Here is a 72089-nt window from a genome sequence, read left to right on the forward strand (position 1 = left end):
CTTCAGTGAGAGGAGGTGAGACTGTTCCCTGACATCTCTTTGATAGTGTTTCATCTGAGTATGAAGGATTCATTATCTGAGAAGTCCCTCATGAAAAAGTACTACTGAATCACCACTCATCCCTACTACACAAGATCTACACAAAACCTACTGGTTTTACTACTCGATTGCTATTGAGATGTGTAGGAAACCAGTAGTGATTTATGTAGTAATTGAAGTAGTAATGGGTGATAAATTGGGACGCTCACATTTGCATACAAACACACAAACTTATTAGTTAGCATAGTTAACAGAGGCTACATAGCTACATCTCAATGGGGCTAGCAAACATCTAGGCTAAACACAAGACCGTTTTGGATATCAATATTTTTTATGTGGTACAAAGTTATATAAACAGCTATGCAATGACATGAACATATCCATAAAACATAAAGGAAAGTTAAACTTACAGATGGTTCCAGTAGAAGGGCTATGAAAGACAGGACGACGAAGGAAGGAAGATGACTTCATTCGGGATTGTCCAAAACAGTAGGTAGCTAACAACAACCAACTTACTCCCTGTTTGTCTTCCTCTACGGTCGTGAAAAGCTGGTGTAGTCTGGCTTTAGTGTTGTTACTTGTTATTTACTACCCACATCTAATAGTAAAAACTCTACCTGATTACTATTGTCAAGCATGTGTAGTAAATCTGTAGTGTTTTGAGTACTTACTGTTTTTACTACCAACATCAGGAAGTAAAAATCTCCAACTGATTAATACTGGAAACCCTACCGTTTTCCTACTGAAAACTACAAAATTCTACTTGTGTATCTTGAGTAGTGCATAAACTAGACATTCACCACGCACTCCCTACAACTTTCTTCATAGTCACTACTGCACAAATAGGTTTGTGTAGTAATTCAGTAGCACTTTTTCATGAGGGGTGTGGGGACATGATACAGTATGTCACATCTGATCTAAAGACATATTTGTTGTGTAGCTCCTAAATAGATGCACTTCCTCAATCAAGATAGCAAAAATCTAGCTACTTTCTAAGTTCCATCTCAGTGCATTAACTGTTTTCCTAAATTTGTCTGAGGCGTGGAAATGTCTCCTTCCCTGCCTAAGCAAGTTGTCAAACTCTGGCATCGTTACGAAGAAGAATGAGATTAGTGATGCTTTTTATCAGCAATTTATCTCGGCAGGCTTTTTATTAGAAAGACATTGTGGTTTAATTGACCCAGGTCAACCAGTCGACTGCCTTCCCCTCTCCCAGCCTCTAGTTGGCTCAATGGAAGTTCCAACTTCTAGTGAATATTTTTATTTTATTTTTTACTTTCTACTTGTGATATGCTAGATGCCTTGTGCAAGATTCACGTAAGCTGATTTGCTTGATTCTTTGTTGCTGATGTTTTCTTCTCCTCTGATTGCAGAATCTTTAACACATATTTTTAACCTTATAATTATTTCTGGTATCATCCCCAGGTTCTGGAAGGCGACCCATATACTCCCCCTTCACAAAGGTGGTGACCCGTGTGACGTAAATAGTTATCACCCCATTTCCAATCTCTCTTGTCTAGCAGACATTTCTAGAATCCTTTGTAAATACTCAACTTAGATCCTTTTTAACTACAAAATGTATTCAAAATGTACACCATTCAGGTTTCAGACTAGGTCATAGCACCATCTCTGCTACTTTGGTTTTAAATTATGTTCTTAATTGTTTGGATAACAAGAAACACTGTGCAACCCTTTTTATTGACCTGTCTAAAGCATTTTACACTGTGGACACTCATTACTTATTCAGAGGCTTTCATCAATTGGTCTGGATCAGGCTGCTGTAGCTGGTTTGAAAACTGTTTAAAGGACAGAACACAGTGTGTGTTTACTGATGGTGTTAAATCAGGACATAGCAAAGGGTGTCCCACAGGGACCGATTTTTGGTCAGATTCATTTCACCATATACATTAGCAATGTTGGTTTATCTGTACAAAAATGTACTTTCACCTGTATGCAGATGACACTGTGGTATATACTATTACCTTCACAGCGGACCAGGCTCTGTCAGAGCTTCAATCTGCAATATTCCCCTGCAGAAAGCCTTTGGTGAACTGAAAATTTAAATATATGTTATTTTCCAAATCACGTAAATCATCCAAATTCCCACGAGCCGGGTTGTGACAAAAATTCACACTCATTCTTATGTTTAATTAATGTATCATATAGTGTGTGGCAGGCTTAGTGATGGCAGAAAACAACATTTGAGAGTGCGCTGACCCTGGTGCTAGAGGTGGTACGCAGCTGGAGGTTGAATGTTTGAAGGGGTACGGGACTATAAAACATTTGGGAACCACTGCTCTACACTATACTTGCTTGTTTTGTCACATAAACTGAAATTAGGCAAACTATTAGAATTTTCGCAACCAGGAAATGGCGGATTTCTGCATAGTACATCTTTAAATCCCCCACGTTACATGTACACCAAATCAAATCTATTATGTCACCGAGAGTTTGTGACCTAGAGAAGCACTAGACTGAATGAGTGACCAGGACATCTTCTGTACTGTACTGTTCTCATATTGTCATATGAAGGAGACAAAGAAAGATAAATAAGCATGATTTCAGCTGCGCTAGCTACATTGGTACCCAGCAGGATCTTTCCTCTCGCCCAGCTGTCATAACACCAGGAGATATAAAGAGAGCCAGTACAGTGTTGAAAGAGGCTGAGGCAGAGGACATTTCAAAATGGAGATACTGTGGCATATATATATATTTTTAAACTCACTCTCGCTCTCGCTGTCTCTGTCTCTCTTTCTGTCCCTCTCTCTTTATTTGTGTGTGTCTCTCTCTCTCGCTGTCTCTGTCTCTCTCTCTCCCTCTCTTTCGGACTCTCCCTCTCTTTCTCTGTCTCTCTCTCTCTTTGTCTGTCTGTCTGTCTGTCTGTCTGTCTGTCTGTCTGTCTGTCTGTCTGTCTGTCTGTCTGTCTGTCTGTCTGTCTGTCTGTCTGTCTGTCTGTCTGTCTGTCTGTCTGTCTGTCTGTCTGTCTGTCTGTCTGTCTGTCTGTCTGTCTGTCTGTCTGTCTGTGTCTTTCTCTCTCTCTCTCTCCCTCTCTTTCTGTCTCTCTATCTCTGTCTCTCTCTAAGCCTCTCTTCCCTCTAATCTTCTCTGCTACCATCATTCCAGATCTCCTCCAATAACATGAACAAACCTCGATAAACCTCTATGCAGTCTGTCTAATGTATGTACTATATTTGAAAAAGGAGAACAAAACTGTAAAATGATATGTTATAGTATCTCAAATTTGGAATGACTGAGCAACAAAAGACCTATAGATCGGAGTCCACACTGCTTACTGGAGTCTTGCTGGCAGACTGACTGGTTTACTGGCAGTAACTGGGGAAGCACTGGGGAACGGGCCAGACAAACTCTAAGCTCAGCATGGTTTGGACTGACCCCTGCAAGCTTAGCCTATCCCAGTGGACCAGGAAGAGAACACATTCCTGGCCAGTACCTCAAGCGTGGAGGAGAAACCTCCAAATATCTCTAACTTCAGTGAGAGGAGGTGAGACTGTTCCCTGACATCTCTTTGATAGTGTTTCATCTGAGTATGAAGGATTCATTATCTGAGAAGTCCCTCATGAAAAAGTACTACTGAATCACCACTCATCCCTACTACACAAGATCTACACAAAACCTACTGGTTTTACTACTCGATTGCTATTGAGATGTGTAGGAAACCAGTAGTGATTTATGTAGTAATTGAAGTAGTAATGGGTGATAAATTGGGACGCTCACATTTGCATACAAACACACAAACTTATTAGTTAGCATAGTTAACAGAGGCTACATAGCTACATCTCAATGGGGCTAGCAAACATCTAGGCTAAACACAAGACCGTTTTGGATATCAATATTTTTTATGTGGTACAAAGTTATATAAACAGCTATGCAATGACATGAACATATCCATAAAACATAAAGGAAAGTTAAACTTACAGATGGTTCCAGTAGAAGGGCTATGAAAGACAGGACGACGAAGGAAGGAAGATGACTTCATTCGGGATTGTCCAAAACAGTAGGTAGCTAACAACAACCAACTTACTCCCTGTTTGTCTTCCTCTACGGTCGTGAAAAGCTGGTGTAGTCTGGCTTTAGTGTTGTTACTTGTTATTTACTACCCACATCTAATAGTAAAAACTCTACCTGATTACTATTGTCAAGCATGTGTAGTAAATCTGTAGTGTTTTGAGTACTTACTGTTTTTACTACCAACATCAGGAAGTAAAAATCTCCAACTGATTAATACTGGAAACCCTACCGTTTTCCTACTGAAAACTACAAAATTCTACTTGTGTATCTTGAGTAGTGCATAAACTAGACATTCACCACGCACTCCCTACAACTTTCTTCATAGTCACTACTGCACAAATAGGTTTGTGTAGTAATTCAGTAGCACTTTTTCATGAGGGGTGTGGGGACATGATACAGTATGTCACATCTGATCTAAAGACATATTTGTTGTGTAGCTCCTAAATAGATGCACTTCCTCAATCAAGATAGCAAAAATCTAGCTACTTTCTAAGTTCCATCTCAGTGCATTAACTGTTTTCCTAAATTTGTCTGAGGCGTGGAAATGTCTCCTTCCCTGCCTAAGCAAGTTGTCAAACTCTGGCATCGTTACGAAGAAGAATGAGATTAGTGATGCTTTTTATCAGCAATTTATCTCGGCAGGCTTTTTATTAGAAAGACATTGTGGTTTAATTGACCCAGGTCAACCAGTCGACTGCCTTCCCCTCTCCCAGCCTCTAGTTGGCTCAATGGAAGTTCCAACTTCTAGTGAATATTTTTATTTTATTTTTTACTTTCTACTTGTGATATGCTAGATGCCTTGTGCAAGATTCACGTAAGCTGATTTGCTTGATTCTTTGTTGCTGATGTTTTCTTCTCCTCTGATTGCAGAATCTTTAACACATATTTTTAACCTTATAATTATTTCTGGTATCATCCCCAGGTTCTGGAAGGCGACCCATATACTCCCCCTTCACAAAGGTGGTGACCCGTGTGACGTAAATAGTTATCACCCCATTTCCAATCTTTCTTGTCTAGCAGACATTTCTAGAATCCTTTGTAAATACTCAACTTAGATCCTTTTTAACTACAAAATGTATTCAAAATGTACACCATTCAGGTTTCAGACTAGGTCATAGCACCATCTCTGCTACTTTGGTTTTAAATTATGTTCTTAATTGTTTGGATAACAAGAAACACTGTGCAACCCTTTTTATTGACCTGTCTAAAGCATTTTACACTGTGGACACTCATTACTTATTCAGAGGCTTTCATCAATTGGTCTGGATCAGGCTGCTGTAGCTGGTTTGAAAACTGTTTAAAGGACAGAACACAGTGTGTGTTTACTGATGGTGTTAAATCAGGACATAGCAAAGGGTGTCCCACAGGGACCGATTTTTGGTCAGATTCATTTCACCATATACATTAGCAATGTTGGTTTATCTGTACAAAAATGTACTTTTACCTGTATGCAGATGACACTGTGGTATATACTATTACCTTCACAGTGGACCAGGCTCTGTCAGAGCTTCAATCTGCAATATTCCCCTGCAGAAAGCCTTTGGTGAACTGAAAATTTAAATATATGTTATTTTCCAAATCACGTAAATCATCCAAATCACTGATGATTTATGCATACGTACTTAAGATTTTGCCCTCATTGACAGTTTCCCGCTTATAAATATCTGGGCATCTGGATTGAAGAAAAAATATTTTAAAAGCATGTTTCTTTAAATCCCTTTTTCTCCCCAATTTCGTGGTATCCAATTGGTAGTTACAGTCTTGTCCCATCGTTGCAACTCCCGTACAGACCCGGGAGAGGGGAAGGTCAAGAGCATTGAGTCCTCCGAAACACGACCCAGCCAAGCCGCACTGCTTCTTGACACAATGCCCACCTTACCCGGAAACCAACCGCACTAATGTGTCAGAGGAAACACCATACACCTGGCGACCGTGTCAGCGTGCATGTACCCGACCCGCCACGGGACTCGCTAGAGCGCAAAGGGACAAGGACATCCTGACCAAACCCTCCCCTAACCCGGACGACGCTGGGCCAATTGTGCGCCGCCCCATGGGTCTCCCAGACGCAGCCAGCTGCGACAGAGCCTGGCCTCGAACCAGGATCACTAGTGGCACAGTTAGCACTGCGATGCAGTTATTGACTATGGCGATATTGTCTATATGAATGCAGTTGCCACTGTATTGAAGCCATTGGGCACAGTTTATCATAGCACATTGCGCTTTATTATGGGCAATAGGTTCAGTACACATAGATGCATTTTGTATCAGAAAGTAGGCTGGCCCTCTTTGAAGTCTCATAGATCAATGCATTGCACTCTTTTTGTCTATAAAGTCCTCTTGCATAAACTTCCGCCATACCTTACCTTATTGTTAACTTTCAGACGTATAAGTTGCCAGACCCGGAATCAGGGATGGTTAACCCTGGAGATCCCTTCAATCTCCATCGTGTTAGGTCAATCTGCGTTTAGCTTTTTTGCACATCTCATGTGGAATTACCTCTAAAACTCCTTATAGTTGGTGGAATTGGTGCATCTAAGGCAATTAGAGAACCTTTTACTGAAGAATGTGCTGTTTCATATGATTGTGTTTTGCTTTTCATGGTTTGTGTTTGCTTTTCATGTATTGTGTAATTGATGTGTATACAGTGCATTTGGAAATTATTCAGACCCCGTGACTTTTTCCACATTTTGTTACAGCCTTATTCTAAAATTGATTCAATTGTTTTTTCCCCTCATCAATCTACATACAATACCGATAATGACAAAGCAAAAACTGTTTTTTAGATTTTTTTGCACATTTATTTAAAATAATGTGTATTTAGACCCTTTGCTATGAGATTCGAAATTGAGCTCAGGTGCATCCTGTTTCCATGCTTGAGATGCTTCTATAACTTAATAATTGGAGTACACCTGTGGTAAATTCAATTGATTGGACATGATTTGGAAAGGCACACACACACACCTGCCTATATAAGGTCCCACAGTTGACAGGGCTCCGAGACAGGATTGTGTCGAGGCACAGATCTGGAGAAGGGTACCAAAAAATGCTTGCAGTGTTAAAGGTTGCCAAGAACACAGTGGCCTCCATCATTCTTAAGTGGAAGAAATTTGGAACCACCAAGAATCTTCCTAGAGCTGGTAGCCCGGCCAAACTGAGCAATCAAGGAGAAGGGGCTTGGTCAGGGAGGTGCCCAATAACCCTATAGTCACTCTGACAGAGCTCCTCTGTGTGGATGGGAGAACCTTCCAGAAGGACAACCATCTCTGCGGCACTCCAACAAATCAGGCCTTTATGGTAGAGTGGCCAGACTGAAGCCAATTCTTTAGTAAAAGGCACATGACAGCCCGCTTGGCAGCTAAATGACTCTCAGACCATGAGAAACAAGATTCTCTGGTCTGATGAAACCAAGATTGAACTCTTTGGCTTGAATGCCAAGCATCACGTCTAGAGGAAACCTGGCACCATCCCAACACGGTGGTGGCAGCATCATGCTGTGTGCATGTTTTTCAGCAGCAGGGACTGGGAGACTAGTCAGGATCAAAGGAAAGATGACAGTAGCAAAGTAGAGAGAGATCCTTGATGTGAAGGTGGGGGGAAGGTTCACCTTCCAACAAGACAAAGACCCTAAGCTCAAGAACCAAGACAACGCGGGAGTGGCTTCGGGACAAGTTTCTGAATGTCCTTGAGCAGCCTACCAAAGCCCTTATTGATGTCACTTGTTAAATCCACTTCAATCAGTGTAGATAAAAGGAAGACAGGTTAAAGAAGGATTTTTAAGCCTTGAGACAATTTAGACATGGATTGAGTACATGTCCATTCACGTGAGGGTGAAATGGCAAGACAAAAGATTTTAGTGCCTTTTGAACAGGGTATGGTAGTAGATGCAATGGTTTGTGTCAAGAACTGCAATGCTGCTGGGTTTTTCACAATCAACAGTTTCCCATGTGTATCAATAATGGTCCAACACCCAAAGGACAGCAAGCCGACTTGACAACTGTAGAACGCATTGGAGTCAACATGAGCCAGCATCCCTGTGGAACGCTTTCGATACCCTGTAGAGCATGCCTTGATGAATTGAGGCTGTTCTGAGGGCAAAAAGGGGGGGGGGGGGTCAATATTAGAAAGGTGTTGATATGTATAGTGTAATTATTGTTAATTGATGTGTTCATGCAGGGCTCATCTGCAAAAGAGAACATGGTCTCATCATGACTCCCTGGCTAAATGAAGGTACAGAATTGTAGCTCCAATTCTAATGGTTCTTGATCTATCAAGGCACAAGGCGAGACCCAAATGCAGACACAGGAGGAAGATGGTTGGAGTCTTACAATGTTTATTAATCCAAAAGGGGTAGGCGTGGTTGTGGTTGTGGACAGGCAAAAGGTAAAAACTAGTTCAGAGTCCAGGAGGTATAGAGTGACAGACAGGCTCGTGGTCAAGGCAGGCAGAATGGTCAGGCAGGTGGAAGGAGTCAAAACCGGGAGGACTAAACAAAGGAGAATGCAAAAAGCAGGAGAATGGTAAAAATGCTGGTTGACTTGGAAACATACAAGACGAACTGGCACAGAGAGACAGGAAACACAGGGATAAATACACTGGGCCGAGGGTACGCTGACCTCCTGCTCTTGTTCAGGGAAGAGTAGAGGCTGATACTCCATGGAGCACTTGAAAGGGGAGAGTCCCGTGGCAGAACTGGGAAGAGTGTTCCGGGCATACTCCACCCAGACCAGTTGACGGCTCCAGGTAGTGGGGTTAGTTGAGACCAGGCACCTTAAGGTGGTCTCCAGGTCTTGGTTGGCTTTCTCCGACTGACCGTTAGTTTGGGAATGGAATCCGGATGACAGGCTGGCTGACGACCCAATAAGGGTGCAGAATGCCTTCCAGAACTGAGACGAGAACCCCAATCGGAGAACATGTCTACCAGGAGTCCATGGATCCGGAAGACATGCTGCACCATAAGCTGGGCCGTCTCCTTGGCAGAAGGTAGTTTGGGGAGAGGGATGAAATGGGCGGCCTTGGAGAACCGGTCGACTACCGTCAGAATGACAGTGTTGCCATCAGACGGAGGGAGCCCAGTGACAAAGTCCAGATATATGAGACCAGGGACGATGAGGAACCGGTAGAGGCCAGAAGGAGCTTGCCGTGGAGTCTTGTTTTGAGCACACACAGTGCATGCGGTGACGAAGGCAGAGACGTCAGGGACCATTGTGGGCCACCAGAAACGTTGTCGAAGGCAGGCTAGTGTACGACGGGACCCTGGATGACAGGTCAGCCTGGAGGAATGAGCCCATTCCAGGACCCGAGATCGGACTGGGTTAGGGCCAAACAGCCGGTTAGCCAGGCCCCCTTCAGGTCCAGGTTGGGAGCGTTGCACCCCGTGAACCAGGTTCTCAATACCCCGATCCACAGTGGCAGCAAGGGATGAGGTAGGGAGAATGTTTCGGAGGTCGAGGGTGTGGCAGAGGAACTGTTTAGGCGGAAGAGAGCATCAGGCTTCACATTTTTAGACTCAGGACGGTAGGAAATGGTAAAGTTGAATCTTGTAAACAGGAGGGCCCACCGGGCCTACCTTGAGTTGAGGCGCTTGGCTGAACGGAGATATTCCAAGTCATGGTCGGTCCAGACCAAGAACGGCTGTTCTGCTCCTTCCAGCCAGTTCCTCCACTCCTCCAACGCCATCTTCACCACCAGGAGTTCTCGGTTGCCAACATCGTAGTTCCTCTCAGCAGGATTGTGACGATGGGACAGGAAGGGACAGGGATGAAGCTTCTGGTCAGATCGCTGGGACAGGATGGCCCCCACTCCAACATCCGAAGCATCCACTTCCACCACAAATTGACGCAAGGGGTCCGGATGGATGAGGATGGGTGCTGAGGTGAACCAATGCTTCAGATCCACAAAGGCTTTGTCGACAGCTAGAGAACATTTGAACGGTACCTTGGGGGAGGTGAGTGCCGAGAGGGAGGCCGCCAGGGTGCTGTAATACCGAATGAAACGGCGGTAGAAGTTTGCAAACCCAAGAAACCGTTGCAACTAAACCCTGGACATTGGTTGAGGCCAATCCACCACTGCTTTCATCTTTCCAGGATCCTTCTGAACATTGTCCTCAGCAATGACATATCCCAGAATGGTGATAGAAGAGCGGTGGAACTCACACTTCTCAGCTTTCACGAACAATTGGTTCACCAGGAGGCGCTGAAGGACCTGTCTGACATGGAGTACATGTTCTTGGGCAGATCGGGGGAAAAAAAGGATGTTGTCCAGGTAGACGAACACAAACCGGTTTAGCATGTCCTGAAGCACATCATTGGCCAAAGCCTGGAAGACAGCGTTGGTGGCCAGTTCGTACTATCAAGGCACAAGGCGAGACCCAAATTCAGACACAGGAGGCAGATGGTTGGAGTTTTACAATGTTTATTAATCCAAAAGGGGTAGGCAAGAGAATGGTCGTGGACAGGCAAAAGGTCAAAACCAGATCAGAGTCCAGGAGGTACAGAGTGGCAGACAGGCTCGTGGTCAAGGCAGGCAGAATGGTCAGGCAGGCAGGTACAAAGTCCAGAAACGGGAGGACTAGAATAAGGAAATGCAAAAAGCAGGAGAATGTGAAAACCACTGGTTGACTTGGAAACATACAAGACGAACTGGCACAGAGACAGGAAGCACAGGGATAAATACACTGGGGAAAATAAGCGACACCTGGAGATAGTGGAGACAATCACAAGGACAGGTGAAACAGATCAGGGCGTGACAAGATCAGTTAACATTTAGTAACCTGTTTCACTGATTCAAGGATAGATTTGTTACCGTGCCTTGCAAAAGTATTCATCCCCCTTGCCGCTTTTCCTATTTTGTTGCATTAAAATCTGTAATTTAAATGGATTTCTATTTGGATTTCATGTAATGGACATACACAAAATAGTCCAAATTGGTGAAGTGAAATTTAAAAAAATATTTAAAAAAAACGGAGAAGTGGTGTGTGCATATGTATTCACCCCCTTTGCTATGAAGCCCCTAAATAAGATCTGGTGCAACCAATTACCTTCAGAAGTCACATAATTAGTTAAATAAAGTCCACCTGTGTGCATTCTAAGTGTCACATGATCTGTCACATGATCTCAGTATATATACACCTGTTCTGAAAGGTCCCAGAGTCTGCAACACCACTAAGCAAGGGGCACCACCAAGCAAGCGGCACCATGAAGACCAAGGAGCTCTCCAAACAGGTCAGGGACAAAGTTGTGGAGAAGTACAGATCAGGGTTGGTTTATAAAAAAAGATCTGAAACTTTGAACATCCCACGGAGCACCATTAAATCCATTATTAAAAAATGGAAAGAATATGGCACCACAACAAACCTGCCAAGAGACGGCCGCCCACCAAACCCACGGACCAGGCAAGGAGGGCATTAATCAGAGAGGCAACAAAGAGGCCAAAGATAACCCTGAAAGAGCTGCAACGCTCCACAGCGGAGATTGGAGTATCTGTCCATAGGACCACTTTAAGCTGTACACTCCACAGAGCTGGGCTTTATGGAAGAGTGACCAGAAAAAAGCCATTGCTTAAAGAAAAAAATAAGCAAACACGTTTGGTGTTCGCCAAAAGGCATGTGGGAGAATCCCCAAACGTATGGGAGAAGGTACTCTGGCCAGAGGAAAGTAAAATTCAGCTTTTTGGCCATCAAGGAAAACGCTATGTCTGGCGCAAACCCAACACCTCTCATCACCCCGAGAACCCCATCCACAGTGAAGCATGGTGGTGGTAGCATCATGCTGTGGGGTAGTTTTTCATCGGCAGGGACTGGGAAACTGGTCAGAATTTAAGGAATGATGGATGGCACTAAATACAGGGAAATTCTTGAGGGAAACCTGTTTCTGTCTTCCAGAGATTTGAAACTGGGACGGAGGTTCACCTTCCAGCAGGACAATGACCTTAAGAATACTGCTAAAGCAACACTTGAGTTGTTTAAGGGGAAACATTTAAGTGTCTTGGAATGGCCTAGTCAAAGCCCAGATCTCAATCCAATTGAGAATCTGTGGTATGACTTAAAGATTGCTGTACACCAGCGGAACCCATACAACTTGAAGGAGCTGGAGCAGTTTTGCCTTGAAGAATGGGCAAAAATCCCAGTGGCTAGATGTGCCAAGTTTATAGGGACATACCCAAAGAGACCTGCAGCTGCAATTGCTGAAAAAGGTGGCTCTACAAAGTATTGACTTTGGGGGGGTGAATAGTTATGCACGCTCAAGTTTTCAGTTTTTTTGTCTTATTTCTTGTTTGTTTCACAATATGAAATCATTTGCATCTTCAAAGTGGTAGGCATGTTGTGTAAATCAAATGATACAAACCCCCCCCAAAAATCTATTTTAATTCCAGGTTGTAAGGCAACAAAATAGGGAAAATGCCAAGGCGGGTGAATACTTTCCAACCACTGTATGTAGTTCCAAATAGTTTTTCTAAGGATCCTAGATCAGTTAAGAGGTAGTTAGTAACCCAAGCTCATCCGTGTTTGGATCTCTTCCTGCTTGGTGCTCCCATAGTTGAGTTGGATCATATGACATCGTTGGCCAGTCCCTTTGATCAGGACCTAGCTGTGATCTGTGATGATATAGGTCAAAGGTAATCTGTTGGTCATGTGAAGTTGTGGACAGCTCTCGTGTCAGTAGGTCGTGGAGTGTCCTGTAGATTCTGGAGTCATAATATGTACTCCTATCAACTAGTGAACAGCTGGCATGAGAACATATGATGGAAGTATACAAGAGTCACACTGTTTACTAGTTGACATGAGACCGTCTGAGCGTGAGAGCATCTGAGCCTGCGTCTAACTTACAGTCTTAAGCTTACCATATGCTTCCCAGTCGAAACAGTTCATGCATATATTATTACAACATTTTGTGACGTTCTAGTTCGTTTTGCTGTTCGGAAGCGTTCAGAAGTTTTTTTTAGGCAGTTCGACCACACAACATTTTTCTGAGGTAAGCCAAAGTTTGGTAGCCAAAGTTTTTGCCCTTTCGTCTGTGATTGGTCAATAGTAGGGATTCTTCAATTTGGATTCTTCAACAGACGACTAGTTTTCATGCATGTTTTCACTTGAGAAATTCTGCACCAAACATCTTAGTTAGATATAACATTTTGCAACGAAGACCTGCTCTACAAAAACTTCTAAATTAATGACAGATTTCTTGATTTATCTTAGATTGATATAGACTATTTTAAGGAAGTGTTACTGTGTTATTGCTACGGCATTTCAAGAGGGACAAACAGTAATATTGCTGCTGTTTTCTTGTTTTTCAAGCAAATGTATTTTTAAGGGAGTATGCCGGTTTCCTCTAATTACCACAGCCCTTTTTGGTCTTAATTTAAGGTTAGGGTTAGGCATAAGGTTAGCAGTGCAGTTAAGGCTAGCATTAAGGTTCGGTTTAAAATCACATTTTAAGAAGAGAAATTGTAGAAATAGGCGGGGTTTATGACTTTGTGGCTGTAGTAACTAGTGACACCTGAGTATACGAGGCACAGACGTTCAAATCAAATCCATTCAAAAGTTATTTGTTACATGCGCCGAATACAACTGGTGTAGACTTTACCGTGAAATGTTTGCTTACAAGCCCTTTCCAACGATGCAGAGTTAAAAAATAATAATACAATTAAAAATAAAACAATAACACACGAGGAATAAAATAAAATACATAAGAATGGAGCTATATATAGAGAGTACCAGTACCAGATCAATGTGCAGAGGTTCAAGGTATTTGAAGTAGATATGTACAAGAAGGAAAGGTAAAGTGACTAAGCATCAGGATAGATAATAATAAGAGTAAAATAAAGAACAGAGTATCAGCAGCAAATTATGAGTGTAAAAGTGTGTATGTGTTTGTGTGTTTGTGTGTGTGTGTGTGTAATGTGTATGTATGTGTGTTTGTGTTGTGTTGTGTCGGTATGCTGTGTGTCATGTGTGTGTGTGCATATGTAGTGTATGTGAATGTGTGTGTGTTTTGTGTGGGAGTGTCAATGTAGTGTGTGCGAGTAAGTGTGTATTTGGTGTTTGTATATACTGTACAAAATATGATATCTAAAACCTAAAAGGGTTCTTCAGCTGTACCCATAGGAGAACCCTTTGAAGAACCCATTTTGGTCCCTTTCCACAGAGTGTTCTACATGGCCACCCAAAATGGTTTTACCTGGAACCAAAAAGGGTTCGGCCTGGAGCCAAAAATTGTTCCCTGATGGGGACAGCCGAAGAACTCTATTGGAACCCTTTTTTCTAAGAGTGTAGTCTAGAGACTGCTCTAGGGTTCAGTGCAAGATAGAGAGTGTCGATAATAATGCTAAGAGCAAACCAAACCTAGTATGTGGATGCCTTTAGGGGTTTGAGCAAGCTAACTGAATGGCCCCTAACATTTTAAAAGCTACATTTAGATTTAGATGTTTATTGAGATTAAGAGCTTTTGTCCAGGAAGTAAATAAATTGAAACCGTCTGGTAAACTCAATTTCCAACCTTCCTCATGTAAGTGATGAATAGGAGTTGGAAGGATGGCTTCAAAAGAGACGAAGGGCTAGATTCAATCAGATCAAGCGTTAACCGGCGATAGCCGACACCCGCATAGCTAATGTTTTACTGGTGTCGGAGGTGTAACTGCGTAGGAGCTGTCAAATCAGTGAGTAGCTCCTCTTGATCATTGTCACGAAGACGCACTCTTGATTGTTGTCACTAAGCCAACTTGAGTTGATTGAAAATCATTAAATTAATTTATGAGGATTTCTATCAGCCTAATAGAGGTGTAGATTACATCTCACATTCCAGTGTTCAAAGGCTGCCTGGGCTTTCTTTTAATGCAACTCTGTGCAGCCAATGACAATGTCCGCTTTAGGTATAATGCCAAGAGCCGCTTGTGGATTTGACAGCTCTAACTCAGTTCCACCTCCGACACCACTAAAAAACAACCGCTATGCGGAGGTCGAATAAAGTGGATCTGATTGAATAAAGCCCTAACTGTCTGGTTGTGAAGTAGACAAAGTACAACGGAGACAAAAAATTGTCATAAAATATATTTATTCAACTGATAAAACTTCCACTTCCAAAAACAGCAAGACTTACTACCAGGGCGGCCCTTTAATTGTGCTTGGCATAAGGCTTTTAAACTCAATTTCATTATCAAATACAGTCATCCTTTTTTGACAGACATGATTCATAATTTCACTTGCATTCAACATTTATTTATTTTTTAATTAGCATGATTCTGTGGTCCCAAAGTTAAAGGTGACCCTTCGTCATTAGTAATCTGGCCTAAAAGGACCTGACACCCCACTAACACTACAAAGCTTATCAGTTGGCGGGTTGATTCTTCGTTGGCTGCAGTGCCCTATGGCATCGCACAAGGCGACTGTGCGTTTGAAACATGACAACAACACAATACATAGGGGCTTGCAAAACAATGCTTAGATGGATATTCCATTACACAAGTGATAATGTCTGAAAAGGGTCATGACCTAACCCTCCTGTTGTCATGTCATCAAGACAATACTACAAGTATAGAGGAGTTTTCACTTGCAAAACACAATTCAGGAATCACTTAAATATTGAAAAAATAAATCCATTAATATTACTAATAACACCAAGAGGAACAAACAAATAAAACAAATTATTGAAGACGAGGCTTTGCTATAAAAACACAGGAATGCAAAGTCATTGTCATGACAGAGCACAATAGGTAACAGTTAGTAGCTGTAACCTCCTATTAGGTGTGTGTGCATGTATGTATGTCAATGTGTGTGTCTGTATACTGTGTATGCACTGTGGGCATGCTTAGTATGAAAATCAATGAGCAGGTCAATGACTGTGTGTGTGTGTGTGTGTGTGTGTGTGTGTGTGTGTGTGTGTGTGTGTGTGTGTGTGTGTGTGTGTGTGTGTGTGTGTGTGTGTGTGTGTGTGTGTGTGTTCCAGAGGGGGATGTTCTGGTTCAATCGGGTGTGATGGAAGCGACCACTGTGTTTCATTAAGCTGCCGTGATCCTGAGGCAGGCAGTCAATCAGAGATTAAAGACAGACTGGCAGTATGTGTGTGTGTGTGTGTGTGTGTGTGGCCCTACTCACAGATGGTGAAGCAGTTTCATCCACCCCAGGCCTGTCACTGACTGCTAGTCAGGTCTGCTTGTCTTTCTCCAACTGAATCATCCATTACATGATCCCAGCTACATTTCTATAGTCTTAGCCTCTTCGCAAGCTTTGTTTGTTTGTTGACACATCCTATCTATCTATCTATGAAAAACTACAGAGCCCAGTAGCTGTCTACAACATTGGCACCGCAGGCGAAATCCCGGTAAATCTTTCACATTATAGCCACCACTGTGGAGTGCTTCTCTTGTGAAGTACATCAGGGCTTCTCTGGCTTGTTATCACTCAAGAGAGGAGAGAGGATACAAAAAAGGTCAATGCCTCAACTGTTTCCTCTTCCCACGTCACATCACAGCAGGGCAACCCTGCACTGGTAGGAATGGGGCGACAGGAAAGGAGGGATTTTGTTCTTCTAAAAAAATGTAAGGGCAGACATATAGTACATGTGCTCTGAGTCTTACTGCAGGGGAGGCACGCCTGGGTGTCTCACTAAGCAGAGGGAGGGGGGGGGGGGGGGGGGATTAGGGGCAGGGGGATTTATTTGAAGGATGCACGCACAGCGCGGCCCTTGAGGGGCTGAGGGGGACGGTAGTTGTCCACCATGCAGCAGGCGGCCTCGCCCTCTCCAGAGAAAAGCAGGCTCCGGAATTTGCCCATCTGTCAGAGGAGAAAGGAGAGAGAGGAGATAGAGTTATACGCCTTACCTCCTGTCCCTGTCACTCACCCCAATACATCTCCAGTCATACAGTTGGTAGCCTTCATTAAGTAAAGCAAAGGTTGTGTGGGACTTCTCTATTTAAATGATTTTCCTAAACAGTGATTCATGGAATTAAGCTTCGTGTCTTTCTGTTGATGCTTAAGTCTGACAAAGAGATTGAGGTCACAAATGTGAAGTACAGTCAAATGACCCATCTAAGAGATTTGCCATTCATTTTGGCCAATAAATTAGTAAGAGGTCACAAGTTCATGGCTACAGCCATTGGACATACTGTAAAGTACATAGACTTGTTTCAGGGGTTGCACCATCTTATTTTTCACCCTCAGGGATTGAATAACATTTGATCACGGGAGACAAGGAAGTTCTTATTAAACTAATATCCACCCAAATAATCGAATCTTCAAGTATCTTCTAATAGTGCGTCATTAGCTACTGATAAACACTTAATACAGTGTTCCTTCTTCTGAAGTGTTTCTGTTATCATTCATGATATTTACTGTATGAATAATTTCTTTGATATCATATCTTATGTCTCTGCCTAGTACGGCACCCCCTCTAAAGCCTATGTGTACATTTCCCTGTTCACCCTTGAGACGCCCAGGCAAAGGTATAAAACAAACATTTGACTGGGCAGTGTTCATTTTCACATGGTCACAAGTGAGTCAAGCCACAAGGGCAGGGTTTAGAGAAGACGTGGGCTGCCATTTTACAGGAACTTCCAACACGACTATGCTTGTATGAAAATGTGTGGGTTGAGGTTAAAGTAGGAGCATTTTCAAGTCCACTAGAAATAAACAGACCTCCCACATAGTACTTTATTTTGTTTGGCCAGCAGAACGTCCAGCTGGACAGGCACATAGGAATCTTTTCAGTTTTGGTGGAGAACCGGGAACGACCTCAATGACCTGGAATCTTGGAATGATGTGTCCCATTACTCTAAAATAGGAGAAAAGACTGCAGAAATAGCAGCCATATGCCTCTCAACTATCAAATCCTCTTATCTACAATACATTTTAGTTGTCAAGCAGACTCTTTTATCAAGGAAGAGATTAAGAAAGGAGGCTATTCCAGACTATTGGAACAAAGCCAGTATACTGTAGCTACAGAGTGTAAATTCAATCCCTTACTACTCAATGAGGTCGTGACCTATCATACCTGGGCAGGGCTGACGCTGATTGGCTCCTTGCAGACGATCCAGGTGACACTCTCCAGCAGAGGGGGTGTGGTCAGGGAGCCATCGTAAGTCCAGTAGTCTAGGGACTTGGGGAGCAGGATGGTGGGGTCAAAATTCTCGAAAGAGGTCTGCTTACCCTGTAAACAAAGAGGGAGGCAACGACAAGTTTACATCAGCAGGTCAAGGATTGGCTCAGAGAATGACAGGTTCCATGCTAGCCGTAGCACCACTTACAATGCTTGCTCCAGATAGACTTACCTTGGCTTTAATGGCATCAAAAGCATCAAGGACCTTCTGAAGATTGGCATTTTCATTTCCAACCTAATCAGACAGATTCAACACACATAAATGGCAAATAATAATGATCATTTGACCAAAATATTGCGCTTGAAAATATATTTATATTATCTTTAACTAATAATCTAAGTCAAAACAATTGAAGGTATACAGCAAAATGGCTGAGTCCATTGCTACACACCCGGAGGAAGACTCCTACAACAGCAAGGCCATCAGACTTGCTAGCAGCATCACCAAAGCTGGGGTACTTGGTGTTCCAGTGTACCAGGTGGAGCTAAAATAAAGAAATAGGACACAAGCAGTGAGCAACCCTAGGGAGTATTTTCTTACCACTAGGCCTTGGGTCTTTTGTACAGTGGGGTTTAGGGGTTTAGACCAATTTGGAAGTTGCATGGCTGAGGCTTTTGTGGAATTACACAATATTTATTGAAAAGCAGGGTTTAAGTCAATTCCATTTCAGCAAAGTCAATTCATGAAATAAACTGAATTGGCAGAAATTCCTCATTGAATGTCAAGCGAACATTTTCACTCCATGAAATGAAAGTTCACTGACCCTTATATGTCATTTATGGAAAAAAACTAAAAGAAACATATTGATGGCTTGCCAAATACTGTTGGTTGCACTACTAATGCATACCATTCAAACTTTGGTGTTGAAACTAAGGGATTCAAATCAAGTGTGTGACCAGTGTCAGTACCTCGGCAGCATACTTGGTCCCGGCCACGGTATGCTCAGAACCCCTGTCGTCGCTGGCGCCCCAGTGGAAGTGGAACTGCTTAAGCCTGTACGTCCCTGAAATGGGCCCCCCTGTCAGAGCTGCCAACAGAACACAGAAAACAAAGACATGAACACGTATAAGTGCAATGGGTCAACCTGTTATGTGGCCCGAGTTAGTACTACCTAACACCAGTTTAAGTCCACTTTGTATAATAGCACTACAATAGATGTTCACATTTTGAACAGGATCATTATGCTTTCATAATAAGATTTCAAAATACACCATGTTCCTTTTTTACTGAGATAACATCGCTTTTAATCTTTGGTCCATGATGAAAATGTGTCACAAGACACAATGCGATGAGTTGTCTTGACAGGTATAATGTGGACAGACATACTGACAGACGTCTTGCCAGAACGATATTAAGAGAGCAATGCAAAAGCCGCTCTTGTGTCACTGCCACCCCCACCTCTCCCCCACACTAGCATACAGACACAGACTTCCTGTTTGATGGAAGAAGCAGACTCAGTTCCTGTTGCGTAATCCAGACCCAAAAGCAGCAAGCCCAAGGTCAGCCTAAGATACTTTCCAGGTATTGTTCCTTTGACATAGACATCTATTTATACAAATTTAGTGGCAGCAGGTAATCCTTGACTAATTAGTCTATTCCCATCTCACGTGATGTCACAGTTGATGCTGAACGAATAGGCTATAGCCTATAGGTTCTCTTTGAAAATTATTTTGAGGACACGATTTACAATAGTTGGTTCTGCTTGATAAGAAGGTGGAGACTTTTCTGACAAGTAGCAAAGGGTGTGAGTGTGTGAGTGTATACAGGTTTCTGATGCAGGATTACATTACGAGACTGACATTGACCACACCCTGTAGATTTAGACTATAGCTATGATGGCGTAATTTCCAAAGTAGGTCTACACACAGACAGGTATGACTAACAGTCATTCATTCTTTCAGGCATAAGCTTATATTTGTGTTTGAATATGAACTTGTCATTCAATTTAAATTAGCTTCCATTAAGTTAACACAATAAACATGATACATTTACCCTGTAAGCACTAAGGCGATCATAAATAGAGGATTACCAATTCAATATCAATAAACCACCTGACATATAGGCCTAATGCTGCATATAATAAGGTGCTAGGATCACATGCCATCAGGGATTACAGAGACAATATAATCTCTTGTGTAACAAATCACAGGAATATAAAAATGCAACACCATACATTAAGATTCGGATTGAGTAGTTTCTACATTTCTCACAGAAATATTTTATAAATATGAATGTGAACCCCCCCCCCAAAAAAAATGTTTTGGGATTTTGTTATTACATTTTTGCACTGTATTAGGCAACAGCCTATTTTTATCGAATTATAATGACAGCAGAACTAGTAAAATATCATATTGTTGTACTTAGTTACTAAAAACATTACCATTCACTCCTGACACATTAATGGTTAACCAGACTCAGTCCTATTTGCATAAACTGACCTTCGCCTTTTTTGCGCTAATGACCGCGCTTCCAGTCTAAAGGTCTAACGTGCAGGGAAAGGTTTGTGAGGGGTTGCGTTACCAATTCCATTACCTACTATTGTTTTCATACCATAATGTGGGTGGTGAACGAATATAGTCTCATCCAGCTATATTCCATGCCCATAATATTTGTTACTTTGTAAATGTATAAATGTATGAATTATTAATATTAAAGAAGTGCACAAAGTATCCACAACTCTAAGGTACCATTTCGAGACACCTGTCATGACGCATGCTTAAAGATTGATACTAACTTGAGTTGTCGTTGTCGTCGGTGTAGGTCACTTGAAAGGAATGTCCGTTGTTGAGAATGTCAATGGAGGTGGAAGGGTCGTACTTCAAAGTGAGCGCCTTCAAGGCTGCGTCGAAGGCAGCCTCCCCAGGTACGATGTCAATGGGAGACTGGCGGGGTCCGTTGGCAATTGGGAAGCCTTCACACCATTTGTCGGGTCCTAGAATGACAGTGGGGACATTGCAGTTGAAGACAATATTTCAGTATCTGTCAAAAATGTAGCCTACGTAAATGATTGCTTTCCATTGACATTGAGAATATTTTTGATAAACTTGCAGCTTGCTGTAACCGGGTGAGATTGTTATGACGCACGGTAGCCTAATAGCAATGTCAAAGAGGGATGCATTAAAATACATGTAGACAATGATTCATCAACGCATGACCGTTGTCTTTTCATTCATTCATCCGACAGTATATGCTGTACTACAAGTCCCTTTTTATGTCATGATAAGAACAGAGCACAAGCGCCTCACCATTGTCCGGTGCGTATCCCCATGCATGAGACATTGTTACTATTTGGGTATTTCTGGGTATCTATTGCTGTAAATCTCCCAAATTTGCGTCGCTCCCGAGTGGAAACAGGCAGTGTCCTCCACTTGACAACTGTCAGAGTTTATATAGGCTCCCTGTGGATTGCGTGTAGGAGCGGGAGGAGTTAGATGCACAATCGATGAGCCCAGATTTTCTCTCTCTCTCTCTCTCTCTTTCTCGCTCTGTGTGTGCGTGCGTGCGTGCGGCACCACAGATCCAGTGAGTAGTCGCCTCGCTATGCGCTCCTTCATCCAAATATTTTGCCACTGGAAGGAGCGACACAAGATGTATGGATATTCCCGAGCAGTACCATGTGCAATAACTCTTTGATGTTGCGCCTTCCACTTCCTAAACTCGAACGCTACAATTGCATTTTGAGTACACACACTCAGGGGGAGAGAGAGAGAACTCAAGAGTCCCTTTCTTCCCTTCCCTTTTAATAATGAACATGGCCATAATTGTAAAAATAAAAAATATAAAACAATATTGAGTGTTTAGGCTATGTGGTATTCACGGACTTTAGGACGAATTATTTATTGCATAGAGCAGATGGAATCATTGTGTATTATTGTCTTAGGTGGATGTTTTTAATTTACACCTAGCCCCATGGCTACGGTAGTATATAATTAATTGTATTAGTCTATTGATCCCGTTTAGGCCTAGGTTATGACATTTTGCCTAGACTGAGAACAGTTAAGTATCTGTATGTCTGTCTGTCTGTCTGTCTGTCTGTCTGTCTGTCTGTCTGTCTGTCTGTCTGTCTGTCTGTATCCTAGTTTTTCTTTAATATTATAGACAGACTAACATATTTTCTAATATGCTGATAATGCAAAAACCCACCCCCACAATGGCGTTGCTTAAAATCCCTTTATAAAAGTGAAAGGCTTTACACTGGGCATACATATGTTGAGTCAATGTTGTTTCCACGTCATTTCGTTGACCAATGTGGAATATACTTTGAATTGACGTCTGTGCCCAGTGGGTTAACTCCGCCACTGGGAATACAAAACATTAAGGCCACCTGCTCTTTCCATTACATAGACTGACCAGGTGAATCCAGGTGAAAGGTATGATCCCTTATTGATGTCACTTGTTAAATCCATTAATTCTGTGTAGATGAAGGGGAGGAGACAGGTTAAAGAAGGTGTTGCTAATGTTTGCTCTTCTCAGAGTACGTTTACCGACTCTTTTGAAAGTGTATCAGCGGCGATACGTTGCTGCCATCTGGCGGTCATAACGAGAAAGCAACTGTTTTTGTAGCTGCTGCTGCCAGTAAACTGTCTGTCTTGTTAGCCGAAAACCGAAGGGAATGAGAACGGTAAAATAATGATTTGATAATGTCCTCAGATAAAATACATGTATTGCATAAAGTCTGTAGAATAACAACATGAGGCAAAGCAAATGGAGCATAACATTTCTGCATAACACCGATCAGAGGGTAGTGCGTACGACCCAGTACATCACTGGGGCCAAGCTTCCTTGCCTGCAGACATTATTAGTGCCTCCTGTACCGAGTCAATGTGTGGGGGTACAGGTTAGTCGACGTAATTTGTAGATGTAAATAGGGGTAACTATGCATAGACAATAAACAGCGAGTAGCAGCAGTGTAAAAACAAATAGGGAGGGGGGGTGAATGTAAATAGTCCGGGTGGCCATTTTATTAATTGTTCAGCAGTTTTATGGCTTGGGGGTAGCTGTTAAAGAGTCCTTTGGTCCTAGACTCCTATACCGCTTGCCGTGCAGTAGCAGAGAGAACAGTCTATGACTTGGGACGGACACAAATAAAACATACTTTCTGCTACTAAGATCAGTGAAATGTAGGCTAAACTGACAACGGAGTGAAGAGCAGAAATCTCAACTAGCAAGCAAGTCACAGCAATGAAGAATTGAGTGTGTGCGCGTTCACGCGAAGGGGTGGGAGGGACGATTCTGGCAGGGGGAGTCCTGTTCCCCCTGTATATAGCCTCATTGTTGTTATTTTATTGTGTTAGGTTTTATTACTTTACTTTAGTTTATTTGGTAAATATTTTCTTATATCTTTCTTGAACTGCATTGTTGGTTAAGGGCTTGTAAGTAAGCATTTCACGGTAAGGTGACCTGTTCTATTCAGACATGTGACCAATAAAGTTCTATTTTAATAGATTTGATTTTGTACTCCTTCTTTAACCCAGCGCGGATTCAGCACGGATATTGTAGAAATCGAGCGCACCATGAGGGCGTTTCAATCTGTTGTCTTCGGGAGCACTGATTGGTTCAGATTTTAGTCGCATCTAAATTGCGTCAAGCTCCGTTGCTTCAACACGTTTTACATTTGCCGATAGTCGTCCACTTCTTGAGGTTTGTATATTTTGTTATTATTCTTCGAGTTTATCTAGTTATGTGGATTCACATATTGAACGCACTTGATGTTACTGTATTTTCTTATATATTGTGTCAACATAAACTAATAAACTGTATGATCACAACGGGTCGGTCTGAGCAAGCTTAGCCACCTCTACTTAGCTACCTTGCTAACAGCATACGTTTGTTCTCATAGGTAATCATGGCGAAGAATAAACAAAAAGGCAAAAAGCAGCAGAATGTTTTCCGAGTGGCCAACAAACAGACAAAACAAAAGAATAAGGCAAAACCTGTCACTTCAACTCTCAAACACGTAAGTGGAAAATGCTAGCTAGCTACCATCTTAGTTAGCCAACTATTTAGCTAATAGGCATCACACAGTAGGGTGTCCAATCAAAAACGTATATTTTGAACAATGACTAAACCAATGGTCCAAACCTCATGTCTCTATCATAATCCGTTAAAGTTATTGGAGTTTTACCGTTGTAGGATGGCCAAAATTAGGGTGACTAAATCAATGGAGGCCAAAGGATAAAAAGTGGTCAGCAGGAAAGTTGCATCATGTCAACGAGGCTGGATTCTGTGCAAGAATTAAAGCTGCAATATTGATATTTTTGTCTGACCTGACCACGTTCATTGACAGATCTATAACTCACATGTATTTCTAATTGAAGTCAAGTGTAAAGCGGTAGATCTGTTGTATGTTACTATTTCTATGCTTCCCATGTTTAAATTTCGTTTTTGCCTATTTTACATTCAGTGTTGTACGCCAGTTTCAAACAGATGAAAATACAATATTTTTGGTTATGGAAAGTATATTTCACAGTGGTTTAGATGGTACAATGACATTTGTTTTGTCACGAACAGAAATTAGGTGAACTATTTCGAATTTTAGCAACCAGGAAATGGCGGAGCGATTTCTGCATAGTGCATCTTTAAGGCTACTGGCGACCTAACGCTTACAGGCTCACTTTGCATTTGAACTTTTTATCGTTCTTCTCGAATCCGAAGGACATAAAACAATAGAGGTAAGATGGATATCGATTTTGAGACATGACATGTAGTTTTTTAGTGTCCTTTTCATATTAATTTTAAATGTGTTTTTCCTAGATCTCACAAAAACAAGTTATATCTGTGAAATGTCAACGGAGCACTGAGCGTATACCTAACTTATTTTGAAAGTCTTTCACATTCATATCAGCTCTTTTCATGCAAATTTAGCTTTTTGCGACCAGCGGAAACAACTTTGAAGATGACAACGACAAAATGTAAAATCCTAAGAAGTTGTTACGAGAAACCTGCACCACTATGTCAACAAAGTTTGGTGCTTATTATCGGATATATTACCGTACAATTTCAATAAATTGCTGACTCAAATTGCCACCTGTCCCTTTTTAATACCTGGACAACGGCACGCATTGCACAACATCGGGTCTAAATGAATTGTTTACGAGTTTACCATGAATTGTTTATGACAGGGCTGTCACTCATTTTATGGAGGGCTAGTGTCTGCGTCTTATTTTTCAATTAAGACCTAGACAACCAGGTGAGGGAGTTCTTTACTAATTAGTGACCTTAATTCATCAATCAAGTACAAGTGAGGAGCAAAATGTTTACGAGGTTTAATGTTTGATTTGTAACATTAAATAATTCAGTAATGAATCCAAAAAATATGCCGGTTTTATCGCCAGTAAGAAGCTGCTGACAGCTGAGAACTGCTAGCTAACTGGCAAGCAGGAAAACAGTCAACAACTTCAGGACAGATCCTTATAAATTGGCAGATTGCCATCTATTGGAGAAAGTAAGAACTGCATTTTTTAAAACAGGCATACTAAGACAAAAGAAACGTGACAGTGTGTAAATGCCAACACAATAGTTCAGGAAATGAAGAAATTGATTAAAATACTGTAAGTGAATGGTGGAATTAAACAATTAACTATGCAAATTAGCAAAAGATGTGTGCCCTAGAAAAATAGACGCCTTGCTCATATAGAATCCTGTCTCTAGAGCCGTGTTCACATTGGCTCTTTGAAGTGACTCAAATTCTATTTATTTGCATATCTGATTCGACTGTTAATTTTCCTGGAGTCTGAACATCCACAAAGCACATGGAATCGGATATGATGGCGCCGGAAGAGATGCCTACCGTTCTACGTGCTCCTAACCAATTGTGCTATCGTGTTTTGTTTTTTTCCTGCGTTATTTGTAACTTATTTTGTACATAATGTTTCTGCCACTGTCTCTTATGACCGAAAAGAGCTTCTGGATATCAGGACAGTGATTACTCACCTCGTACTGGACAAAGATTTTTTCTTTAACTTCTTATGGCTACAATCCTGTTAACGGGGTGATATGACAACAGCCAGTGAAAGTGCAGGGCGCCAAATTCAAACAACAGAAATCTCATAATTAAAATTCCTCAAATATACATGTATCTTATACCATTTTTAAGGTAATCTTTTTGTTAATCCCACCAAAGTGTCTGATTTCAAATAGGCTTTACAGCGAAAGCACCACAAACGGTTATGTTAGGTCACCGCAAAATCACAGAAAAACAGTAATTTTCCCAGCCAAAGACAGGAGTCACAAAAAGCAGAAATAGAGATAAAATGAATCACTAACCTTTGATGATCTTCATCAGATGACACTCATAGGACTTAATGTTACACAATACATGTATGTTTTGTTCGATAAAGTAAATATTTATATCCCAAAATCTCAGTTTACATTGGCGCGTTATGGTCAGAAATGCATTGTCTCAAACAAACATCCGGTGAAAGTGCAGAGAGCCACATCAAATTACAGAAATACTCATCACGAACATTGATAAACGATACAAGTGTTATTCATGGAAATAAAGAAACTTCTCCTTAATGCAAATGCTATGTCAGATTTCAAAAACGCTTTACGGCGAAAGCACACTTTGCGATTATGTTAGGTCTGCACCTAGCCACAGAAACCCATACAGCCATTTTCCAGCCAAGGAGAGTGTCACAAAAGTCAGAAATAGCATTCAAATTAATCACTTACCTTAAAATTCAGAATGCTGCCCCCTACCCTAGGGAAGTTAATTATGTATTTAATTTTTGAATTTTTTTACTTTAGTTTATTTGAGTAAATACTTAACACTTTTTTTTCTTAACTGCATTGTTGGTTAAGGGCTTGTAAGTAAGCATTTCACTGTAAGGTCTACACTTGTATTTGGTGCATGTTTATTAGCCACGTGGTTTAAAGTCAGATACAAATCTTATTCCTGGCCATGTGACTTGTCTGAACGGTCCAATCTGATGGTTTTTAGACTGTTATTCGGCATATCTTGTTGGTTGCCAGCTACAGTTAACTAGCTTGTTAATTGTTTACAAACAAGTTAGTGAATGTGCTAGAACTAAACAGCTAGCTAGTTGACTGCTGTGGCTAGCCAAAAATGACTTGTTTTGAAAGTTGGATCATCTTATCCTTTGAGGCTTAGCTTGCGACAACTTTTGAGTGATAGAAAGCACAAGCACCACCACCAATCAGCCTACACCATTGCACACACACCTGTTACTATGACAACTAGCATGGCCTTGTCAGCAAATTTCTGCTGTCTGAACACACACACACCTGATTTGGTCACCTTTTTTTTACTGAGTTGGGCATTAAGGCCTACAGTGTGAACAAGGCTGTTGTGATTTAAGCAAATAAACGCCCAGGCTATTAATTGAGGTTTTTTGGTAGGTTCAGAAATTAGAGTTTTGGGATATAGTGTTAATGTTACAGTATGTTACGTTTGGTATGGTTACATAACATAGAAGGACACACAGTGCATTCGATAAGCATTCAGACCCCTTGACTTTTTCCACAATTTGTTACGTTACAGCCTTATTCTAAAATTGATTAAATTGTTTTTTCTTTCTCATCAATCTATACACAATACCCCATAATGACAAAGTGAAAACTGTTTTTTAGAATTTTTTGCAAATGTATTAAATGAAAGAACCTGGAAATATCACATTTACATAAGACCCTTTGTTGAAGCACCTTGGGTAGTGATTACAGCCTCAAGTCTTGGGTATGACGGTACAAGCTTGGCACACCTGTATTTGGGGAGTTTCTCCCATTCTTCTCTGCAGATCCTCTCAAGCTCTGTCAGGTAGGATGGGGAGCGTCGCTGCACGGCTATTTTCAGGTCTCTCTAGAGATGTTCGATAAGGTTGAAGTCCAGGGTCTGGCTGGACCAATCAAGGACATTCAAAGACCTGTCCCAAAGCCACTCTTGCGTTGTCTTGGCTGTGTGCTTAGGGTCGTTGTCCTGTTGGAAGGTGAACCTTTGCCCCACTCCGAGGTCCTGAGTGCTCTGGATCAGGTTTTCATCGAGGATCTCTCTGTACTTTGCTCCGTTCATTTTTCACTCGATCCGGACTAGTCTCTAGGTCCCTGCCGCTAAAAAACATCCCCACAGCATGATTCTGCCACTGCCATGCTTCACTGTAGGGGTGGTGCCAGGTTTTCCCCAGCTGTGACGCTTGGCTTTCAGGCCAAGGAGTTCAATCTTGGTTTCATAAGACCAGGGAATCTTGTTTCTCATGGTCTGAGAGTCCTTTAGGTACCTTTTGGCAAGCACAATGTGGGCTGTCATGTGCCTTTTTACTAAAGAATTGGCTTCCTTCTGGCCACAACCATGAAGACCTGATTTGTTGGAGTGCTACAGAGATTGTTGTCCTTCTGGAAGGTTCTCCCATCTCCACAGAGGAACTCTAAAGCTCTGTCAGAGTGACCATTGGGTTCTTGGTCACCTCCCTGACCATTGCCTTTCTCCCCCGATTGCTCAGTTTGGCCAGGCTGCCAGCTATAGGAAGAGTCTTGGTGGTTCCAAACTTCTTCCGTTTAAGAATGATGGAGGCCACTTTGTTCTTGGGGACCTTCAATGCTGCAGACATTTTTTGGTACCCTTCCCCAGAGCTGTGCCTCGACACAATCTTGTCTCGTAGCTTTACGGACCATTCCTTCGACTTCATGGCATGGTTTTTGCTCTGACATGCACTGTCAACTGTGGAACCTTATATAGACAGGTGTGTGTGCCTTTCCAAATCATGTCCAATCAATTGAATTTACCACGGGTGGAATTCAATCAAGTTGTAGAAAAATCTCAAGGATGATCAATGGAAACAGAATGCAAGGGGTCTGAATACTTATGGAAAAAAATACTTTATTTGCGTAAGTTTCTAAACATGTCTAAATCTGTTTTCGTTTGTCATTATAGGTAGATTGTGTAGATTGAGGATTTTTTTTTTTTTTTTTTAAATCCATTTTAGAATAAGGTTGTAATGTAGCAAAGTGGACAATTAGAAGGGGTCTGAACACTTTCCGAATGCACTGTAGGGCAAAAACGAAAGGAGAGTGGTTGGTATATAACACAAATGTCTAGCAACCCAAAGGTTGCGTGTTCAGTCTCATCACGGACAACTTTTAGAATTTTAGCTAATTAGCAACTTTGCAACTACTTAGCCTGTTAGCTTACCCTTTCCCTTCCCTTAACCCTAACATTAACCCTTTACCCTTAATGCCTAACCTTAAACCCTAACCTTATAGCTAGCTAATGTTAGTATTAGCCACCTAGCTAAAGTTAGCTGCAACAAATTGGTATTTGTAACATATCACACATTTTACTAATTCGTAACATATTGTGCAAATTGCAATTCTTAACATATCATACAAAATGGATGATGGACATCCACAAATTAATACATATGAAACATAACATATCATAGTAAATGTAGTGTCTCAGATTTACGTACAGAATAATACAAAATACTCTTATGTTGGGGGGGGTCAACTAGCTACAACAATGTTTTTCAGGTTCCCTCATTTTTGGTATAAGCATTTGTTGATGGTGTTTCTCTAATTAATCCCATTGGAGTCATAGCCTAGTTACATTTTGACTGAATGCATTGAAAGAGTTTGCCCACAATGCCATAAAGTCTTCTTACCTTGTAAGTATTCAGCTGGCCACTGTCTCAAAATGCTAACTTTTTACTTGGCAAACTTTACTTGGTGATACTTCCAAACTTTACTCAATTTGGAATGCTCTGGTGTCGTATTTTCTGTGGCTAGTTGCCTGTTAAACCCTGACACTCAGCAAATGCTCTGTGGAAAAAAATGACTGCAACAGGTCGGTGTCATCTCACCATAAGACTGTTCTCCCTGAAGGTTAACTTATCCGTCTTGTATGTGTATTGTGCAAGGGTAGTATTTGACACAGTTGCTGACAACTGTTTTTTTCCCTTTGTACACAGATCAATAAAGTGAAGAATGAGAAGGTGGAGAACCTGAATAAAATATTTACAGAGGTCCAACAGGATGTCAGAAGTGTATCGAAATGCACTGCTCCAGTGCCCAGAAAGCCAACACCGGTAAGGTTAAACTGAGAATCAATGGATTACCCGACAGAGTTGAGTGTGCTGAGTATCCTCCATCTGATGGTTGTTTGATTGTTTTCCTTTATCTTTTCTCAAGTCGTTTTGTTTTTGTTTTTATGTCAGGTTGTCCGTGAAGCCCCGAAAGAGTCTGCGAATGTGGACGGCGCTGCCCAGCTGTTCTCTCAGCTATAGTGCGGAATGGCTGCATGAAATGAAATCTAGTTACAATTCGAACATTCCACACTGCCCCATTCACATAAGGGGCATCATCTCCAATTTGTGTAGAATGTAATATGACTAATATCATATGATGACAATATGTAAATATGGTGATATTAAAAAAAAAGTGTGCAGATATTCGAAGAATGTAAAGGATGAATTTGTGAGAGGTTGACACATGCTGTAAAATGATAGATTCCCTGTTGGATACATCTGTCAAATATAATGATCAACAACCTTAAGGTGTCCGTTGCATGTATCAATGCTGATATTGATCTCTTCACAAGACTATGCTGCCAATGCTGAATGTCAGGGTCTTAGTAGCACACACTATTTCGTTTTTGAAGGTAGTTTTTATTGGATTTTCACTCTTGATGAGATATTGTACTAATTATTAAGTTGTTCTTGGATAATCTACTGAATGATGCATGGGTCTATCAGTAAATCACTCGTTCTTCTCCTTTTTAAATATCTTTGGGAGAACTACATCTCGGCGCAGCTTGCTGGCAGTGGCTGGTTTTAAGTATGCTGGGCACATTCAGCGGTAGCCAGTTGGTGGTGCTTTACTGATGTGCTCCTGATTGCCTGTCTCTCTGTGGACAGCCACCTGTGTAAGCATGGGGCTGTCACAAGACATACGTGTGCCTGGGAAATGCTGCAACCGAGATTACATTTGCATTTTACAGCTTGTAACATGCTTCTTTCTGTAAGATGTTTTTCTGGAGGTGGTTATTGGTGAAATGATATGTAATGGCAGATGTTCGATATATTTTAAATCCTGTGTTTCCAATCTCATTAGTCTTTTCAAGGCTTTAATTGTAAAAGTTGCACCACTTAGAACTTAGGTGCTAAGCAGAATATTCCTGAAATATCTCCCCCCACCCCAAAAAAAACTGACTGGTATGAGGTGAATGGAACAGTGATATATGTTCAGGGCTTAGCTAAAACACTTTTCTGAACCTTTAAATGAAGCGAAGGTGCCAGGACATTACATTTTCAGTGTAGGCCTATATACATGCATTTGTGAGAGTGAAGCTGTTGTATTTAATACGGCAGAGGAAATGGTTCTCTTGGCTCTGAATGATTGGACACAGTGGGGTTAGTGTGACAGCTGCTACAGTGGAGAGGTTTCAGACTGGCCTTGGGGCCAGGTACATCCCATTGAGATTCCAGATGGAACAGCTAGAGACAGTGGGGTGGCACCATAATACCCTGGGGAAAGAGAATACATATCACACATGCATTTATATAGGACTGAAAAGCACGATCACACACACTTACGTTGACTTATGCAGTAGAAACCCTCCATCCAGCCACACTACAAAGCACAGTGGGAGTTTTATCTACACCCTACTAGGGTGAGAAAATCTCATGGGTGAAAGGGTTGTGCGGTAGCACAGGACATTGTGCCTGGCCTGTCAATTCCGTTTCCACAGTAGGTGGCATCATTTCAAGTATGACTTGCTCTTCAAAAGGGGTCCTCGTGACAGGACCATAAAGCGGCAGAGAATTTTCTAAGAAAAAAAATAAGATTGTCTGAGTCTTCAATGGTCGCTGTCCACTGCCTGGTGGTGCTGAACTTCGAAATGGCGCTATTGACGCTATCAGTGGATCTAAAATAGCGTGATTATTATATCGCTCATTCTCCACATATCAATGTCACCATGACAGATGCAGTTTTTGACAACATGCCAGTATGCTATCTTGAGTCTGCTTTCTTGAATCTGCTGTGGTACATTGTTCAAATTAACGTTTAAATGTGTGAAGTACAACAAATTTAGTTTGGCCTAGGATGTTATTTAAAGACTGTAATCAATTCTGCCCACTCAAAAAAGTTATATTAAGGCTATTACCTTTTATTTTTCGGCTTATTGCTGAAACGGCAAAATACTAAAATGGCTGCCAATTCAAACGGCACAGTGCATTTTAGATGCAGATACAGTATATCACCATAAGGTTCGCAGCTCAAAGCTTGAGATAATTAAAGTTGCATTGAAAAGTTATGACTTAATCAACTATAAAGACAATTGCTTCTGAAGTACGTTCTTCTTGCCATTCTTTCTACATTTACTTAGTACTGACCACTGAATGTCATTCAAAAATGCAACTGCATTGGAAGAGTTATAATTAAAACAAAAAACTATTATTTAATAATCTGAATTTAGCCAGAGGACAAAATGAAATTATTTATCTACATATTGAAGTAAACAAGACATAACCCATCTGATTAATTAGGTGTGTCAGGAAGAAGATGGCTTTAGGCCTAAGTAATTTAATCTAATTGTTTTTTCCTAAATATGAATCTAATGAGGAGCTCGGTATTCTTATGTCCACAAGGTGGTGCTATTAGAGGACTTAAGGGTTGTCCAACAACTCTGTGTGTGTCATGCATGGTTGGGCTCAATTCCATAATTGATTTGAGAATGCCTCATAAATTCCAATACAACTTTTGAATTTCAATTGAAATAGTAAATGGATACAAAATTGCAATTTTAATTAAAGGAAATATAATACAAGTAAATTAAAATGCCTCTTCTATTCTATATTAGGTGTAGTTTATATAAGTATATACTGAACAAAAATATCAACGCAACATGTAAAGTGCTCATGTTTCATGAGCTGAAATAAAGATCCCAGAAAATGTCCTAAATCTCTCACATTTTGTGCACAAATTTGTTTACATCCCTGTTAGTGACCATTTCTTCTTTGCCAAGATAATCAATCCACCTGACAGTTGTGGCATATCAAGAAGCTGATTAAACAGCATGATCATTACACATGTGCACCTTGTGCTGGGGACAATAAAAGGCCACTGAAAAATGTGCAGTTTTGTCACACAACACAATGCCACAGATGTCTCAAGTTTTGAGGGTGTGTGCAATGGGCATGCTGACTGCAGGATTGTCCACTAGAGCTGTTGCCAGGCAATTTAATGTCCAGTTGTCTACCATAAGCCACCTCCAATGTCATTTTAGAGAATTTGGAAGTACATCCAACCTCACACCAGCAGACTGTGCAACCACACCAGCCCAGGACATCCACATCCGGCTTCTTCACCTGCAGGAACGTCTGAGACCAGACACCCGGACAGCTGATTAAACTATATTTCATCAGCTGTATTTCTGTCTAAAGCCCTTTTGTGGGTAAAAACTGATTTTGATTGGCTGGGCCTGGCTCCACAGTGGCCTCCATCATTCTTAAATGGATGAATTTTGGAACCACCAAGACTCTTCTTAGAGCTTGCCACCCAGCCAAACTGAGCAAACAGTGGAGGAGGGGCTTGGTCAGGGAGGTGACCAAGAACCTGATGGTCACTCTGACAGAGCTTCAGAGTTCCTCTGTGGAGATAGGAGGACCTTCCAGAAATACAACCATCTCTGCAGCTCTCCTCCAATCAGGCTTTTATGGTAGAGTGGCCAGACTGAAGCCACTCCTCAGTAAAAGGCACATGACAGCCCGCTTAGAGTTTGCCAAAAGGCACCTAAAGGACTCCTAGACTATGAGAAACGAAATTCTCTGATCTGATTAAAGCAAGATTAAACTCTTTGGCCTGAATGCCAAGCGTCACGGCTGGAGGAAACCTGGCACCATCCTTACGGTGAAGCATGGTAGTGGCAGCATCATGCTGTGGGGATGTTTTTCAGCGTCAGGGACTGGGAGACAAGTCTGGATCGAGGGAAAGATGAACGGAGCAAAGTACAGAGAGATCCTTGATGAAAACCTGATCCAGAGCGCTCAGGACCTCAGACTGGGGCGAAGGTTCACCTTCCAACAGGACAACAACCCTAAGCACACAGCCAAGACAACGCAGTAGTGGCTTTGGGACAAGTCTCTGAATGTCTTTGAGTGGCCCAGCCAGAGCCTGAACTTAAACCTGATCTAACATCGCTGGAGACACCTGAAAATAGCTGTGCAGCAATGCTCTCCATCCAACCTGACAGAGGTTGAGAGGATCTGCAGAGAAGAATGGGAGAAACTCCCCAAATACAGGTGTGCCAAGCTTGTAGTCATACCCAAGGAGACTCGAGGTTGAAATCGCTGCCAAAGGTGCATCAACAGAGTACTGAGTAAAGGGTCTAAATACTTATGTAAATGTGATATTTCAGATGTTTATTTTTAATACATTTGCAAAACAATCGTCATTTTGAGGTATTGTGTGTAAATTGATGAGGGGGAAAAAATGCTTAATCCATTTTAGAATAAGGCTGTAACGTAGCAATGTGGAAAGGATGAAAAAGTATGCACTCGCTCTGAATAAAAGCGTCTGCTAAATGATGTAAAATGAAAATGTCAAGGGGTCTGAATACTTTTCAAATGCACTGTATATTATATATATTCTTTGGCATCTGGAACTGTGACCTCTCAGATTCAATTAAACTTATGACTGAGTGGAATTTATTGGAATCGGGTTGGAACTTGGAACCAACATCATTATTTTCCAATCGTTTCATTCTGAACAGAACCATCATTTTTTTTGTTCCGTTCCACTGTTCCCGACCAGCAAAATACATTTTTCAACCGGTTCAAACACCAAAAAAGTAACTGTTTATATTATTCCTTTCTGTTCCTTCTTAAACCTTTGAATTATACATTTTTTTTTACATCTAGCTCGACATAAATTCCTTCACCAATCAGTGCTGGTAGAACAGCTTGCTATGGAGCGGGAAAGCTATTTACATACATTGGACAGTGTAGAGCGCGAGATGCGATGGACATTTTGCAGGTGCGAGAGAGGGTGGAGGAGGAGGCTTGGCTTGAACCATTGGACATCTTGTTGTTATGAACTGACAGGCCCACATAATTATACCTACAGAGGAGCGGCTTCTATGAAGGAGCGTTGAATGTCTTTGAACTTGGACCAGAGCTAGCTAATAAGCTTGTGTGTGTAGAGTGGCACCAGAATTACCTTTTTTGTAGTCAATAAATCCAATGTGAAACGTCGTAACTATAGTATCCTTTAACTAGCATTGAAAAAGTGAATCCATTCTTCTTTCAATATGTTTCTGAGGGACAGAGTGAGGGCTTTGCATAGGCGCTTTGTTGCATTTTTTGTGGGACTGGAAAAAAATACCTAGAACATAAAATAACGTTATTAAACCGGTTCCCATGCTTTTAAAAGAATGGTTCTGTTTGTGTGTGTGTGTGTGTGTACGGCGTGCGTGCATTTTAGGCAGAGACTGCGGCTGTGTGTGGGACGTGTGTGAGGCACACTGAATGTCAATGAGGAGCTGAAGGCACATTTGCGGTGCGTCACTCTTATTGCACAGCTGGGTTTTTCACTTTGACAGTCTAACACCAAGAGGTCACAGCGTCTGCTCTCCGCCACTCTGACAGAAATGAGAACGTGTGTGTGTGTGTGTGTGTGTGTGTGTGTGTGTGTGTGTGTGTGTGTGTGTGTGTGTGTGTGTGTGTGTGTGTGTGTGTGTGTGTGTGTGTGTGTGTGTGTGTGTGTGTGTGTGTGTGTGTGTGTGTGTGTGTGAGTGAGAGAGAGAGAGATTTGCTCTGCTTTTAAGTCAATCTCCGGTCACTGTTGCTGGGACAAGGTATTTAATCTCTGACCAGTGGTCATTCTTTCCCTGCATGTGGCTGTCACAATGACTTCTGGGTAATACCCAGTCGTTTTCTATGTTTTTGACATATCCAGGAATGGGAAAGGGTTGATTTCTTGAAAAAGTAGTGAAGTAAAAGAATGACACACTCAACAATGAAGAACAAATTCATGTTTTTTTCCCTCAAAGATGAGCCTTTAGAGATTGTGTGATTAAACAGGTTGCGTTACATCACCAAGGTACTGTATTGCTACACAAGACCAGCAAAGGCCTAGATTGAAGGCTTATTTTGGAACCCCACCATTAAAACCATCAACCCCGTGCTGCAGAACTGGATCCTCACCAAACAACCAAACAATCAAACCGACAGTACGCTGTGCAGCTCTTCACAAACCCATCAGAGCATCGGGCCACTGCAAGCTGTTTAGCTCATTGGGAAAGAAATCGGTTTTACACTTGAGAGGACACAGAGAACACAACCGTGGCTTTTCTAAATAGAATCAACAGAAACTGTGCGCATGCTCTCGGGAGTCCCACCCGGCGCTGATTGTTTGGTGTGAGAAGGGAGGTGGGGGGAGAGAGAGGTCTATGGCTCGAGGGGAGTTTGGAGAGGTGTGTATGCAATTCAGGGAAGCAGAAAGGATAGTGGTTGTTTGGTACACCTGTCAGATGTGTGTACCAGGTGCATCTGTTCTCTACTTAGATGTCAGTCCTCGAGCAAGAAGTATCCTAAACACACATGCACGCATTTGCGCGGGCACACAAACATCAGACCTGGCTTCAAATACATGTGTATTTTATTATTTGTTATTTAAATACTTATTTTTTGTGTATTTTCAAATAATGTGGGCCGAGTCACCTACTTCTATTGGAAGCATTATCTAATATTTTCCTATAAATAGCCTACTAATTAAAACTATTTTCAAATACTTATTTTCAAGTACAACATTTTAAATACCAAACAGGCCTGGGTTCAAATGCATGAGCGTATTTTAAATAATTGTAATTGAAAATACACTTGTCTGTGTATTTGAGTATTTTCAAATGTATGCCAATACTTTCCAAATGTATTTCCAAATACATCCCAATTATTAACTTGAAATACCCTAAATTAGTATTCGAACCCGGGTCTGCTCACACACACACACACACACACACACACACACACACACACACACACACACACACACACACACACACACACACACACACACACACACACACACACACACACACACACACACACACACACACACACACACACACACACACACACACACACACACACACACACACACACACACACAGACAACCCAAGGTCACACAAGCTGCCTGGTGTTCACTGGCTCAACAATTCGTTCCTCCCTCCCTCGTACTTACCTGCCTGCTTCCCTTCAAAACACGTGCAGTGGACTGCTTCTATACACCAGTGGCTCTTCCCAGCTCTCTTGCAATGCAGTTTGGCATTGATGTCTCAATATCAAAACTCACAGCACTTTCTACTCCCACTGAGAAAGTGCAGGCCTCTCCTTTGTTAGATCCATCAATTTATTTTCCTCTAGTGCAAGGAATAAGGATTGTTTTTGTCCTACCGTGATGGTGTGGTTGTGGTTGTTAATGAGTTAATGCATCCTACAGTTTGTTTTTGTGAAGACACAATGCTTACTTATGTAGTAATAGGGGGAAAATAGATACAGTTTCATATCGGAATATCATTTTTGGATGATATTACATCGATATTTGACTCCAAGTATCGATTTGTTTAAGAATAAGGTAGGTGTCATTAGCGAATGTGAGTCGGATGTACCTGCTCCAAAACGGCGGTATTTTTCATCCTATAGCCTGTTCTCCATCTTCTTTTTAAATAGTGAACCAGCATGTTTTCAGAACTTTTATTTCCATGACTGATCAAAGCTCATTTTCTCAGTCTCTCTCTTGTCTTTCTGCAGGATACATTTCGTGAGATATATATTTGGATCATTAAATCGCAATGAAGTGCACAACCCACTGGGTACGAACTGGTTGATCAACATCGTTTCAACGTTATTTGTCAAAATATTGTGACGTGGAAAATACATTGGATTTGCAAAAAGTTATCAATGTAAAGTGTTATGTATGTCATGGTAAGCATTTTTCAACATAGACAAACCTTGTATAAAATATGTTGACTTTGTACCTTTGAAACAATGTCAGATCTTCAACGTTATATCCACTATCAGAAAAAAACAGGCTGGGCAGCATCTCCTACTGGAGAATTTATCTACAGCTATCCATTTGGTCTCCCATCAAGGGTTTAACCAAGCCCAGCTTTGATATTTTTCACTGACTGCTACCAATGTGCTATTGTGAGAATGAATATTAAGAGATCTCTCAATAATTAAATAGATTCACTGTTGTTATCGAAGTCAGTCCGAAGGGTAGGTTTAACAGAGCAAATGAAACGTAACCATACTTTGTCATACAGTGCATTCGGAAACTATTCACATCCCTCGACTTTTTCCACATTTGGTTACTTGACAGCCTTATTCTAAAATTGATTAAATTACTTTTTTCCTCAATCTACACACAGTACCCCATAATGACAAAGCGAAACAGGTTTTTAGAAATTTTTGAAAACAGAAATAGCTTATTTATATAAGTATTCAGACCTTATGAGACTCGAAATTGAGCTCAGCTGTATCCTGTTTCCGTTGATCATCTTTGAGATGTTTCTACAATTTGATTGGATTCCACCTGTGGTAAATTCAATTGATTGGACATGATTTGGAAAGGCACACACCTGTCTATATAAGGTCCCACAGTTGACAGTGCATTTCAAAGCGAAAACCATGCCATGAAGTCGAAGGAATGGTCCGTAAAGCTACAAGATAAGATTGTGTCGAGGCACAGCTCTGGGGAAGGGTACCAAACAATGTCTGCAGCATTGAAGGTCCCCAAGAACAAAGTGGCCTCCATCATTCTTAAATGGAAGAAGTTTGGAACAACCAAAACTCTTCCTAGAGCTGGCCGCCTGGCCAAACTGAGCAATCAGGGGAGAAGGGCCTTGGTCATCAAGGCAAAGCGTGGCTACTTTGAAGAATCTAAAATATTTTTTGATTTGTTTAACACTTTTTTTCTTACTACATGATTCCATATGTGTTAGTTCATAGTTTTGATGTATTCACTATTATTCTACAATATAGAAAATAGTCAAAATAAAGAAAAATCCTTGAATGAGTAGGTGTGTCCAAACCTTTGACTGGTACTGTATGTAAATGTGATATTTTATTTTAATTTTATTTTTATTAACCTTAAAATGAGTAACACATACATGGCCACATTTTTAGTTTACTGTGACTATAAAATGTTTTTCTTATTATGTAATCATAGAAAGCGTACATGTTCAAGATTGCATGCAAAGGTTGCAGGTATGTGGAGATCTTCACAATTGCTATAATAAACAGCATTGATCACTTGTACTGTGTACTTTTAATGTCATCTCTGTTGCAATCCAGGTCATTTGGTTGTGCTATTAGATGAAGCACAGTAATAAAACATGTTGTATAAATGCAAAATATCTGACATTGCATTCCCATTTGAACTTGGGCATGCTTTTAAATGGTTGAAAGCATAGTGATAAGACATGGTTGAATTCCCAAACTTCTGGCTGTCTTTTTGAGTGGATGAATAAAGGTTGAAATCCTATTGATCAACATCTCAACCAAATATTAACCAAAGTGCCGTGGTTAAATAAAATGGTGTTCCCAGTGGGAAGTATGATATTGTATTGTGAGATCTGTGGCAATTCCCAGCCCTAATGTTCAAAATATTTGTATATTACCATTTAGTATGCATAACTGTGTTTTCAACACCTTTATATGTAGATCAGTTGATTAGCATTCTATCCATGGTGAGACTTTTTGAGAAGTCAGACTTTCTGTGAAAACTCTTCATGAGTCTTGAGGCTCTGTTGGATGAAGGCTGGCCCTGCAGCAAGTCTTAACAAAGCCCTTTTCAGTGAGCCTCTGTGGGCTGGGCCGTCCTGGGCCCTGCATACAAAGTGGGCACCTTTGTAACCCCAGGGCGAAAGGGCAGGAGATGATGAGAGGCAGAGCCCAACTTAAAAATGTGAAAAGAAAAGAATACCAAAAAATAAGGTGGCAGGATTAAAGTGCAATTATCAAACTCAGTCTGCTTACTTAGAAGCTCAACAAGGTATCACAGTTTGAATTCGAAATTTGACTTTGTCCATGTTTTTCCAAATGTCTATGGGTGAAGTCAAGGATCGGATGTTTACGTTGATTTACTGTTACCTAACTCCTCAAAAGTGAAACCAAAAACATTAGCCTCGGGCTGGGTATTTTACATCTCGGTAAGTTAAGGGTTACGGTTTGGGATAGGGTTAAAATAGGGTTAAGTTTAGGAATTCATTCTGAGTGGTTAAGGGTTAAAGTTTGGTAAAGGCAATCGCGCAGCTTTTATGTCAAGGTAAAAGCGCTCACCGTTGCCCATAATTGCCGATTTTGAAGGCAGATCTAGACGTTCTTGGGACCTGGATGGATGTCTAACTTTGACTTTAAACTAGAGCTATCTTCCTGAGAAGCTACCATTGAAAGGGGGAGTAAATACAATTCCACCCAATGCAACTGAGCTACATTCAATACCTTGGTTTCTCTATTAGGATGCTCTCCACTACAAATTCAAAGTTACAACTGAGTCTAGGTACCAAAATCAACCCTATAGATTTCCTCCACCCATCAGAGCTCATGGATCACACATTATTTTGAACACAAATTTCCTCGTGACCTGGCCGGTAGAAAGAAAAAAGGGATGTTCTCAAACCAAACAGGTGTGAACACCCATGGACATTAAGCCAGGGCCGTTATCAGTCTGGGCCAGATAGCACACTGGAGACTCAGGACAACTCAATAACAACATAATCCGTGGGAGAGCTCCAATACTCTGCATGACACCGTGTGAGCTTCCTGTGAGGTGACAGATGGGTTGATGCTTTTGTAATATTTATACCAAAAAAGACATTATAGTGCAGGGCTCTCCAACCCTGTTCCTGGAGAGCTACCCTCATGTAGGTTTTTGCTCCAACCTCAGTTGCTCGAACCTGATTCAGTTTATCAACCAGCTAATTACGTATTTGAATCAGGTGCGCTTGATTAGGGTTGGAGGGAAAACCTACAGGACACTAGCTCTCCAGGAACAGGGTTGGAGAGCCCTGTGTTAGTGTATTGGAGGCAACGGTTGCAAATGTGTATACATGTGTTTACAATCATGTCATAGGGGCTAAGGATTTTGAAAGCAGAAAGACACATACCTAAATCAAACACACACTCAGCAACTTTGTTCTCAGTTTTCTATGAGTGTTTCTGGGTAGCTGTACTAGGTGGCACCTTGCATGTATTCAGGGCGGTATTAATAAATTAATCATATAGCTCTGTAAGGATACCACCCATCTCAGAAATGTGTTGAGTAAGATTCAACGCCTTTATGAAATGTATTGAGTTTCCTTTGAGGGTGAGAGACAAATTGTTCTGATAATTCACCTTTTAGACACTCTTTCCAGAGGAAGCTACATTCAATTCTCTCACAGTTCTTTGGTAGTCACCATGGTAACAACATGTGTCCTATTTCTTCCAGCCTTTTCACCTTTCCTGTCGGTCTTTGTACTCTTTGGAAACTTCCATTAGTTCTATTCTGTCAGTCGGGCCACTGAATGACAAGTAACGATCTTGGTGTGCCTTGTTCAAACAGTCAACTTGAGACGGTCCCTGGCAGACAACTCAAAGTAAACCCCAGTGACAGGTGTCTGAAAAATCGATTTAGTGCATGTCAAGGCAAAGTGTGTGCCATGGGACTCCACAAAGTGACATCAGTGGTCTGTTTTGACAGTCAAAACCATTTTGTTTGAATATTCCAAGTGGAATAACAGAAAAATGGAGACTCCACATTGGTATACACTGTAAACAGTATACTATGTAACCTGCATTTATCAGATGAGAATCACACTTCAATCTACAAATCTGCTGGTTTTTTTCCAAATGAGGAAAACTAGAAGATCCTCCATAACATTACAGTTACTACATTAATATTTTCTTTAGCAAGACATTGGAATGCAGCCAAGCATTTCACCTTCAGCACCTGCAATTACAACCAAGACACTGCTTAACCCTATCCCATTTCACAACATGCACTTTTCCCACCAAATCAACTGCAGTCATTCCAGGGGTAGATGGGCCGGCCCCGAATCGATTGTGCCACCTCCCTTAATTAAAAATTAAATTCAGAGAGACCACAAATGCTGACATTCACATCGAGCTGTATCTAAGCACCCCCACACATACATTCCTTGTTTTCCTCGCCAATTGCGCCCTCACCTTCTAATGAAGCCCAACACACTGCCCTGCATGCGCTCGCAGCTGTTTAGTAAATCAATTAATGCACGCGAAGCAGGAAATTCAAATTCAGCAGCCCCCTCGCATAATTTATATATGACCGCACTGCAGGAGCCATTCATATCACCATTAGGATTCTTATAACTCAATTTGAGATCGATGCCATTACATCTTGGGGTATCTTCATCATCTTGATGACAGTTGGCTGGGAGACTAATCATGGATACATACACAGACATGCTTGGTAGTTTTTGCAGTGGGGGCATTTCTTATTATACCTAACCTTTTGAAAGGTTACAGCCTTTCATTTGACATTTTAGAAATGGACCGTTTGCTTCTGCAGGCACGTCATCAATGTGTGGCATAACTCATATTTTTCTTCAACAAGCACCCGAGACCTAGAGGGCGAGAAATAAATGTGCCATGATTTCTTGTAATGCAGCCATTGGATGCATTGCCCTCTTCGAGGTATAGTCAGAGAGGCACTTGTCTATTTTATCACACCCTGAATATTCTATATTATAAACTGGGTGGTTCGAGCTCTGAATGCTGATTGGCTGTCAGCTGTGGTATATCAGACCGTATACCATGGGTATGACAAAATATTTATTTTTACTGCTCTAATTACGTTGGTAACCAGTTCATAATAGCAAAAAGGCACCTCGGGGGTTTGTGGTATATAGCCAATATACCACAGCTAAGGGCTGTATCCAGGCACTCCGCGTTGTGTCGTGAATAAGAACAGCCCTTAACCGTGGTATATTGGCCATATACCACACCTCCTTGTGCCTTATTGCTTAAATAGAACATGCCAGTGTGAAGACTCCTTTCATTTTTCATTTAAATTGCCTTAAGTGTGCTCCAGGCTGGTCTTTGACATAGTTAATCAAGTGTTAACAGTATTACATGCATAATTTCATCTGAAGGCTATGTGAGTTTCTCATGTCAAATGAGCCTTCAGCTCTAAACTAGATTGATTAGGGAGTTCACAATCCTAATTGCAAGAGCTGAGGAACATTATTACGTTGGCAACATAATATTCACGGGAGAGGAAGTTTAAACTGATGTTTTTTTAGCAGTTGTGCATGGCACTACCTTCTAACTGAATCTGGTTTGCTGTATATTGATTCTCCAATACTATTTCCCTCTTCATGCATGTCTGTACAGTTCGGTATACATGACACATCCTCATGCCTATAGACAGTATTGTTGAGTCTTATAGATTCCACCATAGACACTGAGTGTGCAATGAAATGGGAATTTCACTGCCTCCAATTGAGTTGTCTTGTACAATCTAAAGCTACTGGGCTCGATAATCTAACGAGGCAATATGTGGATATTGAGAGAATACTGTACATTGAATAATATTTCCTTTATTGCTCTCAGCACAACTGAGAAATTAACTAAATATCAATGCAATCTCCAAAGAATCAATGCAGCAACAATGATATGGCATGGCTGGTCCTTTTAACCCATATGGAGAAAATAATAATAATAATAATATATACATATTTAGATAACTATTTTTAGGATACTGTACATGTGAAACATAAAAAATGATGTATTCGTTTTTGTGTAATATACAGAACATTTTAAATACATTCCAACATATATTACAAAATTCACTGCTCGACTGAGCTACCTTACAGATAATGTGTGGAGTACAGACATAAAGGAGTTTAACACTATTAGTCCACGCGACTTGTTAAGCACATTTTTACTCCTGAACTTATTTAGGCCTGCCATAGCAAATGGGTTCAATTATTTTTGACTCAAGACAATCCAGCTTTACATTTTTTATTTATTTGTAAAAGAAAACTTAATTCCACTTTGACTTTATGGGGTATTTTGTTTAGGCCAGTGACCAAATATCTCACTGTAACACAACAACATGTGGAAAAAGTCAAGGGGTGTGATCGTGTGAATACTTTCTGAAGGCACAGTACAGTAGAATCGTGAGAGTTGTGAGACTTGGCACCTAACCCCACTGGGCACAAACTAGTTGAATCAACATTGTTTCAATGTCATTTGTCAAAGTATTGTGATGTGGAAACTACGTGGAAAATACATTGGATTTGCAAAAAGTCATCAAGGTAAATTTGTTTTGCTGGTGAAATTTCAACCAAAATCAAAATTCAATCAAATTGTATTTGTCACATGTGCCAAACACAACAACTTACTGTGAAATGCTTAATACCAACAATGCAGAATACCAATGCAGAATTGTAAAAAAAAAAGTAAGTAACAAAATATTTGCTAAAAAAAATACGAATACAAACAAAAAACATTAGAAGAAAAGTAACACAATAAAATCACAATAACGAGGCTATATACAGGGGGTACCGGTACCGAGAAAATGTGTGGGGGTACAGGTTATTCGAGGTAAGTGAGGTAATATGTACATGTAGATAGGGGTAAAGTGACAATGCATAGATAATAAACAGCGAGAAGCAGCAGCGTAGAAAGCTGGTCAATGCAAATAGTCCGGGTAGCCATTTGATTAACTGTTTAGCAGTCTTATTGCTTGGGGGTAGAAGCTGTTAAGAAACCTTTTAGACCTAGACTTGGCGCTCTGGTACCGCTTGCCGTGAAGTAGCAGAGAGAACAGTCTATGGCCAGGGTGGCTGGAGTCTTTGACAATTTTTAGTGCCTTCCTTTGACCGCCTGGTATAGAGGTCCTGGATGGCAGGAAGCTTGGTCCCAGTGATGTGCTGGGCCATACGCACTACCCTTTGTAGCACCTTGCGGTAGGATGCCGAGCAGTTACCATACCAAGCGGTGATGCAACCAGGCAGGATGCTTTCGATGGTGCACCTGTAGAACTTTTTGAAGATCTGAGGACCCCTGCCAAATCTTTTCAGTCTCCTGAGGGGGAATAGGCATTGTTGTGCCCTCTTCACGACTGTCTTGGTGTGTTTGGACCATGATAGTTTGTTAGCAATGTGGTGTCAAGGAACTTGAAGCTCTCGACCCGCTCCACTACAGCCCCGTCGATGTGAATGGGGGCGTGCTCGTCTCCCCTTTTCCTGTAGTCCACGATCAGATCTTTTGTATTGCTCAAGTTGAGGGAGAGGTTGTTGTCCTGGCACCACACTGCAAGGTCACTGACCTCCTCCCTGTAGGCTGTCTCATCGTTGTCGATAATCAGGCCGACCACCGTTGTGACTTCAGCAAACTTAATGATGGTGTTGGAGTCGTGCCTGGCGACGCAGTCGTGGGTGAACAGGGAGTACAGGAGGGGACTTGGCATGCTCCACTGAGGGGCCCCCGTGTTGAGGATCAGCGTGGCAGATGTGTTGCTCCCTAACCTTCCCACCTGGGGGCGGCCCATCAGGAAATCCAGGATCCAGTTGCAGAGGGAGGTCTTTAGTCCCAGGGTCCTTAGCTTAGTGATGAGCTTGGAGGGCACTATGGTGTTGAACACTGAGCTGTGGTCAACAAACAGCATTCTCACATTGGTGTTCCTTTTGTCCAGGTGGGAAAGGGAAGTGTGAAGTGCCATAGAGATTGTGTCATCTTTGGATCTGTTGGGGCGGTATGCAAATTGTAGTAGTTCTAGGGTTTCTGGGATGATGGTGTTGATGTGAGCCTTTCAAAGCACTTCATGGCTACAGATGTGAGTGCTACGGAGCAGTAGTCATTTAGGCCAATTACCTTGGCGTTCTTGGACACAAGGACTGTGGTGGTCTGCTTGAAATATGTAGGTATTACAGACTTGTTCAGGAAGAGGTTGAAAATGTCAGTGAAGACACTTGCCAATTGGTCAGCGCGTGCTCTGTGTAAGTGTCCTAGTAATCCGTCTTGCGGCCTTGGTTTAGAGGTCATACTCACATCAGGTAAGGAAAGTGTGATCACACAGTTGTCCAGAACAGCTGTTGCTCTCATGCATGGTTCAGTGCTGCTTGCCTCGAAGTGAGCATAGAAGGCATTTAGCTCATCTGGTAGGATCGCGTCACTGGGCAGCTCGTGGCTGGGTTTCCCTTTGTAATCCGTAATAGTTTGCAAGCCCTGCCACATCCGACGAGCGTCAGAGCCGGTGTCGTAGGATTAATTTTAGTACTCAATTGATGCTTTGCCTGTTTGATGGTTCATCAGAGGGCATAGCGGGATTTCTTATAAGCGTCTGAATTAGGGTCCTGCTCCTTGAAAGCGGCAGATCTAGTCTTTAGCTCAGTGCGGATGTTGCCTGTAATCCATGGCTTCTGGTTGGGATATGTACTACGGTCACTGTGGGGATGCCGATGTACTTATTTATAAAGTCGGTGACTGATGTGGTATACTCCTCAATGCCATCAGATGAATCCCGGAACATATTCCAGTTTGTGCTAGCAAAACAGTCCTGTAGCTTGGCATCTGCATCATCAGACCCCTTCCGTATTGAGTGAGTCACTGGTACTCCCAGATTAGTTTTTGCTTGTAAGCAGGATAGAATTATGGTCAGATTTGCCAAAAGGCGAGGGAGGGCTTTGTACACGTTTCTGTGTGTGGAGTAAAGGTGGTCTAGAGTTGTGTTCCTTCTGGTTGCACATGTAACATGCTGGTAGAAATGAGGTAAAATGGATTTAAGTTTTCCTGCATTAAAGTCCGCTCCTGGGTGAGCATTCTCTTGTTTGCTTATGGCCTTATGCAGCTTGTTGAGTGTGGTCTAAGCGCCTGCATCGGTTTGTGGTGGTAAATAGACAGCTACGAAAAATATAGATTAAAACTCTCTTGATAAATAGTGTGATCCTCAGCTTATCATGAGGTACTCTACCTCAGGCGAGCAAAACCTTAAGATTTAATATTAGAGATCACGCACCAGCTTTTGTTGACAAATAGACACAGACCACCATCCCTCATCTTACCGGAGGTTGCTGTTCTGTCTTGCCGATGCATGGAAAACCCAGCCATGACTCGGTGAACCATAAGATATTACCGTTTTCAATATCCTGTTGGTAGGATAGTCTCGAACGGAGCTCATCCAGTTATTCTCCAGTTACTGCACATTCGTCCAGTAGGATGGATGGCGTATTATCCACTTGTTGACGAATTCTCACCAAGCACCTGGATATGCGCCTCTTGTATCGGCATCTCCTCTTCATGCGAATGACTGGGATTTGGGCCTGGTCTGGGAGGAGCCATAAATCTTTCACCTCTGATTCGTTAAAGAAAACTCTTTGTTCAGTCCGAGGTGAGTAATTTCGGTTCTGATGTCCAGAAGCTCTTTCCAGTCATAAGACACGGTGGCAGAAAAATGATGTACAAAAAAGTTACTAACAAAGCAAAAAAAACACACAGAATAGCACAATTGGATAGGAGCCTGTAAAACGGCAGCCACCCCTTCCGGTGCCCATTACTCGCCATTCCACAGGATCACCTCTCCAATGCACTTTTATAACTCAAAGAAGAGTCTTCAACTAACCTCTCCAAAGTGTGCACAATTCCTAAGATATTTCAATGCACTTTTATGATTTAAAGAATAGTCTTCAATTACTGTAAATTGTGTTTTTTTTTATACCTCTCCTGTTGTTGAGGAACTAGAGCAGGGGTCGGTAACAGGCAGTCTGCAGGCCAAAACTTTTCCACAAGAGTAATTTTTTTGGTTCCCCATTTTATTTATTGGTGAAAATTCAGGAATTCAGCTAGAAATGTGTTTTATTTAGAAAATCTGTTCACCAAGTATTCCCACTAATAAAAAAAAGAGAGATCGCATCTCAATATAATCAAGGTATGAAATGATATACGATCTCTGTTTTGGGGGTTAGTTGTGGTCAATTTGCACTGTACAAATTACTATAATTATGGTCTGGCCCCCTGACCATCCGCTCCGACAAAAATTGCCTGCTGAATCTAGTTGCCTACCCCTGAACTAGAGCAAGCAGACTTGTAGTTGTTTTGTTTGTAACACAACCCTGTATCCCCGCCATCACACAATTACTGTTGTTGTTTATGGAATCCAAAAATGGCCCATTATAAATCGTAATCTGGGTCAGGTGAGCATAATTTGAACGCTTGTTCTATTGCCAACATGACTTGCTAAATTATAAAATACTATCTTACAGTATTATGCTTTCACAAGGCAATTCAGAGAAACAGATTGTATTTCTGGTGCACTCAGGTACGTGTTTCGCCGTGTATTTTCTTCACAATAAACAAACATAGACACATCCTGTTCAGAACAACCCAGTGTATGACGCCTTGCCATCTTGTAACTTTACATCAAACATCAGTGATCATAAACTTTTACACTATAGATGACATGAGTTTTATGATATGGGTGTTTGGCTTGCTTGTATGACATCAAAGTGGTATTTATTATAATCCTCAACGTTTAATCTTTCAAAATACATTGAGTCGTCTTAATTTACAGCATTTCCCTCATTTCCCTCACTCAGACAACAAAACATTTGCAAAAGTTTCCCAATTAGCGGGAGGGACGAGGGCAACCTCTTGTTGCATGCGGTGCTCAGTTCAGAACAGCTGTCAATCAAAACCCATACATTGCTGTGAAGCGCAGAGCCTGAGCTCTGATGTCGTTTATAGCATACTACTGTACAGCCACTGCGTTCCAATTTAGGCGCTTATCAGTGTCCAAATCTGACATTTTCAACCCGTATAAGGGTACGAGTGTAAAGGGTTAATTATGGCATGTGGAGCAGTCTGTGGTGCCTTCTGTAGATTATGGATTGTGTTACCCTTTTAATTACGGCATATCTGAGGCCAAATGGGAGTCAAATTGCTCCCCGTCTAGACCCCCAGATTCTACAATCAAATTTGGAAACTGATCAAAATGTGTGGCATATGATTGGTCAATTTATTTTTTGACAGCCATGCCAAAAGGCAATGCATTTTTGTATGAAAATCAATGGTCAGTGAATTACTAATCCTACGAAAGCCACAAGGCTCCATCGAGAATCTGAGAATGCATAGAAAAGTGTCATCAGAAAGACTGGCCCCCTACTGAGTCGCAGTCCTGCCACTCTCCTACACAATATCAGAGAACTCTCTGCCCCAGCCTCGTCCACAACCCTCAGTCACTTTCAGTCTGACAGCACTGATTACACAAAGCCCCTTCACAGAGTTGAATGGAATGACCTTCATTTCAGTATCCCCTTTCTACCTCCAGCTATAGCCACAAAAATAGAAGAAAGGGGGTAAAAACCCTGAAAAACAGAGCTCATAATCTCCAATACTATCAAGCATAAGAAAGTTCATGAAAGTCTATCAGACTAGTTGGACAGTGAATTTGCTGTATCTGATTATGTGTATCGACCTCGCGGCTCTCTGCAACCCCTGAAACCCATCTCACATCACTGGTGGTTTGGCCGAGCCAGTCACGACTTGCAGGAAATCAATCAACAGTGAGATATAAGCCGCTATCACCGCGGTGATGGTCGATATGCAATTTTCGTCCTCAAAAGCTGAACTGGATCAGAGGGGAATTTGTTTTATTCTCTTCCTCTGTCTTCCAAATAACTCGGAGAGCTAGAAGAATGTATGATGAATATGTATGACCATATGTGTGTAACAAAGTAAAAAACTGTAAGCTCACTCCACAGCTTAAAATGTCGCCGATGGAGCTATCAAATTGGATCCTTTTGTACAGCTCAACCGGTCCGTACGTTGGCAAGTGGTGTTGTGTGTTGGCGACAGATCCGTGGTTCAAGCCAAGTCGGAAGCAAGTTCAGGGAGGCAGCACTATATGCTAAGATAGTACACAGATGTCGGTTATATCTGTAAAGAAGTGCATCATTCACGCTGTTCGTTCAATGGCTCTGCCATCTTACAGTATATGGGCTAGACAGATCCAGACTGATAGGGCTGCTTTTCTTTCTACCACAATGGCTTGAATTCCTTTGGAAATAAAATATCTTTGCAGACATGTTCTGAGAGGAAAACATGAATGCATGCACACAGCGGTGCTTCTTTTGTCGACTATATTCTTGGATAATAGTTAGAATTTTTCCATAATTGCTGTCATCCATAATCTTTTTTAAATCCCATTTTGGCTAATACACTGATTGTACAAAACATTAAGAACACCTTCTTAATATTTTGCCCTCAATTTGTCAGGTCACTCTACAAGGTTGAAAGTTGAAAGGGATGCTGGCCCATGTTGACTCCAATGCTTCCCACAGTTGTGTCAAGTTGGCTGGATGTCCTTTGGGTGGTAGACCATTCTTGATACACATGGGAAATTGTTGAGCGTGAAAAACCCATCAGCGCTACAGTTCTTGACACAAACCGGTGCACATGGCACCTACTACCATACCTCGTTCAAAGCTGTGGAGGCTTGTGGGAGGCGCTATAGGAGGATCGGATCATTGAAATAGCTGGAATGGAACAAATGAAACTGAGTCAAACATGTGACTTCCATATGTTTGATACTGTTCCATTTATTCCATTCCAGCCATTACAATGAGCTCGTCCTCCTATAGCTCTTCCCACCAGCCTCCACTGGTTCAAAGGCATTTCCATCCTTTGTCTTGCCCATTCACCATATTGATTGGCACACATACACAATCCATGTCTCAACTGTCTCAAGGCTTAAAAATCTTTCTTTAACCTGTCCCCTCCCCTTCATCTACACTGATTGAAGTGAATTTAACAAGTGACATCAATAAGGGATCATAGCTTTCACCTGGATTCACCTGGTCAGTCTATGTCATGGATGTTTTGTACACTCACTGAATATTGGTGTTTCGATGTGGTCGTTTTCTTATTATTTCAAATGGGATATTGCCATTCCAGCCTGTTGATTTTCAGCTGGAAGTTCTGTCATGCCGTGAACGATAATAAAGACAGGTAGTGCTATTAAATTGGAAATCTCATTTGCAGTTGTGTGTGAATGGACTCTGTCCTGTTGAAAATGTAATTGGTGTCGCTGTGGGTGTATCGGCACAACTCTTAGGGGGCTTTTTTCCTTTCCACCCAGTGTTCATAATTATAATATGACAATTCTGTCTCCCAAACGCTATCATTTCTCCATTCAGATGCACAATAGGCTGGTGGCATAATGAGTCTGTCCACAGGCAGTCATCAGGCTGGCGATAGTGTGTTATCTATGGGAGCCTGTCACCTCGGCCCCCAGGGGCCCCTGACCGTGAAGCCAAGGTGGAGGGATTCAATTACACACACCCACCTAAAGGTATGTAGGTATGTAGGGAGCTCTTTTTAAAAGAGAGATAACTTTCTTAGGCAAATTCTTGTTCCATTGTAACCTACTACTCTCTCGCTCGCTCTCTTCCTCTCTCGCTCTCTTTCCCTTTCCTCTCGCTTTCTCTCTGGTTGTTAATTTCTCTCCCCGGTAGAATAGATCTGTCAGTGTCACTGTCAAGAAGCAAAGACGCCCCCAAGGTCAAGCTGTAGAAAAAACTTTTATTAGACTGGATTATATAGTCATATTAATTCAGCACATTTAGCACAGATAACAGACTACATAGATGCATTGCACATTGGGGACTGTATCATTGTACCGTCTGTCTAATGTCATCAGTATTGAATGTAGTTGATCAATGAATCATCCCCAGTATTGACTAATGGTCATCAATTCTCATTAACTGTCAATGTCAGAGTTAAGTAGTCAGTGTTGGTATACTAATGTCAGTATACAGTTTGAGATTTTTCAGAATATTTACCATCTACAATCATCACATGAGTGTCATGCACTCTGTAGCCTTTAAATATTACTTTAAATATATATTTTTTTGTCTCGAAGTGAGAAGCCTCACCCAGATACCCATATGTCTGCCCATTAGCTAAGTCAAAATTGACCTTTGCATACTACCTCTCTCCCATTATCCTCCTGTCATTCATCACAGTGGCATATTTTCCATGTTAAATTATCCATTGATGGATACATAAGGGCCAGTCTGGATGACTTTCACAATGACTCTTTCAGGAAAAAGAATTGTTCCACCTCAGCTTTAAATCCTTTATGTTATTCATCAATAGCCAGGAAATTATTCTCTTAATGGTGCTGTTTTTCAAAGTTGAAGTGGTATTACATCTCAAGTGCTGTTAAAAAATATACTCGCAGTAAATGACTCGTTCGATGACTTGAATGACTCGTTCAATGCTCTGTGATGTGGCTGGAAAAAAACATTCCAAAATGAATGCCCAGTTGGATGTAATTGACCGGTTCTCTCAATTTAACCTTCAGTCTTTGTCAGTGGTATTTGTCATTCTAATTTTGTCATATTTCATGAATCCGTTGAGAGACACGAGAAATCAGGTCACTTTATTCTGATTTACTCTAGAGCCTGAAACTAAGATTATTGTCAACATACACACACACACACACACACACACACATGCATGTACGCACACACAACACTACACACTCATTTAAATATTTTTCAAATCAGACCTTGCAAATATGCACATCATCCACCCCTGAGCTAATATAATATAAATGTTAATGACGATTTGTGCAGTGAGCTGGGGAGATGAACATTTGCAATATGGCAAATCCTCTATAACTTTTTGGATATGAAATTGGATACTGTATTAGGTTTTTTCTTCCACATTTGGAATGTCCAGGACTGTAAATAAATGGTAGGTAGGGAATAGATGAATAACGAGACCAATGGGAAAATGTTGGAGTGTGAAAAGGAAAGTTGTTATCAGCATAATGCCTGCTCCATTTCGATGCCAAAATGTTAATTTACTTTGGCATTCGTCCAAATGAAGTTTATCCCCCCCCCTCAGTAATTCATATTTGTAATAAGCATAATTGGAATATGATGAACATTTGCAGATTGGCAAATCTGTCAGCAAACAGGCGCATTAATGTTAAGATAGGACTTTGTGACTGAGCTGATAAGCTTATAAGACAACGGTACGTCTATTTGTTTTCCAAATGTAGACAAACAAATCAATATTGAAGGATTAAAAAAGCCACCTGATTATTATGCATTTAGGTCGACTTCTATGAATGAGAACACAGAGTAGGTTACAGCTCGACAAATGAATAGCTGTAGAATGTCTAGACCTACACTATATCAGAACTTAGTTTAATGAAATTATGTCTGTAACTATTTTATACCTTTATATCCCTTATTACTTTCATATTTAACAGGATTATTCTTTTTTTTTATCTCCATTTGGCTTCCATCCTAAAGTCTGTAATTCAATTGCCCAAAGGAGCAGACCACATTACCAACACATTATTTGGGGTGAATGGTTTCATAAATACGGGTTAAATGAAACAGCTGTGGGCCATCATACCAGGTATTGTGGAACCATTTAATACAGTGGGCTAATTACCTGTGACATCACAGTTGGCCCTCGTTAACAGTGGGACATTACCTTTTACTGTTGATTAATTGACTGGTGTAAATTAGCCATCTGTTGCTGCGTTGCTACCTTTAAAAGGTACCCTGTTGAAGGCATAGGACGTACTGCACACCTTTCAAGGACATTGTCATACCTTAACAAGTCACCGTTATGTGAAAGAGCTCTTTCATTAAAATCCTTAAGCAACGAACCGCCCTTGCTGTCTCTGCCTGGCCGGTTCCCCTCTCTCCACTGGGATTCTCTGCCTCTAACCCTATTACAGGGGCTGAGTCACTGGCTTACTGGTGCTCTTCCATGCCGTCCCTAGGAGGGGTGCGTCACTTGAGTGGGTTGAGTTACTGACGTGATCTTCCTGTCTGGGTTTGCCCCTCCTGTCTTATCTGGTGTCCTGTGTGAATTTAAGTATGCTCTCTCTAATTCTCTCTTTCTTTCTCTCTTTCTTTCTCTCTTTCTTTCTTTCTCTCTTTCTTTCTCTCTTTCTTTCTTTCTTTCTTTCTTTCTTTCTTTCTCTCTCGGAGGACCTAGGACCATGCCTCAGGACTACCTGGCCTGATGACTCCTTGCTGGACCCAGTCGACCTGGCCGTGCTGCTCCTCCAGTTTCAACTGTTCTGCCTGCGGCTATGGAACCCTGACCTGTTCACCGGACGTGCTACCTGTCCCAGACCTGCTGTTTTCAACTCTCTAGAGACAGCAGGAGCGGTAGAGATACTCTCAATGATCGGCTATGAAAAGCCAACTGACATTTACTCCTGAGATGCTGACCTGTTGAACCCTCGACAACCATTGTGATTATTATTATTTGACCCTGCTGGTCATCTATGAACATTTGAACATCTTGGCCATGTTCTGTTATAATCTCCACCTGGCACAGCCAGAAGAAGACTGGCCACCCCTCATAGCCTGGTTCCTCTCTAGGTTTCTTCCTAGGTTCTGGCCTTTCTAGGGAGTTTTTCCTAGCCACCGTGCTTCTACACCTGCATTGCTTGCTGTTTGGGGTTTTAGGCTGGGTTTCTGTACATCACTTTGAGATATTAGCTGATGTAAGAAGGGCTTTATAAATACATTTGATTTCATCTAAGAGTCCATTGACGCACCTGTGCATCAATCTAATTAACATCCTAAAAAATCCCTATACAAATCCATCAGTTTACGCTAGAGATATGTTTTTTTTGTTGCATGGGCTGTGTCTCAATCCCCCACATCCGCCTGTCGGCCCTCCGCATTTTCGGTACAAAATGGCAGAGCTACAGCGATGTTTGTCAGACCAGGAGACAACCCGAAAATCAGTCTTCTCACGAAAACGTCTGTAGCGTCCGAACGGTTTGGCCTACTAACTCATATAAGATGAGACTCGATGGTGTTCTCCGTGTTGATCTACGACCCCTACAAGTATCACGGGAATCGTGTGTAGGTAACCCATAGAAATGAATGGAAGTGTGGAGGTAGTTTTGTGGGGGAAAAAGTTGTTAAATGTGTCCAAAACCCAAACTATTTCCTGAGCTTTCTTATATCTCCTTGATATAGGACAGACATTTCAAAAAATATATATATTACTGTCTTTTTTGCTATTTATGAATGAGTTATTCAATGCGTTTCTATGGGCTATAGTAGTAATTTATTTATATATTTTTTATACATACAGGGGCCCTAAAATTCAAAATCAAATAGCATAGACATGACATCAGTCAAAACACCTCAAAACAAGACATGGTATCAAGAACTAGATAAAACTAGCTGAAACAAGCTACATGGCAGCTTCTTGCCATTGTTGCTAGCTACAGTATCTGCCCCATTGAGGGTGAGCATCATTTTCGTGATGTTGTCAGCTAACCCATCTATTTGGAGTTGTTCGAGGAATTACCTTATTTGGGCATGGAATATGAATTCATACAGTGACCTCTGTCTAGAATCTAGATAACACTTTCTGGGGAGGTAGAATGAAAGGACAGCACTAAGCACACACTTCATGGTCTGCCCATTTAATAATAGGTTTGTCTTAACATTACCAAGAGATTTTAGAACATCTAAAATGTGTGATGAAATTTAACACAAAGATAATGTATTGTAAATAGCTATCAATAACTGCATTATTATTGACAATATATTATCATTTCAGTTGTCTTTCAGTTTGTTTATTTTCAAAGTAAAATAAAATGTGTGTCATTCAAATTACATGACATAAATCAGAAACATTTTATCGACAAGAGAAAACAAATAAAACATTTTTATTTTCAATGACACGTCATCGTATTATGTTCTATGCAATGGACCCTATAGCCATACAACAGTTGCAACCATATACATTCAAATGAAAAACACAGATTAAACATGCCATTCATAAAAATATCTTTACAAAAATGTACATTTCTATGCAACAATATTTTTTAATTGCACATCTCTAAAATACCCTTTTCCACTCCCAACCCAAGTACAGTATTCTTTTAAACACAGGGGGTCAATTGCAACAAGGTCACGATGTCATCTAATTTTCCGGGCTTTAAGATCACATCCAACTCTGTGATGTTTCAATGGTTTTTGGTTAATCCTCTCCACTGGCACCAAATTACACTTGTTGCTTTTGATAGCAAGGTTTGCTTTGATTTGCAAGGTGTAGAGTAGCATAAACCGCAGACAAAATTATGGAGTTAGATTTGAGTTAAAGATGACCTTGTATGCAAAACATGACATACTACTAATTGCATTACTCGTCAATAAACAAACAAACAAACCCAAATAATTGGTCTATGGAGACTCTTTTCTCCACTCAATGGTGTCAGCTAAGGATTCAATCAAAGCCTGCAATTCAATAAATCCACACTGCTGAACCAGAGGCTAAAAACCCTTTCAATAGTATTAAAATGAGCATTTCTCTTGATCCACCTAGTAGGCCTACATAATTATCTAATGTATTACTTTATCAACTTAAAATATGCTTTGAGTGGTATAGTGACAATGTGTTTCAGCAGTGTGGATGTACTGTAGTGACGACCTGATTGAATTTCAAACTATGTTTTTGAGAGTAATGAATGGGATATATCATTGTGAAATCAAAACAGGTAGTGGTATGACCATTTTCTTAAAGACATTCCACAATACAAAAGTAGTGATAATATTAATAAACAGAAATCAAATTTGAGGTGATTGTACGAAAATCAACTATTGTGTAGAGGCAGTTTCTGAACCTTTTGAATTCTACTCCAAATACAAAGACCTCTTTCAGCAGAGAAATCTCAACATACAAAGTGTACAAGAATGTGTATCGATATAATCCTCTGCTCTTTCTATTTAGGTTATCGGAAACCTTGATTCTGTTTCACCTATTAGGTGACTCAATAACAATGAAAAATCTGCAAAATCAACAACAGAAAAATTATAATTTCAGTAACAGAAAAATATTTCAACATCCAATCCCAATAATGAGTTAAAAGTAGTCTAATTAGTTCATTGGGAGCAATTCTATTAATTATTCAATTTGGCAGATTTTCTAAATTGGATGAGATAAGTGACAGTACAGCACTATAATTCTCCCTCTTTTCATTTTTGCTCGGATAGGTTTTTAAGCCTCTGCGCATGTGGTGCTGCGGTGGTGGTGCAGTCAGCTCAAATAAGACAAAAGAACACACGTTTCTCTCCTTGTCTCCTCTCCCGAGTACAGGTCAGATCCATGTGGAGAGAGAGGGCACAGCTTCCTACAGAGTGATGCATGCTGGGTAGTACAAACTGTGCAGGGCCGGCTACAGCGAGACACTGTTCCCTGGTAGGAAGCCAAAGCAGACGTTGGCTGGCTATCACAGGAAGCCCGATTTCCCCTTTGAAATTTGGTAGGAGGTCAGAATAAAGAATGGATCATCCCCCCCCAGGGCATGCATGTGATAAATGGTTCATCTGGAAAAAAGTTACGCAAATGCGATCGCTTATGCATGGGCAAGACTGATGCTCCTCTGTACCTTTCCAAATCCTTAAAAAAAAAAACCATTTGTGATCTCGATAGTGCATGTTTTATCATCATTTATTACTTTCGGGCCAAATGGGGAAAAAAACAGAGATCAAATCGACAGGACAAAAATGTAAACGCTTATGCAAAAATGGTCCTCTTTGACTGTGTTCAGCACTGAAAATAAAAGCCATACACAAACAAATATGAACATAACTCAAGGGAATGGCAGTTATCATCAGCAAATAACCCACTCTTCTACCATTTTAATGAGTATGTTCTTCTCTCTCTAGCATCAATATGATTGAATCAGTCTCTTGAAAACAATTGCAAATTGAATATCTAGGAGTGAATTAGGGCAGATGCAGTAAAATTATATATTTTTTTCTGACAGCAGCAGGCCATATTCATATAGTTACTGCTGCACAGTGGGGCATCTGAATGTTGTTCAACGTCTCCGCTACACACAGAGAGAGATGGAAAAGAAGGAGACTACCATCTTGTTTTTACACCACACAATGGTTCCTTCCCCCAGAGATCCTTTGGTTTCTCTAGGAGGTGATGAGGATGTCTCTTGATGCTGTAGAGAAGACGGAGAGATGTCCGCTCCCTCGTCCTGAAGATATAAACAAATGACAATGACAAAAATGCAGATGAGAAAACAGGAAATAGCCGCAGGCTTTCCTTTGTATTAATGTGACTATTTATAATACCGCAAATCGGACGATTACACGGTGCTTAATGCTCGCATAGTTAGAATTTGGGGAAGTTTGTTGATCCTTTTGGGAGTAGGGACTAGAACTTCCATAATCCTTCCAGACATTCTATCTAGAGCTCTTCACTTTGATGTTCAATCCAATCCTTGCTACCAGCAAATAAAATATAATGTATTTGTCAAATGCCCCGAATACAACACTTTACAGTAATCTGCTTACTTACGAGCCATATCCCAACAATGCAGAGTTAAAAAGTAAGAAAATTAGCAAATAAAAACAGTAAAATAACAATAACGAGGCTATATACAAGGCATACTGGTACCGAGTCAACGTGCAGGGGTACGAGGTAATTGAGGTAATACTGTATGTACTAGGCAATCAGGATAGATAGTAAACAGAGTAGCAGCAGTGAATGTGAAGAGTGTGAAAGTGTGTTTTTGTGTGTGTGACTATGTGTATGTTGGAGTGTCAGTGTGTGGGTAGAGTCCAGAGAGTGTACATGGGGCCAGTGCAAGAATATCAGTGCAAAAACAAGGAGGTCAATGCAAACAGTCCAGGTAGCCATTTGATTAACTGTTCAGCAATTTTATGGCTTGGTGGTAGAAGCTGTTTAGGAGCCTTTTGGTCCCAGACTTGGTAACGGTACCACTTGCCGTGTGGTAGCAGGGAGAACAGTCTATGACTTGGGTGGCTGGAGTCTGACAAGTTTTATTGCCTTCTCCTCTGACAACGCCTCTGACACCGCCTGGTATAGAGGTCCTGGATGGTAGGAAGCTCGGCCCCAGTGATGTACTGGGCAGTACGTACTAGCCTTTGTAGAGCCTTGTGGTCGGAAGAAAAGCAGTTGCCATACCAAGCAGTGATGCAGCCAGTCAAGATGCTCTCAATAGTGCAACTGTAGAACGTTTTGAGAATCTCAGGGCCCATGCCAAATCTTTTCAGCCTCCACGAGGGGCAAGAGTCATTGTTGTGCCCTCTTCATGACTGTGTTGGTGTATTTGGACCATGATAGGTCCTTAGTGATGTGGATACCGAGGAAGTTGAAGCTCTCAACCCGCTCCACTACAGCCCTATTGATGTAAATGGGGGCGTGCTCGGCCCTCTGTTATCTTTGTCTTATTCATGTTGAGGGAGAGGTTGTTGTCCTGGCACCACATTCCAGATCTCTGATCTCTGTTGCAGAGGGAGGTGTTTAATCCCAGGGTCATTAGCTTAGTGATGAGCTTGGAGGGCACTATGGTGTTGAACGCTGAGCTGTAGTTAGTCATTTAGACAGGTTACATTGGCATTCTTGGGCAAAGGGAGAGTATTACAGACTGGGTCAGGGAGAGGTTGAAAATGTCAGTGAAGACACTTGTCAGCACATGGTAATCCGTCTGGCCATGAGGCCTTGTAATGTTAACCTGTTTAAAGGTCTTACTCATATCGGCTACGGGGAGCGTGATCAGTCGTCCGGAACAGATGGTGCTCTCATGCGTGGTTCAGTGTTGCTTGCCTAGAAGCGAGCATAGAAGGTATTTAGCTCATCTGGTAAGCTCCAGTCACTGGACAGCTCGTTGCTGGATTTCCCTTTGTGTTCCGTGATAGTTTGCATGCCCTGCCACTTCTAACGAGCATCAGAGCCAGTGTAGTAGGATTCGGTCCTGTATTGACGCTTTGACTGTTTGATGGTTCATTGGAGGGCATAGCAGGGTTTCTTATAAGCGTCCAGATTAGTGTCCCGCTCCTTGAACGCGGCAGCTCCAGCCTTTAGCTCAGTGCAGATGTTGACTGTAATACATAGCTTCTGGTTGGGATATGTACGTACGGTCACTGTGGGGATGACGTCGTAGATGCACTTATTATTAAAGCCGGTGACTGATGTGGTAACCTCCTCAATGCCATCGGATGAATCCCAGAACAGTCTGTGCTAGTGAAATGGTCCTGTCGCTTAGCATCCACTTCAATGGACCACTACCTGTTTGAGTTTTTGCTTGTAATCAGGAAACAGGAGGATAGTGTTATGGTCAGATTTGCCAAATGGAGGGCGAGGGAGAGCTTTGTATGCGTCTCTGTGGAGTAAAGGTGATCTAGAGTTGCACAGGTGACATGCTGATACACATTTTGTAAAACGGATTTCAGTTTTCCTGCATTAAAATCACCGGCCACAAGGAGCGCCTCCTCCGGTGAGCATTTTCTTGTTTGCTTAGGGCCCTATGCAGCTTGTTGAGTGCGGTCTTAGTGCCAGCATCGGTTTGTGTTGGTAAATAGACAGCTAGGAAAAAATAGAGATGAAAACGCACTTGGAAAATAGTGAGGTATTCTAACTCAGGCGAGCAGGACCTCGAGACTTCCTTGATATTAAAGATTGCGTACCAGCTGTGGTTAGCAAAGAAACTGAGCTTACCCGAAGCTGCCGTTCTGTCCTACCGATGTATAGAAAAAACAGCTTGATTTATATTTTCCATGTCCTTGTTCATCCAGGACTCGGTAAAACATATAATATTACAGTTCTTCAGCTCCCGTTGATAGGATAGTCTCAAACAGAGCTCGTCCAGTTTATTCTCCAGTGATTGCACAGGTATCCCACCTCTATAGTGCCGCCTCCTCCTAGTGTTGGGGATTTGGGCCTGGTCCGGGATGATCAATATGTCCTTTGCCTCCGATTCATTGAAGTATAAGTCTTCATCCAAATTGACGTAAGTGATAGCTGTTCTGATATGCAGAAGCTGTTTTTGGTCATAGGAAATTATGGCGGAAACATTATGCACAAAAAAAGATAAGATCAGCGCAAAAATATACATAAAATAGCATAATTGGTCAGGAGTCAGTAAAATGGCTGCTATTCCCTCCATTGTAATCGGTCTTATGTGTTTTAGAGAATAGTCTTATGTCTTAGCAGAACGGTTTGTGTTTGAAGTGTTTTAGGTATTTTTAAAGCATGCACTCTGAGGTTGCGCTGCATATGGATGGGGCCACCGATTGAATTTGAAAGTGGCAAACATCAAATGGAAATGGGAAATGGCAGCGTGACATACGGCTGTTTTATATGTGGATGAGCAAGGGAATTGGCTCTCCAGATGAATGGATAGGCAGGGAGAGGCAGAGAGTGAGAGAGAAAGATAACTTGGCATTGTCCATTACAGCCATATGCTATGACTTTTAACACCATATGTGGCCAACATAGTACTTTACATATGATCTCCCATGTAACATTTCCTCCATCAACCTTAAACCAAAGAAAGACAACACATTCAACGATAATAAAACGTAATGAATACTGTAACAACCATGAATAGAACATTTTCTCTAGTCTACATCAAGGCTAGTGGTCTAATCTATCAGCCAGTCTCTAAGAGAACTTTGGATTAATGTAGCATCATTTGGACAGAAGTCATAAATACTACTAAATAGCCCTGCTAGGATAACTCTGCATGCTAGGCCTAGTGATGCTGTGGCTTCCTTGGTCATTACCCTGAGCCTGAGAGGACGACAGGCGAGAAGAAACAATTTTCCTCGGGCCCTGCTATTCATTCAGTCTCTCCACTTCCACACTATTAAATGAGATGAATGTTGTTTGTGGCCAGTTCTGGCCCATTGCAACTCCATTACTACGCTCTCTGTCAGCGTCTGCATTAGCTGCCCTTCACTGGAGCTAACTGGTCCTACGTCTGTCACAGTGCTTTTACTTTAGGACATGATTGATGAGTCAATGCTTGGTGATGGTTAAGATTAAGGGCTAGATTCTATCAGATCCGCGCTAGCCGACCTCCGCATAGCGGTTGTTTTGGTGGTGTCGGAGGTGGAACTGCGTTAGAGCTGTCAAATCCACAAGCGGCTCCTGGCATTAAACCTAAAGCGGACATTGCCATTGGCTGCACGGAGTTGCATTTAGAGAAATCGCACGCAGCCTTGTTTACAAGTTTGAACACTGGAATGTGAGATGTAATCTACACCTCAATTAGACTGATAGAAATCCTCGTAATTTCGTTGAATGTTTTTCAATTTGAGTGTCATTATTTCTAAGTAGCCTGCACTTTCTCATTCTGAAATTGTAATGCGAGTGGGACGGGTGTGGCTTTGTGACAATGACCGCAAACGCAGCCGCTCACCGATTTGACAGCTCTAACGCTGTTACACCTCTGACACCACCAAAATACCAGCTATGCGTGTGTCCGCTACCGCGGGTTAATGCTTGATCTGATTGATTCTAGGCCTAAAGAAAAACTTCAATAATTGTGACATTTGTGATTTACTAAGGTTCATGAAACTAAAGGAAAACGTTAGAGAACCTAAAATGGCTGACTAAACAAGCTTAGATTATCTAATTTTCAAAAGTTTATTGGTTCCAAATTCTTACCTGTTCTCAGTTGTCAATGTCAGAAACATGGTTCTCTATCTGAAAAGAAAAGGACGAAATGCATCAGTATTTAAAATCGAATTTGTGCAGTTCTAATTTAATCAGCTATAAAACAAACCCTGCTTAAATCAGAACTTAATTCAGGGTTTTTCAAGTTGTTGGAGAGCTCTGTCAACTTTAAACAAAAAATGTCCTGGGTCATTGTACATTTCCACTATATCTGATCAATATGACCTTGAATGAAGAAACAAATAAATATCCCACACACTCGCTGGGAAAAATAATCTCTTCTATTAGCGAGAAGACAAGGCTTAGCTCTTGGACGGCATGCACCCGCTCCATTTTATAATGGGTCATAAATATCACATAATAGGGAAAGCATGGTGGCATTGAACCACAGATGAACCACACAGATAAGTCCTTCGATCTTCCTGCTTGAACTTGAAATAATGTGTACTCTATGAGGAGCAAGACTCTAGTGACACAACAGGGATGATATCATTATTTTGAAAAATGACATGCTCAAATAGCATTCTATTTGTGATAACTGTGAGAAATATCAATAAGGTGAGTTGTTGACTGAAGTGATCAATAATTGTAGCTGTCATCTCAGCTGTTCCAAAAGTTGTCAAAAATACTTTCGCTTTTCCCTCAGTCTAGTTCTTTGAAGAGTATAAAATGGTGACTTTAAAGAACACTTTCAGTTCCCTCAGTATCAACTCCATCTTCATTTTCATATTTGGACCGGTTAAGACAGGCCTCCAAGTCCCCCTGGTATGTCTGCAGCGCCCTGTTTTAATTACAACCCATGACAGTGTGTGGTGTGTGTGTGTGTGCACGCACGTGTGTTTATGTGTGTGTGTATGAACAGGGACCTGCCACCGCCTTCACTTGAGTTGGGCTGTCAGGGAGAAACTGTCTGTGGTGGCACACATAATTTACTCATGAGCAACCTCACACTGCTTTTCGGATCTTGAGCCATGAATAATTCGGCAGAATTAACTTTCTTTAGGGCAAGACTGGTGTGCCCAATTTAAATCTCCTATCCCAAACCACTGTCTCCCCTGACCCCCTTCCAGGCCCCCTTTCATCACCCATTTCCCTTACCAGATGATGGCTACCCTCTTCGTCGTAGTCATCCTCGCCCCCGTCGGTCATCTCTCCGGCCTCGACATCCAGTGCCCTGTTGCCCGCCTCCTCCCCGGAGTTCTCAGCTGTCTCCGACACAGACTCCTCATGGAGAGAGTCACAGTTGTCCTCGTACTTTCTTTGAGCCTCTGGAGAAAACGTGAAAAGAAGAGAAAGCGTGAAAGAAAGAGTGAGAGGACAAAGAAATGAGACCAAAGTAACAACTGGTGACAAAAAGTAACAAGATGCTGACTAGCTACTCTGAGGGGATAAGGAGAGACTTGCAATTGAGATTCATAACATCATACTAATCAGTCTTGGTGAAACTGTGTTTAACATCTGAACAAGCTTTAAATGTTCTCCTACTTCACCTCCCTTGCTGAGACTGTCCTCTCTCTCTCTCTTTGACATGTTTTCTCTCTCTACATTTCTCTCTTTCCATCTCTATCTCTCCCCCCGTTGCCCTCTCTTTCTCTCTGACACCCTTACCCTCTCTCTTTGTCCCCCCCCCCTCCCCCCTCACCAGACTCGGCTCTCTGCTGTTTCTCGATCTTCTCCAGGCGACCCAGCAGAGAGTCGATCTTTATCTTGATCTGAGTTAGCTCTCGTTTAATGGTCTGGAGCTGGTCCGTCTTCACTGCTGAGACATAATCAAAAACAGACAATAAATCGATTTATTATACCATAGTGTGGGTTTATTTTACAAGATTATTTTAATTTTAAACACCACTCAACGATTCATTTTCATAAACTGCGTATCACAGAATTGATGTTATCATCTGGTCGTACCCCAGGACCCCCTATCATTCTATCTTTTCATCAAGCCAAATTACATTTTCTCCAGGGGTGAACATATCAATTTATCCGACCGTGTACAGTTCTCCTATTCCAAATATGAAACCACTGCTTTCAATTACGAGATTAGTTCATGGCTTACATCCACTATGATGTCTGATTCCTGCTCATTACCTGCGTTAACGGCTGTAGCCAACACCTCTGCTTATAATTTCTGATTACTTTTTGGGAACATAATAAGACAACACAAAGGGGATGATGCCATTTTGACATTATGTAACAACAGACCTGGGTTCAAATACATGGGAATTTCATTATTTGTTATTTAAATAATACATTTTCTGTGTATTTGAGTATTTTAAAATAATGTGGCAGAATCAACTACTTCTATTGGAATTATTTGAAAGTATTTTCAAATAATTTCATTTAAATATAATATTTGAACGTTTTTTCAAATACTATTTTCAAATACCTGGGTTAAATGCATGGGAGTGTATCTGAGTCAGTGTTTGAGTTTTTTCAAATAGATGCCAATACTTTCCAAGTATATTTCCAAATACATTCCAATACTCAACTTGTCTTTTCAAATCAAAAATATCCAGATACTTACTTCCAAATATATTTTTTAATAATTGAAATACCCTAAATAGTACTTGAACCCAGGTCTTTGTAACAAACAATGAACAGTAAATATATTACTGCATTGCATGGTTCAAGTATGATAAACTAATAATAATAAGCTGATAAATATAGAATAAATTAATGATGTCTTATGTGAATAAGTAATGTATTTCAAACAGATATATAAATATAGAAATAAACTGATAAGCATCATGATGTTTGAACTTGTGGAGGTGTGGTCAAATGTTATTTGGCTGCATTCTTACACTATACATAACCAAAGATGCTGAAGTAAAAATTGGTCAACCTAAAATGCCTGCATCCCAAATGACACACTATTTCCAATATATTTCATTTATTTTGACCACAGCCTCAAGTCAAAAGCAGTGCACAAGGTAGTGAATAGGGTGCCATTTGGGATTCAACCACAGTATGGGATTTGACTTTGAAATGCAGATCACTTCCACTTAAAAAATAGGCCTACCAAAATACACCATATCTGACGGACGTCAGATTAATTCTGCGCAGGCCCATCTCTCTGATGTACAGTACACATTAGGCTGTATACTTAAGTAGCTGGAAGTACTAGGAATTCCGAGTTAAAAAAAAAATGATATCCTGCTTCACTATCTTGATGGTTGAACATTTTTTAAGGGGGTAGATCAGCTATAATATTGCAGATAGATTGTGGATTCCATCAATGTAATTTTCTGCATGCTTTCCAATGCCCCATCCACACACACACACACACACACAATAGTTTGGACAAAAGACATTAACATTATGAAATAACACATATGGAATCATGTAGTAACCAAAAAAGGTGTAGTAAAAATAAAGAAAAACCCTTGAATGAGTAGGTGTGTCCAAACTTTTGACTGTGACTGTGTAATATATATACATATGTATACAAACCTACTCATTCATGGATTTTTCTTTATTTTACTATTTTCTCCATTGTAGATAATAGTGAAGACATCAAAACGATGAAATAACACATATGGAATCATGTAGTAAGCAAAAAAAAGGAAAACAAATCAAAATATATTTTACATTTGAGATTCTTCAAAGTAGCGTGTGCAAAGCTGTCATCAAGGCAAAGGGTGGCTACTTTGAAGAATCTCAAATATATTTTGATTTGTTTAACACTTTTTTGGTTACTACATGATTCCATGTAGTATTCTGATTGATTTCTTCACTATTATTCTACAATGTAGAAAATAGTAAAAATAAAGAAAAACCCTGGAATGAGTAGGCGTGTCCAAATTTTTGACTGCTATTGTATATATATATATATTTTTTAAATATATCTTCTTTTATTATTTTCCCCTAACCCTACCACCCCTCCCCTAATTGGTGTTAACTAAGGGACAACAACACTTAGGCTTCTACTTCCAGCTAATACATACTATATACATTTTACAGACACAGTATATTTTACAATAGTTATATTTTATTTAGTTTTAGTCCCATCCTTCAGCTACCCTCAACTCCTCCCATCTATCTCTGAAGACCATCCAGTTTTGATTTCTATTTTTCACATATTTTCCAACTGTGCTGTTTCACAAAAGTTCTGAACCTATATTAATTTTACGGGCACTGTATATTTAAGCAATAAGGCCTGAGGAGATGTGGTATATGGCCAATATACTACGGTTAAGGGCTGTTCTTAGGCACAATGCAAAGCGGAGTGCCTGGACACAGCCCTTAGCCGTGGTATATTGGCCATATATCACAAACCCCCGAGATGCCTTATTGCTATTATAAACTGGTTACCAACGTAACATATAAAAATATGTTTTTGTCATACCCATGTGTCTTGTTTTGCACACTTTGTACAAAATAATAAAATGCAGTACTACGGGATATTTCTTAACGTAGCTCTTTATTAGCTAGCTATAACTGCCATGTTTACGTATCGCCAACCAGGATCAAACTGACCATGACCTAACCATTTGGGTGGTCTTAACCAATCATAGCACAGTATGATATGGCGGTAAAATGCATCCAATTATAATTCAGTATGTTTACACATATGAATATTACACCATGGTATGCGGTCTGACATACCACGGCAGTCAGCCAATCAGTATTCAGGGCTTGAACCACCCAGTTTATAATTTACATTAGTTATCTTGTTCTTTTTAGTCCCACCCTTCAGCTCCACTCAACCCCTTCCATCTATCTCCGAACACCATCCAGTTTTGATCTCTATTAAGCATATATTTTTCAACTGTGCTGTGAAGTTTAACAAATGCTCGGAACCTTTCTATTCTCATAGTTTCTAAAGATTGTAAATTAAAGATAAACATTTTTTGCTAAGAGTATTATTATATTATTGATCGATTTACTATGACTTTTCAAATCACCCAGCAGTGCTATTTGCAGAGTTAGCTCCAGGTGAGTGTTGAAATTCTTCCACCATTCCTGAACCAGAGACCAAAAACAAGCTACTGTACATAGACAGTACCAAAACAAATTATCTAATGATTCTGTCTCTTTGCAGCAAAATATGCAGAGCTGGGAAGGTTGTATGCCCCATATACAGTATATATATATATAAATAACATTCTATTGGTTGAAAGAATTTTGTAGAATAATTTACATTGAAATAACTCTTAAGTTATGTATCAGTTCATAAACCATGTGCCATGGAATCGGTACATTGAAAATCTCTTCCCAAATATTTCACAATCTATATGGTACAGTTGTCAATTTTTTTATGGTTAGAAATTTGACAACCGTCAAAATAGGGAAAAACAGACAGCACAAGTCTGAAATAAGAAAACGGACTTTGACACCGATCAAAGCTGGTCAGTGTCAGAACGAGGACGCATGAGTGGCTGTGTGAAGCATTCCCATCACTTATTTCTGGGGCTTTAGTTCCGAATCAGAAGCCTCTGAAAAATGTTGTAGAAATTTTCATTATGTGCAATCTCATGACTGCTTTGTAGCCACTATTTATTGTTAAAACATTGATTTATTACACAAAAACACATCATTAAGCTCCCCGCTGTTGTTCTCTCCTCTACTTTTTCACCAAGGACATTTCCTACACTCTTAGAAAAAAAGGTGCTATCTAGAACCTAAAAAGGTTCTTTGTCAGTCCACATAGGAGAACCCTTTAAAGTACCCTTTTTGGTTCCAGGTAGATCACTTTTGGTTCCAGGTAGAATCCTATTGGGTTCCATGTAGAATCCTATTGGGTTCCCTTTCCACAGAGAGTTCTACATGAAATCCAAAAGAGTTCTACCTGGAACCAAAACGGGTTCTCCTACGGGGACAGTAGAAAAACCCTTTTTGGAACCCTTTTTTCTAAGAATATACAGTGTTGCTATTAGATCAGGAGAAAGAACCTTATCTCTAGGGAAAGCATATAGGGCTGGGGGAACGTATTTCTATTGCCCCTTTCCTAGCTAATCAGTTGAACTTATTTAACTTTATTTACAATGACGACCTGGACACAGTTGAAGCCATAGAGGTCTTTGTCTCTCTTGCCCAGTCCAACATCAAACCACAAGCACCTGACCCTAGAGGTGACATGGCCCCTTGTTGATTTTAAAGTGGTCGGTAAGGACATACGTGTGGACAGAACATGTGCTTGCATTCTGTGGTGTTTGTAAATGCATTCGCTCCATTCAAAGCAGCATTGTGCTTGTCTGGTATGCAATCCTACTTCAGATGCAATGCAGAGTCAACATGTGTATTGGAATCACAAGCCAGCCACCTGTTGTTCCCTAAAGTGGCCATGGACTCTGTTGTTTGAGCGTTGAGAGCTCTGGATCAGCCATACCACAGACAGAGAAAACAGAAAGTATAGAGGATATAGTGGAGCTGGAGAATGGTGCCAAGGAGGTGTGATATATGATACATTGAAGTCTCCCTCCTTCATTGCTGTCCCCTCAATGCTTTTGGCAGGCGCGCGCACAGGCACAGACGCACACGCAAGCATTCACGCACACACACACAGCAATTTGTTATTTCAACAGTCAACAACAACTGCGTATGCTCTGGGCAACTTACTATAGTTGTCCTTTGATGATAAGAAAGTGTGGAGCCATTTCTAATTTATCAGTGACTTCAGGCCCTGTTCCTTTGTGCTATAAGCCACACGAGCCACAGATAGAGAGAGACTCCAGACATACCCAGCCTAATCCAACATCATTTCATCAACAGCACCCTCTTGATAGCTCAGCATTACAGAGAAAAACAACATAGTCGCTTCTATTTCTATGGGGTGGACAGATTGGATCTTATTCTGGGACTTAACGATGACCCATAGAGAGGAATGTGTTCTTGGAGATAGAGACGGTCTCTTTGAATCACTGCAAGATGAAGACTGCAGCAGACAAGGAGAGTTCAGATTGTTCTTACCGAAGTCATTTGAGACCCTGGATAGCTTTAAGTCAAATAGAGCACTAGGGAAATCTCCAGCATGCTCTGAGCAATATGGTCTGTTTTGCCACTGGCATTACTTTTGTTGTCGTATGCAGAGCTTATCTCTATTGAATTGTAGAGGACGAAGAGGTCAATACTGAGAATATTAGTCCATTTGTCTGCTAGGCCTGGTCTTTGACAGCTATGGCTTACATAGGATCTGAATGGCTGTTATGCACCACAGCCCCTACAAACTACATAGATCCACCCACCCAAATCTTTGGACTATCTAACCATAGCTTGCTCCCAATCCATCTACGTCAATAGAAACAGCAATTTCTCACGGTTCTGACTTTAGCGACTGTGGCTACCAGATATAGAACCGTGATGCCCGGCTTGGAGAAAAATCAATATAGTCTATCCAAAAAAGGAGGAAAACATGTTTTTCCGCTCCCTCCATAAGTCCACTGCATCAGAGCCCCTTGACTGACGTTAGCAAGCTGTGGGTACTGATAACACTGCACTGAATAAGGGGGAAGCAGAAACCGTACAGACCGCACACTGAGTCCAATTATACAGCCCGTTCCTTATAGACTGCCGTTCAGGAACACAGAACTCTGATCAGCACGTTAAATGTAAAACATGGTCTTATTGTTAATTTGCTAATCAAAAGATTCAATGTGGGTCAGAGACAGATATGGATGAATCGTTTGTGACTGGAAGGATACAGTGTTCTGTTTGTGCTCTACATTGCTGTTGCTCGTTCCTGTTGTCTGGAAACGCCATTGCTTTTTATAGTGGCAGAGAAAGTGCAAGTTGTGCTAGGGTAGGTTGGGAAATGACAGCTCCTTTTGTTAAGGGAGAGTAAAATCACTTGGTAAGTCTTTTAAAAAATTTCAGATGGTTTACCAATGTGAAATAGTTGTATATTAAGCAACTTAATCTTTCTGTACATATTTTCCTGCTTCATTGTATTATTTATCCCCCTCACATTCGACGATACAATATCTATTATGTTTAGCTGAATGTTAGCCATATGTGTTAATCCTTTTCCAATCCTAGTATTGCCACATTGGAATCAGCCACATATACAGTATAACAGTTGGTGAACCTACACTTGAGTCCGGAAGAGGTAGAGGAGGAGGAGGAGGTGGGTGGTCTGGAGGAAGAAGAGGAAGAGGAGGTGGTCTTGATGGGGAAGGATGTCTTCCCACGTCGTGTGGATGGAGCCAGGACCCGGGAGCGCTTCAAGGGGATCACCGCCCTGGGGGGTGGGGCCACCCGGCCATGGTAGTCAAACAGCCTGAGGACAGGAGGGAATTACACCCATAGAGATCAAACAGCCCGAGGACAGGAGGGAACTACACCCATAGAGATCAAACAGCCTAATTCCTACTATTAGAGGAGGTGCTCCCACAATAATGTGATTTGTATCGCATACAAGTTCAAGTATTGGAATCCACTAATCCCATTCCACCACCTTTTCAAGGTTTTTTATTATATGAAAAGCAAGCTTTGCTTTTATACTTACAGGGCCATCATACTTGACTGAGCAAGCTGTTTTGTACTGTAGTAATGTGGTGCCTGCCTGTATGTTCTTAAACATTTATTTTAGCAATACATGTCATTGAGGAAAAATATATACAGTATTTCATAATATATTTCATAAACATACTTGTTTGGTCAGTAGGTGCCCAACATAACAACGGGGTGGTGTGCTGGACACAGTCACTCATATAGAGGTCTCTATAGAGCATGTCTCCATTCCTAATTCCTGTAACCGTTAGCTTACCTGTGTAACATTGACATACAGTAAGCTCAGAAACACTTGTTTAGTAGAGCATGGGTGGTGTAGGCATTGTGGTGCTCGTGAATTTTCTTGCTTTTTCGGCTTCAAACCCCTGCCTACTTGTCACTTAAAACATTGTTTTTTGTTTTTAATTTCAAATGGTTTTTACACTGGAAGGTGATTATACAAAGTTATAAAAAATATTTCCACATGCAAAAAGTGACTTTCAAAAATGTAATTTGCGCTTCAAATGATGTGTTTTGTCTCACATAATTTGTTGTCAAAGGCCCGGTTTCCTAAAAGCATCTTAAGGCTAAGTTCATCGTTAAAACCTTTGTAGGCACACGGTTACATCTCAGAGCTGTTTCCCAAAACCATCGTTACTAAAGTGGAAAACACTCGTCATTTATTGACTGCCTCAGACCACCCGTAGAACAGATAACTGGGTCATTAGATGCTTTTTTTGCCCACTTTGAAGATCTCTGCTAAACCTAGAATCAAGATGTTTATCTGTCTCTCTGTGACCGTCGATAACTTCACAACGAAGTTTACTACAAGATAAAGTTGCCAATGTCTTTGCAATTGTTATCAACAATAAAAGGGTAAAAAAAAAAATGCCTCAAATGAAAACCGAGATGACTTCATTAAAATATAAATACAGTAAGCTACATACAGTAGACCTATGCCTACTGTATGTAGTTTTGTTACAAAGTGGGATAAAATTGATTGGATTTACAGTTCCTTCAGAAAGTATTCATACCCT

At 41.1% G+C, this 72089-nt stretch overlaps 3 protein-coding genes across 3 annotated transcripts in view; 1 reads left to right on the forward strand and 2 right to left on the reverse strand.

The window, feature by feature from the left end:
- Positions 1-15094: 15094 nt before the first annotated feature.
- Positions 15095-21534, reverse strand: LOC120051106 (carbonic anhydrase 1-like). Its single transcript, XM_038997767.1, has 7 exons — positions 21399-21534; positions 20888-21085; positions 19062-19180; positions 18545-18637; positions 18325-18387; positions 18048-18203; positions 15095-16831 (listed from the first exon to the last, which is right to left on the reverse strand). Exons 1-7 carry the CDS (start codon positions 21430-21432, stop codon positions 16712-16714), a joined length of 783 nt encoding a protein of 260 aa, XP_038853695.1. The 5' UTR covers positions 21433-21534; the 3' UTR covers positions 15095-16711.
- A 2162-nt stretch (positions 21535-23696) lies between these two features.
- rbis (ribosomal biogenesis factor) lies at positions 23697-30651 on the forward strand. Its single transcript, XM_038996979.1, has 4 exons — positions 23697-23793; positions 23993-24109; positions 30072-30188; positions 30318-30651. The coding sequence occupies exons 2-4, from the start codon at positions 23999-24001 to the stop codon at positions 30384-30386; spliced, it is 297 nt and encodes a 98-aa protein (XP_038852907.1). The 5' UTR covers positions 23697-23793; positions 23993-23998; the 3' UTR covers positions 30387-30651.
- Positions 30652-55755: 25104 nt separating this feature from the next.
- The window catches only part of LOC120050392 (RNA-binding Raly-like protein), an 83054-nt gene continuing 66720 nt past the window's right edge, over positions 55756-72089 (reverse strand). The window contains exons 4-8 of the mRNA XM_038996980.1: positions 70653-70840; positions 64268-64381; positions 63724-63893; positions 62617-62655; positions 55756-58177 (exon numbers count right to left, since the gene is read on the reverse strand). Of these exons, the coding sequence (XP_038852908.1) occupies positions 62623-62655; positions 63724-63893; positions 64268-64381; positions 70653-70840 (505 nt within the window). The 3' untranslated portion in view covers positions 55756-58177; positions 62617-62622. The remainder of the gene's footprint in view (positions 58178-62616; positions 62656-63723; positions 63894-64267; positions 64382-70652; positions 70841-72089) is intronic.

The sequence above is a fragment of the Salvelinus namaycush genome, chromosome 7 (assembly GCF_016432855.1).
Source record: "Salvelinus namaycush isolate Seneca chromosome 7, SaNama_1.0, whole genome shotgun sequence".
NCBI classification, from domain to species: Eukaryota; Metazoa; Chordata; class Actinopteri; order Salmoniformes; family Salmonidae; genus Salvelinus; species Salvelinus namaycush.

Coding starts and splice junctions, on each gene's coding strand:
- LOC120051106 (XM_038997767.1), bottom strand. CDS start 21,432: ATGTCTCATGCATGGGGATACGCACCGGACAATG. Junction 19,181..20,887: donor CGACGACAACGACAACTCAA/GTTAGTATCAAT, acceptor TTCTGTTGGCAG/CTCTGACAGGGGGGCCCATT. Junction 18,388..18,544: donor TTGTAGGAGTCTTCCTCCGG/GTGTGTAGCAAT, acceptor CTGTCTGATTAG/GTTGGAAATGAAAATGCCAA.
- rbis (XM_038996979.1), top strand. CDS start 23,999: ATGGCGAAGAATAAACAAAAAGGCAAAAAGCAGCAGAATGTTTTCCGA. Junction 24,110..30,071: donor TCACTTCAACTCTCAAACAC/GTAAGTGGAAAA, acceptor CTTTGTACACAG/ATCAATAAAGTGAAGAATGA. Junction 30,189..30,317: donor TGCCCAGAAAGCCAACACCG/GTAAGGTTAAAC, acceptor TTTTTATGTCAG/GTTGTCCGTGAAGCCCCGAA.